This window comes from Melanaphis sacchari, unplaced genomic scaffold, assembly GCF_002803265.2.
Source record: "Melanaphis sacchari strain LSU unplaced genomic scaffold, SCAv2.0 Contig109_pilon_pilon, whole genome shotgun sequence".
Taxonomy (NCBI): domain Eukaryota; kingdom Metazoa; phylum Arthropoda; class Insecta; order Hemiptera; family Aphididae; genus Melanaphis; species Melanaphis sacchari.
Genome location: NW_020270419.1, coordinates 607,363 through 679,451, shown reverse-complemented (window position 1 = coordinate 679,451; position 72,089 = coordinate 607,363). Strand labels below are relative to the sequence as shown.

General features: G+C 25.3%; 3 protein-coding genes across 7 annotated transcripts; 2 read left to right on the top strand and 1 right to left on the bottom strand.

Annotated features, from left to right (window-relative positions):
* Positions 1 to 9,238: 9,238 nt before the first annotated feature.
* Positions 9,239 to 18,829, top strand: LOC112603476 (phenoloxidase-activating factor 2-like). Of its 3 annotated transcripts, none has more exons than XM_025352046.1 (7): positions 9,239 to 9,765; positions 11,781 to 12,014; positions 12,170 to 12,291; positions 12,447 to 12,603; positions 16,018 to 16,307; positions 17,949 to 18,112; positions 18,502 to 18,829. In XM_025352046.1, the coding sequence occupies exons 1-7, from the start codon at positions 9,542 to 9,544 to the stop codon at positions 18,685 to 18,687; spliced, it is 1,377 nt and encodes a 458-aa protein (XP_025207831.1). In that variant the 5' UTR covers positions 9,239 to 9,541; the 3' UTR covers positions 18,688 to 18,829. The 3 variants fall into 3 exon arrangements, with proteins under 3 accessions (XP_025207831.1, XP_025207830.1, XP_025207832.1); XM_025352045.1 differs by having other exon boundaries at positions 9,240 to 9,765; positions 12,170 to 12,354; XM_025352047.1 differs by lacking the exon at positions 9,239 to 9,765 and adding an exon at positions 9,904 to 10,158 and having other exon boundaries at positions 12,170 to 12,354.
* A 7,929-nt stretch (positions 18,830 to 26,758) lies between these two features.
* Positions 26,759 to 33,676, bottom strand: LOC112603485 (vesicle-associated membrane protein 7). The gene is made up of 6 exons (XM_025352059.1): positions 33,236 to 33,676; positions 28,232 to 28,461; positions 27,892 to 28,029; positions 27,734 to 27,824; positions 27,513 to 27,673; positions 26,759 to 26,885 (listed from the first exon to the last, which is right to left on the bottom strand). The coding sequence occupies exons 2-6, from the start codon at positions 28,433 to 28,435 to the stop codon at positions 26,826 to 26,828; spliced, it is 654 nt and encodes a 217-aa protein (XP_025207844.1). The 5' UTR covers positions 28,436 to 28,461; positions 33,236 to 33,676; the 3' UTR covers positions 26,759 to 26,825.
* A 486-nt stretch (positions 33,677 to 34,162) lies between these two features.
* On the top strand, positions 34,163 to 62,712 carry LOC112603484 (probable phospholipid-transporting ATPase IA). Of its 3 annotated transcripts, none has more exons than XM_025352057.1 (23): positions 34,163 to 34,475; positions 47,674 to 47,772; positions 49,393 to 49,616; positions 56,625 to 56,723; positions 56,790 to 56,950; positions 57,032 to 57,229; positions 57,290 to 57,567; positions 57,641 to 57,750; positions 57,810 to 57,905; positions 57,963 to 58,079; positions 58,157 to 58,283; positions 58,346 to 58,542; positions 58,602 to 58,886; positions 58,948 to 59,100; positions 59,162 to 59,362; positions 59,422 to 59,580; positions 59,665 to 59,850; positions 59,929 to 60,186; positions 60,257 to 60,375; positions 61,398 to 61,532; positions 61,610 to 61,705; positions 62,084 to 62,175; positions 62,316 to 62,712. In XM_025352057.1, the coding sequence occupies exons 2-23, from the start codon at positions 47,721 to 47,723 to the stop codon at positions 62,411 to 62,413; spliced, it is 3,441 nt and encodes a 1,146-aa protein (XP_025207842.1). In that variant the 5' UTR covers positions 34,163 to 34,475; positions 47,674 to 47,720; the 3' UTR covers positions 62,414 to 62,712. The 3 variants fall into 3 exon arrangements, with proteins under 3 accessions (XP_025207842.1, XP_025207841.1, XP_025207843.1); XM_025352056.1 differs by having other exon boundaries at positions 47,619 to 47,772; XM_025352058.1 differs by lacking the exon at positions 47,674 to 47,772 and having other exon boundaries at positions 34,164 to 34,475.
* Positions 62,713 to 72,089: the final 9,377 nt, after the last annotated feature.

Genomic DNA, 72,089 nt, shown 5'->3' with positions numbered 1-72,089 from the left:
AATAATTTTCTCTTTATCGACAGAGACCTTATTCAGCTATCCTTTATCTCTAACACCACATAAAGAATAGTCAAACGGCTTGCGCTCTATATTTTCACTGTTACACGTGAATAATAATAATAATTACAATAACCTTATAATATGAATCATCCCTTTCGACCTTTCATCAGTAATGTATATTAGAAATAACCTTTATTGTATGTTTTATATTAATTTGATCGTTATTTATTATCTTACATCTGTTATACAACCATTCGCACCGAACACATACTTTAATTACGCCTATCAATTTTGTTCCTCACCATTTATACAAAATATATTTCATTCGACATAACAATGCACAAGTACAAACTTTATATATTCATGAAAAAATCTTAAATAGCATATATTGCTTACAGACATACAGTAAATATTACGAGAATAATAGAATAATATTGTAATCTAAATGGAAGTTTTAAAATTAAATAAATTATTAGCATTGATTTTACAATATATTCAGTATTACAGTATTTATTTTAAAATTAATGTCATTAGACTGTAGGAATTGTAGAATACTGTTAGATATCATATACCAAAAAATTATAAAGCATAAAGCTTCTTTTAAAAATAATATTTATGTGATAATAATTATTTCTGTCTTAATTTTTTGTTAATTATTTTTTTTTTTTTATAAACTAGTAATACTAGTATTTTTGAATACTCTGACTTTTAATGAAAAACAAATATTGACAAAAATGGAGAAAAAAGAAACAAAGTACAAATTAGATCCAAATTTATCCCTATTTTTGAAAATTAAGCATTATCATAATAAAATCAATATATTCATTTCTTCGCTTATAATCTAAAACGAAACAATAATTATTCTATACACTGTACATATATTACATTAAATTACATTTTATAAATGTAATTTAATTAATTTTATACGTATATTATACGATATTTACCATAATTTCATTGTTTTAATTTTAACGTGTATAAATTAATACGAAATTGAAAGAAATTATACATATCAAATGATTTCGTTTACAATAAATTAAAATAAAGATATATAAATATATAGGTACATATAAATAAGATAATAAAATATTCTATATATTCGTAACTGTAGGTATCTAAAAGTTTTAGTTTCGTCAACATGCAAGTGAACATTTTTAAAAGTTGATTTATCGTATAAAACATAGAAAATATTTTACAAATTTAAACATAGCTTATTTTAACACATTGAAGACCGAATATTTTTATTTTATTTACCTTTGAGACGAGCACCGTGTTTAATTCAGCTATTGTTATATTAATATACATTAGACACCAAACGGTAATATATTTAGTATAATAATTGTATTACTGTTACGTTGAGGACGAGCATAGTCTTTAGAACGGTATGTACAAAAAATCCTTTTAGAATATCAATGTATTTTTACAATAATATATACAATATAAATCATATTAAAAATATTGTAATAGGTACCAACAATTCTTTCTATATTTTTCTTGATTATTTTATTTTCTAGTCCTATAACGAACGTGTTGCTTTTATTATTTCTAGGTGTATTTATAACGAATGCGGCAATATAAAATATTGGACGACTTTTTGTTTTGTCTATTGAAATTATTGAAAATAACCGTATAATATTATTATTGGGTTTTAGACTTTGATGTTTATTTTTAGACTTATTTTACAATAGGAGGATTTAAAAAAATCAAGAAACAAGTAAATCCGATTACTCAATAGATAATAAACAACTAGAGAGAATACGAGAAAATAGCCTGTCCATATAAAGAATAATTGGTGAGAAATAACGTCTATATTTAATTATCGTATTGCGTTAAACGCGATACCGTCCCCAAAGATGTAATAATGATTATATTATTATAATATGAATAAAGAATTTGTAATGTTAATATAGTGTATTTACTTTTTTTTCATAAATCATCTACAACCGAACACATTTAAAAGAAGAAAAAATATTTTTCAATATCGGAACCCCTATTCGTAAGTAATAAAACTAATAATTAGGGACCGGATTTATATGCAAATGAATTTATGTTATATGAATTGGAATAAGATTTTTGAAATCTGATGAAAATTGTCCCTGGTTATTAATCTTATTAAAATAACACTAATTGTATTTTGCATATTTCAACGATTTTACCAATTAAATGCATATTAGTAGTTTTACAGTGCATATTATTATTTTTAGCACATAATATATTTGTTTTTCGTTGTATTTTCACGTTCACAGCCACACAATATTGATAAAATGACGACCGATCGTTATTGCTTAAGATAAGATGACATATTCATATGCATTATATTCAGATTCAATTTTTAGTACATATTTTGTAGCATATTACAACATTTTTAAAAGCATATTTTGAGGATTTTTCATGCATATCAATCCAGTTCCTACAACAAAAATTAATAAGTAATAACATTTACATTATTATTATATAATATTTATTAAAAAAGTTAAAAGTGAGATAAGATATTCGATAATTTTACAGCATTTTACAATTAATAATTATTATAAAAAGAACATATAAGAACATAAATAATTTAAAAATATAAAATTTGTATCAAATTAATTTTTGTATAACTACGTCTAAAGAGTGCTTCCGTTTTTATACCATCACTCTTGATACAAATTACTAAATTATTGATTTTACAATGAATTGAAAGATTCTTAAACAACAGTGTACATTAATTTAAGTAGCGTTACGGATTACCTAAAGATTTCTGTGTATAAATAATTTGACAAACACTTACGAACTAATAATTACTTTCTATGCTTAAAATTATACAAAAAACTTACAACACAATTAATATAAAGAGCTCTGAAAATTCTGAACGTGAGTGGTCACTGATAAAGCATCCGGTCTTAAAGGCTTATTTAGTACATTTTTGAAAACAAAAGTGGCATATACCTAAGGACATACAAATTTAATCAATATTATTAACTATACATATACTACGGTTAAATTAATTAATATTTTTTAACAGTTATAGATAAAACTACACATTTGGAATATTACAAAGGCATATACATGCATACATACATAATACTTGTAATTGTGTAAATACTTTAAAAACAAAATTAATAGTCTTAAGATTTGGAATAAGTTAACTACTTAGCTAACATTTATTGATTTGGTGGGTAACAAGTTTTCTTTAATGTACCTTGATTAGGTTAAGTAAGACGAAAGATATTTTATGTGTACAACTTTTCGGTTTTTTAGTTGTTTAAGGTTTCCTTGTTAGTAAAGATTTTTATTAGCCGGTTCTTCTCACCCAAAACTGTTATTTTATACGATCTCGTTATGGGACGTCGTGACCATGGGCGTCCCCAGGGGGGCAAGACAGGGCACTTGCTCCCCCCCCCCCTAGAATTTTAAATTTGTTACCTAATTGTAATAATTTAAAGTAATAATGACGAAAAATAATAATATTCTATAAATAAATATATAATAACAATAATTAAATACAACAAAGACGAAACATAATAATGTACTATAAATAAAATGTATAAAAAAATTATTATTTATTTTTAAATTAATTTTGCCTCCTCCCTAGAAAAATGTCTGGGGACCATGGTCGTACAGTGTGACAACGCGTCAGTCGAGTTTTTTGATTACGATTTATATACAGTAAATACTTACTTTTCTCAAATTGTTATTAAATTACCTATATCCCATAAAATACGGGTGTAACTTCTACGATTCAGTTAATGCCCCAGTAAGTTGTGGCGGTTACTGTTTAGGTCATGGTAGTGGTCTTGTTGTCGTTGACCTGGTAAGTAAAAAAATAAAAATACCGAGTCGCCGAAAATATTAAGTCCGCAGTACCAGGATCGCAGGGACTGGTCACTATCGTTCTTCAATTTTGGCAACGACGGTGACATTGTAGCTACAGAGTACAGATTAACAGTCGTCATACCACTCATACATTCCTGTTACAAATATTCTGATCTTTCGCATTTAATATTTCACAACATTTCCACAGTGTCGCACGTTAGTCAACCGACTACCGAGGCTGACCCAAACCGTTCCATGACTGACTTGGCGACGTTTCCGCAACTTTTCCATTATTCAAATGTTTAAAATAGTCATATAAATTTTGAAATACCAATATTATCAATATATGAAATAATTAAATTTTCAAAATAAAAATGATTAATAGTTACTATTTATGTTTATATTCTATATCTATTTTAACACTTCACTACGTGTTTATAATTTTTTTATAATATATCTCTATTTTTTTTTTTTTTTTGAACTCCTAATCACATCAGAGCTATAAGCTTAATGAGTAGACTAAGATGTAATTTTCTTGTCAACTATATTGTTTAATATTTTGTTGTTGTAAGTTAAATAAATAAATATAGGTAATGGTGTAATATTCATAGGATGTACACTGTACACTGCATATAACATTGTATCATACGGTATTATTAACAATTTAATAATAATTAATCATATTATTTATATTATTATGATATGTATTTTCATTTTATTATATTTATCAATAATTATTATTACTATATACCCCATAGAGTAAGAATATACTAATAATATACTAATAATATACCTACATAATAATACATTCCAATTTCTTATGGGCCAATGGCCCTAGTCACCGCAGCAGTTACTACTTACTATCCATAAAAAAAAAAATAATAATACATCCATCAGTCTAACATCTATAAAAGCAATTACCGCAATAATTAACGCCAATGTCAAGTCACATAAAAAAAATGACTATATCATTTATTGTGATGAAGATTTTACTCTAAGATAACTCTAATCTCAAAAACATAAAAAAAAAAAATGATTTTGCATGAAAACGTTTTGTCTATGTTTTCATTGGTAGGTAATAATAATCGGTGTAACACTAACGTTCTTTTAATATAATAATCTTACTACTATTTACTAATGAAACTGTAGTGTTCTTTTGATTTAATAATCTTATAAAACTATTAATTGCTAATCGTTCAATTGGTGCCTGAAAATTAAGCAAGCTCGGCTCGTAATGGTAGTTAGCGCCGATATTCGTTCAAATAAATGAGCTATATTCCAGTCGTCAAATCGTCGAAATGTTTTTAAACCGTCTTCGATCGCTATTCACGATCGATTTTAACAATATCATTGAACGCGTTTCCGAACACTTGGATTGGGAATTATATTGTTATATATAAATTATAGTAATATTATGATGGTCAACGACAAATTCTACGTCAAAACAAATTATCGCCTTATCGGTAATATTGACCATCATTATTATGTTCAAACGAAGTAAAATGGAAAGTAGAATGTTTACACTTATCAGAGTTTATAAATACACAAGGTTTTAATAAAAACTATAGTTGTTATTATTTAGCAAAAAGTAATCGTTTCTTACAAATTTAAAAATGGAAGAATTATTTAACAACCATAAAATATATTGTATTTCTATATTCATAATAAACTCGTATTCCACCCTAAGCCACCACAAAACTTAATCCTAGAAACAATAATTTATAAAAAAAGTATTATTTTCTTTTTCTTCTTCTTTTTATCTGACCGCAAGTTTTAAATGAAAACGTTTTAACTTTTGTCTTCCTTAACGTTGAAGAATTAAAATAATTGTTTTTATTTGTTTTAAATACATTTAATATTTACTCTAAGTAGTAACATAATATTATGCACGTGTTTTAGACATTTTAGTACTTGAGTGTAAAAATGCTAAACTTGTTTGCGTATTCTAGTGGTGTACTGGTATGTGTGTGTGTGTGTGTGAGAAAGAATGAGTGAGCAGGAAATAATATTATATAGTGCTTGCGTTTGCGTTAATGTGTGTGTAAGCATAATATAGTGTATACTGTTTAATACGTGTATTCCGTGATTTCCGTGTTTTTCGTGGAGGTAAGTTACGCAAACGAAAATACAATTTACTATAGACTAATCAACATGACTACATCAGCTGTACATTTCAATACTATAATAATATGTACGTTCATAAAACCAATTATATAATAGTTATTTACAAATATTTCAGTGATTCTAAGTTCTAACCAATATAAACTTATTTCTATTATTACATTAATATCATGCATTTATATTATTATCTTTATACCTAAACGTGTGTTTGGTTCGTGTACTATGTGTTTAATAATTCGATTCAGATAAAAATAAATTAATGATTTACAAAGGTATAACACACGTTGGGACCAGCCCTGTTTGCCCACATTAAGCGGTTGCCCATAAAAACCGAAATTAGTAAAAAAAAAAAAAAAAAATTATAATAAAAAAATATATTTGTATTTTCATATAATTGAAAAACATTTTAAATAATTATTAGATATATAAATAAAACTAAATACATATAATATATTAAATAAAATTAATCTTTGGATGTAGAAGGTATACAAAACGTTGTAATTTTTCGTTGTCTAAGCTGTTTAGTATGGATCTGGTTGACAAAATAGGCACACGCTTCAAGTTTATCAGACGGACTATTTTCGTTTCCCTCTTGCATGAAGAACTTCTGCAAGAAATCAATGCACTTTTTCGCCTCTCTTTGACGAAATTTGTTTATTTGAATGGTAATGATTTTTATTACTTTCGATAAACACAATCTCATAGATACGACGAAACCCGATTAAATTAATCGTTTTTAAATACTTATGTGTATATTCTAACGCTATGATAAAAAAAAATTGCCCACATAAACCGAATCGAGTGTCCATATTACGCGGTTTTATTTGACATTGTTAATATACATTTGTATTGGGACCAGACATGTTTGCCCACAATAAGCGGATGCCCATATTAACCGGTGGCCACATTAAGCGGAATCCACTGTATTGGTTTATTTATAAAATATGTACCTATAGGCTATAATTAGTATTTGCTGTAAAATGCTCTATTTCATTGTTGTCTAAAAATCATAACGTATTAAAACGAGGCAGAACAAGAAATTATTGTTAAATTATGATTTTTATACTTAATTAAAATTTAAATATAATCGGACAATTAAGATAATAAACGCGTGTTAAAAACATTTTTATTTTTAAAATTTATCTAAGTATATCTTAAATGCAAATTGTACATTAAAAAAAGAAACAATATTTACGTATATTTCTTTAGACGTATTAAAAATAGATTGTATACTTATATTACGAATATACGGTTAACCTTGTATCAGTTGTATCTTAATTTCTAATATTTTATATTTAAAAACTACTACCTTGAATTAGGTATTCACTATTAACAGATATAAAATATAATATTAAATTATCCAGTTAAAATATTTTTTTAGTTCTAATAAATAATTTTTAAAATACTTAATACGCTATAGTTACACCGGCATTTAAAATATCTACATCTCACAAACGATCAATAGGGCAGAGGACTGTAGCTCATAAACGCAAAATAAATTACCTTTAAAACAACCCATAAGCACAAATAAATTTTACATAATAAAAGTGTATTTTATTAAAATCATAGTCATTAGTCATTACTATTTACTCGTTACTCATTTTAAATTAGCTTTTACAATGATATTAAAATGAGTTAAAAAATTAAAATGTTGAGTAATTTGAAACTTAGAAGTATATTTAGTATAATTATTATAATGAGTATCTTAAAATTAAATTTAAAATTTTAATCCTATAGTTTTTAAATAGTCTAATCTGTGCATTTTTTATATTTGTAAAATATGATAAAAAATAACACTAAACTTCAACTGAACATCATTACTCTTATTTTTAAAATATAAAAATATTATATATTTAAGAACTAAATATATTAAGCGTTAAATTTTTATTTGAAACTTAGTGTAAGATGAAACAGGTACAATTACAATATTGTGATAGGTAACTCAATTTATTTTTACGCTTTAATCACACTGCAAAGAAACAAAAACGTAAAGGTTAGGTTGTTGAGGCCACGAAAAAAAATTAACCATATTATGCACTTTTGGGTATCACCGAGTAGTGGGCTTCACAAGATGAACCATGGAACTCAATTTATCAAATAACGAAACTACAATGTTGGCGCTCATGGACAACGGTTATCGTCCGTTTTTTTGGTAGCTGCTCATAAACAGTATTTGTAACTCTTACAATATTTGTAGGTTTTCTTTTCTTTTTAAAAGGCTAATTTATTATTTTTGTTTTATGAACATAATTAATTTAAATATTATAGACGTAACTTGTGTATAGGTACTAATAAACTTTTTTTAAAACTATTCTTAAGTTCAAAAATACTAGTAAATAGTAAATACATTATTATCATTGCAACTGACTATATGATTTTAATAAATACAAAAACATACAAAAATTTATAGTGTTACTGTTACACATGGTACGTTTTAAAAACTTCTCTTAAGCAATAATTTGGATTAACGTGTTATCGTAATCGTATATGCATAATATAAATAATAATAATTTTAATCCCAAAATAATAAATTTATCTAAATTCATAATATTATATTATATTACTATCACTAGTATTTCATTCGATGCAATATATTAATAATAAATAATAATAAAATAATATTCTCAAACGCGGAACGCCTAACGATGAATTATATCGCTGTGGACTGTAGTTTTCAATATTTTTTTTTTTGTACAATCACAAGCAAATACAATATTTTTCTTATAATCATGTAGCCGTGTATCTATTTTACACAATTTTGTCCGTTTTTTTGTGCAATAATAATTTTGATATTATGATGTGCGGGCGGAAAAACAAAACAGCCACAAGGCACAAAGATTTACCAACGACCAGCCCAAAACCGGATTATGTTGAGTCGTATTATTAAACGTTACAAGTATAAAAATATTATTAGAAACTATATAGCCATAAAGGTTCATCAAGACGTACGAGCGACGTCATTAGTCATTTACTCAGTATAAAATGTTAATTCTCTGATTAAATCTACGAAACCGAACGACCAATAACCAGTGTGCGATGTGTACAAAAACCCAACAAGTGTGTTGTCGACAACGGTGTCTGGTCTCGTCTACGCAGTGGCGGATAGTGTTTTCGCGGAATGCGTTTAGCATAATGCAATTAATATGATATTATTATTTATGCCGTTTGCGACCGTGTGCGCGGAGACGGCAAAACCCGCGTAACTCGTATGATAATTATTATTATTTAAAACGCCTTCTAATAATCAGCAACGGCGAAACGCGGTTGGGCGGTACACGACGACGAGTCGACGACTACTACTACGACGTCGTTCACGGACGTCGTACACAAAAGCGGTTTTATAAGTATTTTTTCGATCGAGGCGACTATTACCGCGGTCGTGGTGGGCTGGGCACTGGTGTAGCATTGTAGCAACAGCGATAATACCGCGCGACCGGACAGTGCAAGCGTGCATGCGCGTCGCAACCGTCCACACGGTTATCCCGTCCCGTCGTCGTCCCAACCTTTGGCCCGAAATTTTCTCGTCCGAATTTTTATTTTTACCCGTCACCGGCGCCGGTTAGTCTCATAATTATCTCATCTATCACCGTGTTCCCGCGGCCCTTCACACGATATTGTGGCCACCATGCCGTCGCCGTCGTCGTCGCTGCACTGTAGCCGCCGCCGTACGCCGTCGCTGCAGACGACCGTCGCCTTGGTCGCCGCCGTGGCCGTAGCGGTCGCCGTCCGTTCGACGGTCGCCGCCCCGCAGTCCGACGGCGACGCCGTGATCACGATCGCCGGCCAGCAGTGCAAGTGCGTGCCGTTCTACTTGTGCGAGTCGAGCAATACTGTCTACGTACCCTCTGAGTAGGTGTAACGAGCGTTGCGTGCAACAAATTATTACTAAACAATTATTACGGGTACAGCGGCGCATGACTTCGGTCTAGGGACCGCGACTGCGGGGCTTGTGTTTCTCAGCCTCTCTGTGCTCGTTCGTCGCAGATTTTTGGGTTCTCTGGCCGGAGGTGCATTTCATTTAGAACGTTAGGCGCTTAAGGTAACGCGAACAGCGATCTCCTTGAATCCCGGGTCTTTATTCCTAGCGGATCGACCAGTGCTTACTCGCACTAGGGCGACGAGAGTGTCTCCTACTCATCCCTCCGTCTGTTTTTTCGTACACTTGTTGGGAATGATGAATTTTGTTCAACGAGCATTAGATGTGGACTTGGCACGACCGATCAATTCTGGACGATCCTATTTGTAAATTATAAAAAAAATAATATCAATACTATTACAATAATTATATATATATATTTATGTGGTGGTTTTTCTTACAGTTAATCGTTCCTCGCGGCCTTTATCGTTAAATATTCAACTTAGTACATAATATGTTATGCGTTAGACGATAGATAGGTAACATTATGTTTTATACTGATAGTGATAAGTAACGTTATAATATTATAATAATAACATTCAGTAAAAATCATTTTTATAGAACAATATTTTAATATTCCAACTACGTTTTAATTTTAAAAGCGAAACGGTTCTGCTGAAAAATATTGTATTAATACATCAGTTACTACGATACTACAGAATAATTAAAAGCTGTTTGTACGTCTGTAACACGTTTCGTCATTTTTTGAAAGATTCTCATAATGATTTCTTTAGGTACTGTTTACTATATATGTTAAGTTTTCAATACACTGAGCAACAGATGACGCTTTTTTAAATATTTAATTTTTTTTCAAGCTAAAAAAGTGTCAAGAAGAAAACTAGGGTATGTAGTACTATATTGATAATGATTGGAATTTAAATATTTTTGGATATGGCATAAATATGGCAATATACACTTATAGTTATAATCGTAGTATATTATAAATTATAATAATTAATATGCTATGGTTGTAATATAGTTATTATATTATAGAATTTTCTTGAAATCATCGGTAATTATTCTTGCATTACAATGTCTTAATACTCAAATGTCTGTATTAAAATAAATAGATAAATTAAAATGTAAGATTAACTAATTATGAAGGTTATAGCTAATGATCTTAACGATTCTTTGATCATTAAATTAATACAGTCAGGTATAATATAATTTCGTATAATTTCTACTTATCATAGTAAATTTCGTATATTTTACCAGTATTTAGATTTTGAATTTTATGAATACCTATTATTAAATATGTAAATATGATTAGTATTCTGATAATTTATTTAAATAAATGTAATTTATTTTCAATTGATGATATAGATAATACGATTATGTCATATGGCAAATTACTCTTTTTGCAAATGGACTTGGCTTTTTGCGATAAGGTAGTTCGTTTGCAAACTACTTATTATTTTTTTTCAAATGGTTGGCTGTTTTTTAAACTTATTGTATACAGAATAAAAACAATTAGACCTTTTATATATATAAAAATATACATTTATTAATATAGATATATATGATAAATATTTGTTTTCTCTTGTTCGAATAACTTGGAAATTTGAATATATTTTTTAGGCTTATTCGGTGGTGTAATTCGTAATACTTACTTTCACTTTTTTGTATTTCTAATATTTTTATGCAAAGGCTAAAGAAATACAAGAACAATATAATTAGTTAAAAAAAAAATAGTTTTAAATTATATTAACCTATTTATAATGCATATTTATGCAACAGTATTGCTTTACAATAATATAAAATAAATAGTAGCACACTAATGCAATATAACAATTATAAAATATTATTTAATATCTATCTGCTACTTAAATATTGTTAATTAATAATTATTATGTACCTACTTATGTGCAAAGTATTTCGTGTACTTATACATTAAATATAAACATGAGTCATGACTACCTTCTACCTTGATTATTTTGTTTCTATATAGATCTACAGAATCGGGTTGTATGAGTGACTTGGTATGTTGCCGAGTAGAATCAAACTCACCAGTTACCGAATCGTATTCAACAACATCTACAACATCTGAATCTGAATTACCTCAAGTTAGTTCATCTTCTCAGGAACCGTATATTGAAACTACCGAGAATATCGAGAATAATAAACCATGTACATGTGTATCCAAAAATCAATGTTTACCATCAAATAAAAATGATAATACAAGGTAATTAGTTCTTAGTATAACATAAGAAGTGTAATACAATACATTATTTTAAATTTAACATAATAAATTTATTATATTAGTCAGAAAATTTAGTATTTTAACTAATAAAAAAAATCTTGATTGAGTTTTTCTTTTCTTTTTTTTTTTATACCTAGAAATGGCAGTTGTAGTAGCAATAAAGTTTGTTGCATAAATGAGTATGTTAATATCGTACCAACTCAGGAAACACCTATTATTGATGAGTTTAACAATAATAATGTTCGTAGTTGTGGTATTGGTAAGTCACCACCAGATACCATAAATACTGATAATATAGGAACACGTATTGTTAATTCTGAAGGTACATTTATAATTTGTTTGAAATATAAAACAACACAAACATATTTATTTTTTTTTATATAAATTAAGTAAATTTTTGTTTTTTATTGTTAGATTATTCAGACACGTATTTTGGTCAATTTCCATGGATGGCTGCTATTCTAAAAACCGACATAAATGAAGACACAGGTATAAAAACTGAAAATGTTTTCCTATGTGGTGGTTCATTAATACACCCACGAGTCATTTTAACAGCAGCGCACTGTGTCAGGTACTTAATTAATTTTGTTGATATTTTTGTTAATAATATTACTTTTAGGAATTTCATTTTTCGAAAATAAGTTCCCAAATGCCCACCAAAATATATATTTCCGTTTTATAATGAGTGTTATTTTTCTAAAACATTGTCAATCAAATTGAGCATGCTTTTGTAAAAGAAAACACCCATATTATATCTTAAATTAACAATTTTTGTTGAAGCTTATAAATAATGTAAATTTCATATGTCTAAGACTACAGAAGAATATTAATGTTGAGTGACACTTGTTCTTTTTTTAAAAAAAATCATTGTAATATTTTATACAAAATTATTGACCAGTCAAAAATCAAAATCTATATACTCTATAACATTACATTATTACAATATTTAGTATTAAAAGATATTTATATTATATTATAAACATGAAATAGTTAATAGAATAATCTCAATGCTCGTGCACACAAAAGGCGATAAGTCGTATAAAATTTCACACAAGCAGATAGCGATTTGTTTTTAAATTTTTTTAAATTATTACATTAAATTTATAATATGGTGGTAGAAACAGAAATTCTAAAATAAGAAAACATGTGCTCTTATGTGATACATTTCATCAAAATTACAAAAATACAGCATAGAATAAAATATCCAAGATCTGGGCATAACCAGTATAATGACAAAAATAATGAGAGATAATATTATGTATTTGTAACTATACGATATAAACCAAATTTGTATATATCATAACAAATGTGAAAAATATAGTGTTTATGTTAGACCGTTTTTATTAAAATAAATGCATTATTTGTGGCGTCTCCAGATCGCTGTCCGCCGTAACAGACCGCGTTCTGTATGCCCGAGGCTTAACTAAATAATAGAATTACATTTTTAAAATAAACACATCTTTTTATTCTAAACACAGTACATTATTGTTAATAAAACATGTCATGTTACAAGATAAATGACATAATGTTAAATAAAACGTAATAAATGGTAATAACGGTGTATATATTCTTTTTACTATCTGGTGCCTTGGTGATCAGGAATATTTTATATGATGGCAATGATTTTGATTTTAAATATTCAAAATAGTATTTAGTATTTTACATACAATATTATATTATTATTTATTACTAAAATATATTAGATATAGTGTAAAGATACGGCCGCACTGAACACGATTTGCAATTTTGCGTTTTGCGATTTTACGATTTTATCAAAACTATAGAAGAAATATGACATAGCCGTACTGAGGGCGTTTCGCGTTTTGCATTTTATACCAAATCGCTTTTAATGCAAATAAATCAAAAAAGATTGTTTCCTTGCGATTAATGATTAATCGCTCTTGAAAAGCCCACCATGTCGGTTGATCCAGAAATATTAGCTGCAACAGTTATTTCAAAAGAACCAATTTGGAACCCTCGTCATGCTGGTCATAAAAATAGGACTATTATTCAACAGTGTTGGTTTGATTTAAGTAGAGATGACTATAGATAGTAAGTACCAAGTACAATAATAATATTATTAGGTACAGTCGAGTCAACCGATAATTGATAATTCGAAGCTAGCAGGACTTTTGAATGTTTATGATTAATTTCTTACAATAATAATTCTATAGTTATTGAAAATAATAAGCAAATTTCTACACGATTGTATAGTAAATTATTAACGAAAAAGTAATAAGAAATACAATATTTGATAAATATGCTTCGAATTACCGAACGTTGAACGGATGAAATTTCAAATTGTCAGATACTTGTGGCCAGTTTTCCCAAAATTTAATTTCGAATTACCAAATGTACTTAAATAGATTTTATTTGAATTACCGCGAGATTTTCACAAGAATTGAGTATTTATTTCGAATTACCGAAAGCTTGAATTATCGAGAGACAAGATAATTAAATAATAATATTATAATTTATAAACAATATTGTAAATTATAGGTGCATCAGTCATAATATATTATTCTAATATTTAATGATAATTGAATATAATATAGAAGTATAGAACCATATGCATTGATCATAAATCATAATTCATAATAACTCAAAATTAATTATTAATCAATAAAATGTATACCTAAAATATGTATAAACTTACTAAAATAATTTATAAATTAAACTTTATTCAAATAATCAATACACTAAAGTACTAAACTACTAAAGAATAAATATTAGATTCATAGAATATTATAGATAAGAAAATTACAATCGAATCAAATACGTCACCCTTGTACATTTAGTAATATATTAAAATAAACTTATCAATTGTTATTTTATATAATAATTCTATTTTTAACAATAAAGTTAAGTTTATACGGGCAGATACTTACAATGTACAAAATTACAAATCATAAATAACCCAGACCTAGCGTTTAAATGAAAATAGTAATTATTCTTGTTTATTTTTGATTTTAAAATAGTACCTAATGGCTAATTACTATTTGATTGAAATTTAAAATTGGCGAACAACTAGTTGTACAAGTTGCATTATACTTCTGTATAAGTAAATAAGTTTAATAATGAAATAAAGTAAAAATACTACCCAAATATTATAATACCCATCTACGCAAGTCATCTTGGTGATTAAAATTTAAAACTATTTACCTCAAAACAATAAAAACGCGAGACTGGCCCCACTAAAATCGCGTAAATCGTTGGATAATATCGTTCGCATAATCGCTCACATCGTAAATCGCATTTAGTGCGGCCGTAACACGTCTGAATAATGAATATTGAATAGAATTTACATTAATTATTATGAAACTGTTGAAATAAAAAAATTAATGGTCTCTATCAGTGAAGATGAATCAACAATCGTGTAGTTAAACTTATTATGTCTATCTTATAGGTAATAATATATAGACATAATATATTAGTTATTAGTTTACTACTTATTACTAGAGCTAGGATTTTGATGACGTTTGCATTTTTTCGTATTTTTTACAGTTTTTGTGTTAAATGCATTTTATTTCATTTTTAAGGTCATTTTTACAAATATTACGTTAATATTGTGTATTTTAACTAATTTTTGTTCATTTTAAGCTTTTATTAATATGTGTTGTGTAGATAATCTCAATTTACCTACTCCAGTCTATTGATATTGAAAAAGTAATATGATTAATTGTCAACTCAAATTTGAATACATTTGTTTAATTTACATTTTAAAACAAATTTTTACCTGTTTTGTGTAGTATAAAAATTGAATAAATAATTATTATTTTAAAATTAAATTTTTTTTGCTTGTTTAAGTTCATTTTTGGTTGTTTTTGCATTTTTGTGTATTTTTTAGGTCATTAAAATCCTATTAGTTATTACTAACATATTAGAATACAGACCATACAGTACTTACTGTATTAGTTTTAGCTGTTATTTTATGATTATTGATAAGTATTTTTAGTTGTAATTTTTCCTGTTGATATTGAAATAGAGATAAAAATGTGAAATTATTAAAAGTACGAGTGGGCGTTTGGGATACACAATCCAACAATAACGAAGAAGAAAAAGAAATTTCGCACCAAGATCGCAGTGTTTCAAAAATAGTGTGTCATCCAAATCATAATAATGGAACTATGTACAACGATGTTGCGTTAGTTGAACTCGAATCTGAATTTACATTACACTCGCATATTAATGTTATATGCATTCCCAGCGATGAAAAACAACTAAGCTATAACCCCAAATCATGTGTATCAACAGGATGGGGTAAAAATGGATTTGGTCAGTATAAATTATTTAATTTTAATTAATGTGAATTAGTTAATAGTAATAAATTATGACACAACTTGAAAATGTATCTATAATTCATAAGTCTAGGATTCGGAAATTATTGGAGTTACATATTGTTCAGTATGCTCTCGAGAGCATCAAATCGGTCGATTTGTAGCAGACCAAGCTAGAAATCCGAGCCATACAATGTTGAGTCTAAAAATTGAAAATTAAAATTATAAATTTTGCATATTTCGTCAATTTTAAAGAAAAAAGTTTATTTCTTTATTTTCATATGCATATTATGCATATTTAATAGTTTATAAAAAATTGTTTTTTTTTCTTTTTTAAACTATATATCTATTTAAAATAATCTTATTTAATTTTTCAATAACATAGTTTATTTTTTTAATTGCTTTGTGTTTATTAATAATATAATAATTAATATATAATAACAATAGTCAATAGACAATAAATAATAACGAAATTTTTATATTTTTCAGAGTAATTAACTTTGAATCATTTTTTTGCATATTTCACATTTTTTCATACATATTTTATAATTTTTTCGTGAAAATTTTGCTTTTTTTTAGCTCCTATAACTTCCAAACCCTTTTCATAACTTAAGATAAAAACCCAGATAAATTGATTTACTTAAATGTATCACTTCACTGATGAACTATTATTGGCAATATATATGTTCAGGGTGGATCTACATAAACCACTTGAATCACTACCACTCACGATATTAGAACTGTTATTTATTGTATACAAAACTGTATATAGATTTTTTCAAAGAAAAATATCCAAATGTGTTTTTTAATACAAATTAATTTTACGTCAATATTAAATAACATTTATTTATTATATCAAAAACACGAATTATATTTTATAAATGTAATGTAATTTATAGAATGTTTCTCCTTTTTCTTTTTCTTTTTTTTAGCAAATTAGCTAAAAATATTTCTATAGATTAAGTTTGTTAAACTTAGGTTTTTATTTATTTAGCAAAAAAAAAAAATATTAGTATTGAAGTTAGTGGTTTATTGGTAAAATAGTACTTTTGCTCGTTTTGATGTACCTAATGCCTATCTAAAACTGTCCCTTCAAACATTCTTATTTTTGCATAGGTATAATAATATTATGAATATTATTTTATGCACCTATTATGTACATTAATAATATTAAATTTAAACGCATAATATAATATATTGCTGTTGATTGCTTTTTATCAATAACTGTTTTATTAAATGTAAAAGGGATTCGGAATTAATTGTTATAAAATATAGCAGTAAACAATATAATATACACAATTAAATTAAATTAAAAACAACATATTTTTAAAAATTAAATAAGTAAATAAAATAAATGTTAAAACTAAAATTCGGACCACCAGACGGTCTAGATGAAGTCGATAAAATGCCCTTATATTATTTATTTTTTTACCAAACTCAACCCCAGTAAAAATCAACAAGTTTTATTTCAGCCGTCCGTGTATACCATTTAATTTTTTTTTTTTACTTGAATCACTTGTTTTTTTTTTCGTATTATAGATATTTTATTATAATAAACTAATGAGATATACCTAAACAGTAAACATTCAATTAATGCTTTTTTTAACATATATTATTTGTATTATTTTTAATTTAACAGAACTAGGCAGTAAATATCAAACTGTATTAAAAAAAGTAGAGTTGTCCCTTGTGCCCAATGATGTATGTCAGCAGCAATTACGGAACACGCGTCTTGGAAACTTTTTCCGTTTACATGATAGTTTTATTTGTGCTGGCGGCATAAAGGGAGTAGACGTGTGCAAAGTAAGCGAATTTATTATATAAGTTTTAATAAGAGCAGTGGTGTATTGGGGAGTAAATGTTAGTATACGGCGTATACCCAATACGCTATTTGTATCCATAGCTTATGAGTTATGACAAATTAATGATACGCGTGTATACCATATATTCTATATAACAATATTTTAAATAATATAATATCAAGTATCATACACGGTTGTAGATAAATATAATACATCAATAACCTTGCAACTACGATATCTCGATAGTCGATTGTATAATACTATTAATTATCTTTACATGAATAAGGCGTATACTCACGGTTTATTTTAGCAATACATCACTGGATAAAAGTGACAGCTTAAAACGTTTATTACTTTATTTGTTATTTATACATTTTTTTTCATATACAGGGTGACGGCGGTGGACCGTTAATATGTGCAGTAAAAGAATCCCAAGAGAAGTCAAAAAAATATATTCAAGTGGGTATTGTGTCTTGGGGTATTGGGTGCGGTGATGAAAATGTACCTGGTGTATACTCATCGGTAATAGCCAATTCCCAGTGGATCAATAAGGAGCTTAAAATTATTACACAATAAAAACGTCGTTTTTTCCAACTACTGGCATTTTAATTTATATATTATTATACTTTGACTGGGTATTTGATCGAATTTATATCGATTTATTTCCCGATATATTATAATGTAAGCATAAAATATATATTTCAATGTATGCCTTAAACATATTACATTATATTATTATTTTTACTTTCTTGGCCCCTGCACATTATTTGAATTCCTTCGTATTCCTCCATTTCATCATTCGTCCTAGAAGTTCACATTTAATTTAAATAATAATTATAATCCAACACATAATTTTATTTATGTTTAAGTTTTTAATTATGATTTATGAGCTTTAAAATTAAGTGTTGTTTTAAAAACACGAACAAAAAAAAAAATAAAAAATAAATAATTATCTTTTGCGGTATGCAATAAGTTATCATTATTGATGATTTACATAATTATATATTATAAAATTATCATAAATACTGAAACGTAACAAAGATCTTTAATGGCCTTGAGGTGCCCACAGTATGTATTCGTTAATTTATTTTAGTTATTCCCATCTAGGTGCTGGTAAATTAACTACGTAGGGACTCACATAATAATTAGTATGTTGTCTAAGATTTCTACACGGAAAAAAAATTTAAACGCACTGATTTCGAAATGTTTTCAAAAGTGAGGTGTTGTATGTCTTTACCTAAGTATATAATATGAATGATAAAATGTTTGATGATAGAGGAATTCCATATATATTCGTATCAATTACTATACGCCATACGGCCATACGGCAACTTATTAGATATTGTGTGGTATTATTGGTAACCTAGTATAAGGTTAGGTTAACTTCCAACACTATGAAATAAAATAGTTAGAGGACAAAAAGTTCAAAGTTATAATTAAAATAATATCTTTATTTATCATTTAAAAATGTAATTTCGTCCTAGTTTGAACTTAAAATATCTATAAAAAATAGTATCGTTTATACATTTATTACATTTTTTAGTTCCAATTTCAATTACTTACCAAGAATATTGTTTGAAATTTGGAAAAGAAAAAAATAACAACATATTTTATAGAAAACGATCTACTTTTACGGCTTAATATTAATTAAGTGACAAGAATTATGATATTATTTTAATATACTTTATTAAAACGCTTTACATTTTCAATAAACATCTTTATAAGAATATGTTTTTAATTTTCAACATGAAAAAAAAAATAATTGAAAAACCTACTATTTTTTCAGTAATAAAAAGCAGTGAATATAAACCGTCTGTGATGAGATAGTTTAGAGGCAAACAGGTCTTTGGTGAATAGCTCGACGGCGAAACGATGTTCGTAAAAAATTAATTTGAATTTTTTTTTTTAATAAAAGTTGCTAAGCTTATGAAAAACTTCGTATTAAATTTCTAAACCTTTAAACCTTAGGCGTACGATTGCATTGATTGGCAAATAACAGTCAATAATTAAAAAATCATATCAATAAAGAAATTGATAATCTAAACACTTAATGACAATTTTAAGTTTTTGCAGTTATTTGTTTTTGAACAATAACAAAATAAAAAAATCAATATTATCAAAAACTATTTAAGCGTAAAATGTTCTTTTTACTTTATTTTATTTTTCCCGATTATTAAGAAAAGTACTAGGAAGTTAATTTTGACCTATCAAAATACCAATTAGATTCAATTCACTAACAGAAACCACCATCAAAGTTGAAAATCGAAAAATACAAAATATATTTAAAAACGTAAAGAAATATATTTATAATCCTGACGTGGTCTATAGCAGTGGAAAGTACAAGCATCACGGCCATCACGACGTACCACCGTTGGCGTTTCTATCGATCACCACTTCAGTACAAACAACGCAACTTGTTCAACTCTCCCGCCTTACTACTGTTACTAGTTATGGGAGACTCGGGAGAGGTGGTGGGATAAAGGACCGAGTTAGCTGCACGCTTAAGTAAGACCGGACGGTCAAGTCCATCAAGTCCAAAAACCATGATATCCCTTTGTGATGTCTTATATGACCACCGACCATTACAAGTGACGGACTACAGAGCATGTAATTAATATTTTCATTTTGATTTAATAAAACCTGATATGTATTATACACTAAATTTAGTCAGTATTTTATCCTTATTACTCGTAGAACGTCAATTTTGGCGGATAACAATCGAAGTCATCGCAGTCAGCGTCATCTGCTCCTCCCGTTAAAAGATATGTAAAAACTAAAAATCTTATCTACGCCACTACTGAATGTCAATTAGTGCCAACTGCCAAGTGCCTTGTCCCTCGTGAACAAGAACCAAAATATTCAAATTTCAATTATATTCACATTCCTTCTCAACTATTATATTTATTTTTATCTTATAAGTTATATTTGTGGAGGTACATGTGCAGCTGTCGTTGTGTGCATGTATCATAAATAGTTTAGATTACGTGTCACGCAATGATGATTGTTTAATATGATTTTAATTCAATGACCAAAATAATGTTGTTATATTATTATATATTATGCAAAATGCGACGCGGTCTACGGGTATACTATCGTTTATAACAATGTAAGCAAAAGGCATTGTACTCACTGCTCAATATAGGTCTTAATATATAAAAATAATACAAAAACAGATTATTAACTGATTATTTAAAAACACATTCTATTATATTATTATAATAATATATATCCAACAATAGGCTCGTGGATTATTTATATATTATATTCATGCATAACTCGTATTATACTAGACATCAAATAAGTTTGGAAACTACTGTATGGTGTATTTTAATACCTACATGGGGCAATAACAGATAACACGGCTTCACATTTATAATATAAAATATTTAATTACTTTGTTGAATAATAATTAGTAATTACCATTAGTCTAATGACTGTTTCCAAACTTATTCAACGCTCTACATAGTATAGTAATATGATGTATAAATGCAAAAATGTATTATTAATACTAATGGGTCATTGTGAATTTGACAGAAAAAAACTAGATAAAAAATAAAAATATTTATTTTAAATTGTTTGTAAATGTTAAATTTACTAATTACTTACGTGAATAATTTCCAAAAAAAATAATTGTCGACGACAATTTGTCGTTTTAATTATTCAATTGTTTAAATATAAAATATTTTTCTAATAATACAAAATATAATTTTCTTTTACAATTATTATTGAACGATTTATCAAATTTAAAGATATGCGCCTTAATTATTTATCACATCACTACATCAGTTTAGTTTTTTTGTGCAATTATCTCTATCAATTATGATACTTATAATTAGAAAACGTATTATTTATTTTAAGTGTTTCAGTTTTTTTTTCAATATATTCAATATTGCCCGTATAATTTTTAATAAAACATTTTTTTTTTCGACGTATAACTAAAAATATATTTAAAACCATCCAAAATCAAAATTTTTACGTAATTACTATTTACGAATAGTGAATTAATATGTACTGAATAAATAAAAAACCTGTTAATTCACTATCGTCTTATTGAAACACGGCAATTAAACTTTAATTACATAATAATTATAAATACTTGCGACAAAATTTTACTACAATGCAAAGAGTACCTGTGAAATATACAGTATAATTAATAATATATAATATTATCAAGAAGAAAATATGAAATAACGATAATACACGCGAACGTCGCAAAGCATACGACTATACGGGTATGATTAAAAATAGAATTTTATTTCCACAATAATAATTATAGAATTATTCTCTCCCGTATCTTATATCAGAAGTATAATGACTGTAACAACTAATGAATAGTATTCGAATATGCTTTAATCTTCATAGGTACAATCATAACATAACTTACTACTCGTACACACCACCACCATATTTATAAATATAATTATCTGTAAATATGTTTATGTATAATATATTATTATGATTACATAAATGTAATATACATAAAATATTATTATTTAAATAAATATTATTATTATTATTATTATTATTATTATTATTATTTTAATATTATTATTATTTCATAACTATGAAATAATTTTATACATATACATTTATAATGTGTATTGTACATTACATAGTTATAATAATAACTATTATTAGTCGTTTTTCAATTCTGTATTTTCCATTGTATGGTTCCTTTTTGACTTTGAGTGGAGTAAAGAAACTTGTTGTATTTATACATAAAAAAAAATTTACAAAATATTTACCTCCTAAAAAACTTCTGTTTAGGACAAATGTCCTTTCCACTCCTTCTCCTTTTCTCCTTTAACGCACCACCGATCATGGCTTTATCATTTTTGGCCCTTGATAATATGCTCACCTTTAAGTTTGTTTGTAAGATTATTCACTTTAATATTTATTTATTTATTACTTATATCATGCTAAACATAACATAATAATCACAAAATTATGTATTAAAGCTAACAAGTAACGACAAAAATTTAATCTGTTGAACGTAAATTATTATCACGGATTAAACAAAATAATAATGATATATATTTTTATTTAATCTGCAATATTATGTTGTCAGAGAGAAGACATTACACTCATGCCTGATATCCTATGGATTACAAATCTTTCATATTTAAGTATTTCAATTTAGGTAAGACGAAGAGAACGAATGTATGAAGTATAATTATGGCTGTTTCAGATAAGTACTGTCGTACTTTAGGTACGTATATCATGTATATGAATATATTCCAGTGTATGTCAATTTTTTTACTCAAGTCAACATTTTTAGGCGATTGGGTATCATGATTATGATGCACACAATACAAAATATTTTTATTTGTCAAGTTACATCAATTTTGAGTACAGGTAGTAATTATGTACATTACTCCAATATTATTAATCTATTTGTCAGTACATTAACTAAGTAAAGATGATCACAAATATGAAATCATTCAAAATGTTTATTTAAAATCAACTATTGTTTAATACATTTTATTTGTATTTTAGAAATTATTACAGGTGCTTATTAAAATCCAAATAGTCTAAATAGCAATTAAAAAATTTGTATTTTTAGAATACTGAACTTTCGTGATTTATTTACATATTTTATTACTAATTGGTTCTTAAAATGTATTTAAAAAGTAGATATAGTAACGAGTAAATTGGTAATTTTATGATAAAAAAGTAACTTAAATTACTTATAAATTACTTACAATATAATATAGTTTATTTATCATCAAATTATTTAAAAAGTAATTTCATTACAGTAACTAGCAAGTTGTAACTCAATTAAGATATTCCCTGACATTGGCTTACACAGATTATATTACTATTGTCTATTGATATTATTAGAAATATGGTATATTTTTCAATTTTATTTATATACTTTACATAAATTTACAAATTTATTATGCTCATGAATAACTTCTTTATGAGAGCAATACAAATCCCTACATTATTAATGTCATAATTTTATTAAATTAAAAACAATAAACAGGTATTATTCAAAATTAGTTAAATAGTTGACAACATTTTTAACTGTATCGAGAAATAATTTATAAATTTTTAATATCTATAATTTTAAACATAATAATATCTAAACGAAAAATTCAATAAATAAAAATAAATAATTAAAGAAGTAATGGAAAAAAATTAATAAAAATAATTCATGTCAATAATATATAAAAACGTAATAAACCAACAATTTATATGCTTCTATTAAAATATTTAATTATAGTTAATTAATTATATCTCTATCGATCTCTAATTTTATCTCAAATTCAAATATATATTGAAGTACCATTAACCTATATATAATTATTGATTTTTATATGCAGAAAATTTTTTTATCTCACTTGCATTAAAATTTTGTATACAAATTAATATTTCTAATGTAGTTTTATAATTAGGGCATGTTTTTTGTTGAGGTTTTTTTAATTTTTTGTTTCATGAGAAAAATGTATTTATATCACATGATTTTTTTCTCCAAATTCTTTGTTTATAAATTTACTAGCTTGAAGTCTCAATATTATTACATAAAAGCTTATTGATTTAAATATTTTATAACAGAAAAAAATTTAAATTTATTAAAAAAATCTGTTTAATGAAACTAAATGTTAAATCAATATTATTTAGTTGAAGAATATTTCAATTATTAATTATTTCTTATATAGGTAACCAAATAAAAGAAAGACAAATTTAAATAATTTATAGTTACTATTTAAGTAGTTATTGATTTTGCTTCGTGTTCAATAAAATTCCTTTGATTAAAACCAGCAAATAAAAATTCTAAAACTGCAATAACTTTAATATATCTAAATATTCAATCTTAAAAAAATGACTTTTGATATTGAACGTCATGATGACTAGCAAGTTGGATATTTGTTTTTCGAATTGTAGAATTTAAGATTTTTTTAAACTCTTCTATTATGACATATTTAAGATATAACAAATAAAATATATTTATAAATAAATTAATAAAATTTAAGTGCAAATCTAGTCCCTTGCACCTTTTGTTATTGCACTGTAACTCTTTAATTATAAGAGCACAGTGTTTTAATAATTATGTAATTAATAAATAACTTTATAAGATGTAACAATTATTTATTATAGTCGCAAATTATAAGAAATATATTCAATAATTCTTATAGTTAATTAAATTTAAATTAAACACATTAACATTTAAAATATTCATGATACAATTTATTTAACTACAATTAATTTTTGTTTGTACTTAATCTTAATGAACATGAAAAGAATAAAAATGATTTATTAATTAATAATTATCATTTATAAAATAGGTTTGTAAGTAGATCTGCTATAAATCGTGAGAGTTTAAAAGATATGCAAGTTTTACATGTTTTAATTTCCGAGTTCTAATAACCCTAGTCTAACCAACATTTTTAGTATGTGGTAATGTGGTATAGTTTATATGCTTCCCTTTTAGTATGTATATTGTATAATAACATGACTATATAATAATATTATACATAATAGCGTTAATATGTAAAAAATAAATTAACTAGTTCTATGTTAAGTTTGTCAACTGGGCAAAATCTTACATCTGATTATTTAATATTTTAGTACAATGTAATATAAATATGAGTCTTTCATATGCATTACCTAACCTTGGAATTTTATTATAAATATTAAAATAATTCTTCATTTAACAATTCTAATTAATAATTAAATGAAAAAAATTTATTAGTTTATTATTTTATTTTTTTATGTTGATGTAGTAGTCCAATTGACTTATTTTTATATTTTGAATATCTGTTTCCACCTTTCAGTTTTCTCATGTTAGCAGCTTTTAATAAAAATATCATTACTTTAAACCAAGAATGTTAAATATACAGCTTTCAACTTTTATTTTTTGGTTTATAAACACTAGGATTTTTGGAAAGTTAAATGAAAAAGAAGAGAGTAATCATATTATGTATGTTTTCTCCAAAAATAATTGTTATAAATTTGTATAACATTTTGTTTTATTCAATATTTAATAGTCGATACTTAATATTTAACACATTTGTTTCAAGTTATTCTGTCAAAACACCAATGGGTGTATAACATAAAAGTGAGACTATTTTTTATAACTAGATTGTAGATAGTATACTAAATGAACATATAATAATTATTATTTAATTTCAATAGTAAATTATTCAATAAAATAAAGTGATTTTTTATACTTAGTTTTGATATGATAATTATTAAACATTAAAAACTAATTTTAAACCATGGTAAATTGTTTACTAAATATAAATTGCATTTTAAAATAGCATATTATGCATTGTAGTCATGTAGAAAATGTAAATGTTTTTTTGATTAATCTAGAGAAATTATTTTGTTCTTGAGTTAAAAAAAAAAAAAAACAAACACTTAATAACTAAATAATTCTTATTAATAATAATAATTATTATGATAAAAAAAAAAAATTAGACAGATTTGAGCGTAGATAAAATAACAATTTGTCAATTAAAAGACTATATTTTAAAATAAAAATTGATTTTACAATAGAATATTTTATCACAAAATTTCAAAGCCTAACATTTATATAACAATTAACTAAAAAGATAAAACAAAAAAAATCTATAATAATTACATTTTACAATAATAAAGTAAAAAATAAGTTTTAAGTTTAAGTATTGTAATTTTTCATGTACATATAAAATTTGAGATGTTGTATTGGAATAAGTATAAATTAGAAATATATTGTAAGTTCATAAAAATTAACTACAATTGAGAGCAAGTGACCCGCAGAAGAAAGCAGTAATGAAATATATAACAGCCTGGAAAAAAAAATCATGTAAAATAATTTTAAAATTTATTGCTGAAAATAAAATAAATTAAATTATTTTCTTTTTATAAATATGATTTATACACAAATTTTAAAATCTTATATATTTTTAACACACTCTTAGAAGAAGAGAAAATAATATTACGATTCAATTACATTCAGAATTATTATTAATTTACTATAAACAAAATATTGTTTGTGGTTTAACACATTGTTGGTTTTTCAATTCTTTAAAATTATGAAAATAACAATTTTATACTAAAGATAAGTAAGATTTTAGGCAAAGAAGACACTAGATTTAAATTTTAGTACCTGTTAAATTACAATAAGGTAATAATTGAGTTTGTTATTAAATTTAAATGATTTTGATAATTGTTTGCTAAAAGTTAAAACTGACAAGTGTGTAACAATATTTGAAATTACAATTATATTATAAAATGGATATAAGATATTGTTATATATATATTATATCAAATTTAGAAAACATAAACAGATATTTTTTTTTTATCAATTCTACAAACTTAAATATATAGTTTTTAAATCTTCTATTCTATTAAGTAAATATTTAGTACTATTAAAGTCTATGACAATTATTATATAATGTAAATATTTTACTTACAAGTCCTATAGCTATAAATAAAACATATATTTTGATGTTTTTCCAGAACAATGAACGTTGTAGAGTACGACTTTGTACTCTGAAATTCATGGATTGTGAACATAAGTTTTCAGTTTTATTAACTAATAGTTCAAGCTTTTCTCCACGAAGAGCTACACTGTCTGAAAATAATAGTAATTTATTGTTTAATTTAAGATAATGTCATAGATTTATTTATTTACCAATATTTCGAACCATTATGTCTTTTAATTCATCTAATTCTCCATGTACTTTAGATAATGTATCAAACTCATTTGGACTAGAAAATCGTTTCTATGAAAAAAGAATTTGTTATTATTTTTGAAATTAATATTTTATACTAATATATAATGTTTAGTACCATTTCAGAAGCAAGTATTGGAGCAAATTCAGAATTCATGGCATATGCAATAGCATTAGATGCTCGATGACCATATGTAGCTTGAAATCTTCGTTTTATTTCATTTAAGAAAAAAAAGGCTTTGGATCTTTGGAATTCCTATAAAAAGATAAAAATAATTGAGCTATATAACTTGATTATAAAACTTAATAATACATAACTTAATTTTTATTTTTACATTGAAATATTTAACATTGAATTGTTATACGACAAAGTTAAAGGTGATTAATTTCATACGCAATGGCTTTTTTAAAATTATTTATAGAGTTATTATACTAAAATAATTTATGTTAAAACTTACATCATCTGTAATACACATATAAACTATTTGATCTTCACAAATGTAATGATATAAGTAATGGTCATGTAGTAAACTTTGTTTTTTGTTTTCTGGTCCTATCTGGATTAAAACACCTTCCAAAATTTCTCCAAAATTGCCTTGGTAGTTGGCATGCTTGGCTAACACGACCATACCTCTGGCTACTACACTGTAGAAGAGTGGCATTGCTTATCGATTATATTATGAACAGCCTGAAATAAATAATAAATAATTTATCTATACCTAAATCAACAAATAGTACCGTCATGAGAAGAAAAAGAAGGATAAGTAGTAATATTTATCATGAAATTAGTTTATCACAGGTAGCTTAAGTTGTTTATAATTTGTATTTTGAATTAAGATTACAATTTTCTTTAGATATTCAAAGTGCAAGTTAAATTAAGGAGTTAAGTTTTAATTAATTATTCAAAAATAATAAGGTTGATGATGTATGTATTTTTTATGATTTTAATATAACTAATTAATATCTATTGGCTATTAATTATATGAACCGAAAAATTTAATTTATATTTATACTTAGTATTATTAAGAATTTATTGTATTATATTAATTAATTTAGATTACTAATATTATAAATAAGTCATTTAATTAAAAACACAATTTATCACTTAATATTGTGTATTAAATAATTTGATTTTTTACAACTGTTAACTATAATGCTTTTTAAAGAAAAACTTCTTAATATTATTTATCAAATGACAAGTTTATGTAGTATCATTATTGGATAAATATCTGTGCATAAGAACAATTCACTTTTCAAGTTTAGATAATTTTAAGTTTTATTCCAAAAAATGTAATTATTATTTTTGTTGAAATCTTATTATTATTTATTAAACAATCGTTTAAAATCTAATAGTAATGAGTAATGACAAATTTAGTTTTACGAATTAATATAAAAATATATTTTTATATATTAAATTTTAAAACTTATGCAATAATATTATTTTGTATTATTATCCATTTTTATGTACAAAACAATAAAAATTCAATAATAAAAAATAACAATAGAAATGTTGATTAGTTCTTCATAACTAAATGACTTTGACATTTGATTGATTCCAGAATCATACAATTGTACCATTAAATTTTATTTATGTAAGTAAATAGATCAATTGAAGGTACTAGTTAGTAGTATACCAATGTGCTTAAATATATTTAAACGCGAGTATGTTTGTGCACACATTATGACCATTGACAGGTTAATACTATAAATAAATAATAACATATAATTATTTATTAGGCAAGATTGCAATTAATATAATAAACTAACTGAATGTTCAAAGGTTTCATTAGTGTATTTATTTCTTATGTTATTAAATATTTTATGAGCCTATCATATAATAAATTATGATTATAAATAATAGTATTACCAAGAATATATTAAATAAATATAATTTAAAACATTTATTTATTAATGGTATTATCAAATATAAATTGACTCTAGATTATACACTTAACAATAAATGTATTGTTTTAAATTTATAATAGTGAAAAAGATAAACTTTGAATATTATTTGAATCAAATTGTTTAATATCTTAAATTCTGAGTTTAGTATTTACTGTTATTTACATTTTAAAACTATTAATATTTAAGGCAACATGTATATATTTATTATTTTTACATAATGTAAAGTACATGAATATTGTTTTCAATATTAAAAGTACAACAGTAAAAGACAATTAACTAAACATTTCAGAAAAATAACCAGTATTGAAATTTCAAATACTTACATCCTGATATAGTAATTAATAATAATAACAATCAATTACCATATTTAAGTTATCCAATACTTAAGTCTAATACCAATATTTAAGTATTCCAAAATGATAAAAATTAATTATTTCTATTTTTTATAATGTAATATTTGATATTATGTTGTTAATTTTATAAGATATAACCTGTGTAATGTAAATAATATCCTATTTGATACAGAAGTATATTTTTATTTATTATGCTTTAATGTTAGTAGTCATATAGTATATAGATAATATGCATGTACCAAATTTATAAGATTATAACTTATAAGTATACTAATAACTCTTAATGTATACAAATATTCTTCATCCCTCTCTATTGTTTAAATCCAGCACCAAATGTTAATGTTAAATATTTTAATAAAAGAAAAAATATGGAATTTAAATAATAAGAAAAAATGTTAAGGTACTTAACTAAAATATTAGTTAATTATAAAAATAATAGGTAGACAACATTTTTGTATCAAATATAGTTTAACAACACTATTTTGTCATTTAAATGGTACTTTCCAATGACAATAGTAATATAAGACAACAGTTACCATCGTCACTATTGGAATCTTAACAATATCTATGTGCCTAATTTTCAAAAAATTATTATTGTATTATTTGATTGTTTTTCCTGCATATTAAATTTATTTACTAGTTAAAAGTAGTTTAGCAGTTTTACTCTGATTCCAATGCAGTAATCACTTATCACATTCCAAGATTCAAAATTCAATTATTTTCTTTTATTAAATATAAATACTATAGTAATATAATTTCTACCTAAAACTAAAGAAGAAGCAGTAAGGCTACTTTAGAAAGTAGTATTTTAAATATCTATAGAAAATGTAATAATGGTTATGATTAAAGGCCGGATTTCCGTACAATTGCATCTTTTTATGGGGTGTCCTAAATTCTATAAAAACAAGCTACAAATTCAAATTAAGAGATGTAGATTAATCTAAAGAAAGTTTTATGTTGCAAAAATTGTATGTTTTTGGGTTTTTATACAAAATTGCACATTTAGTTTTTTTTTTTTTTTTATGAAAATGCACTAAACAGTACTTTTGTACAAATATGTTTGTTGTATAATCTATATTATATTACCACCATCTATCTACTTTATTACTGTTATATGAAGTATTGGACTTTTATATCTAATAATATAATCATATGCATATCGATATAATATGATGTAATTAAGATAATGAATATAGGTACTAAAATAGTCGATAAATTATTGATACATAAACACTATACAGTACTACAGTCTATTCGTAGCAGCCATAGTCAACTCGTGTTTTATACAACAATTTTAGTTGATATTTATTACTTGATATCATTTAATTTAAAACGCCGAAAATTGGACATAATTTTGAAAAAAAACTCAGAAATGTAAATGATTATAAATTTTAATTAAATATTGTTAAGTCAGTTATATACACATACCTATTGTCAGTTCATGATTATTTTATTTAAATTAAAATAAATTAATTTTAAATTTTAATATAATAGGTACTTAATTATTAATGTCAACCAATAAATAATATTATAAAACATAAATATTATTTAAAATTAAATTTAAAGTACCTTTAGGCTATAATGAAAATATTGTTTTCGCACAATTTTTCACATTTTAAAATTTTAATTGCATGTTTTTTAGATGGACATACAACTTAAGTACACCTAAAAATTGAATATTTGTGTGTAAATTAAAGAAAAAACTTGGTTGATCTTTTAAATGGAAATGAGCTTAAAATTTGATAGAACGTATTTGAGAATTAACAAAATAACAAAACAAAAAAATCTATTGGGAGACAATACATTGTCGTTTTTATCATTAATATTTAAGCTGAATTCATGTGGCATTAGAATGTAAAATAATATACCTAAATGTACAAAAATTTTAAAAACTAAAAAAAATATTCAATATTTGTACAAATTAAATTAATTATTTAACAAAATATAACTTTTTGATATTTGAATAAACATATTACATTTCATGTATATAAAAACAAATCTAGGTCAAAATGTACATGGACGAATTCATTTCACGATTTAATTTTATGTGAAAATGAAGTATTTATATAACCATAGCTTTTGTAAATTATAATTGTTGAACTATAATAGTTTATACTTACAAGTTCTAAAAAAAAAAATATTTAATAATTTGGATATTTTATAAGTAGATAATATTTTGACTGATTACCTTTACGAAAAAATTACATAAGGATTAATTAAGGTTTGTAAAACAAAAAAATTGGATAGTCTGTAATAATTGGAAGGTGGAAAATATTATTAGTAATTTTGGATAAAAGAATTGAGATGTTTTACAAAATAAGAAAGTTTCATACAACAAGAAAGAATTTATTAAAGTACTGTAAATCTGGATTAATTTTCAAAGTACTAATAATAAAATTTAATAAACAATTATTGCTTATACGTGAAGTATATTTTAATTATATTCATTTATAAATATACCAAGTATATCATAAGAATACTGAATACACTTATTACTTAATGAATAAATAATAGGCAGTAATAGGAAGATGATTACTAAGTAGAAATTAGTTTACAAAATACAATTTAACCACATGTATACATCTTTAAGTAAACTTTTAATAATATGGGTACAAAAAAAAAGTTATCATTTTATATCTAACTTAATTTTTATTCTATTAATAACTTAAAAAAATAAATATATTGGCAATTTTTTAATAGCTTACCCAGATGTACTTATAATTTCTGATTTATTTTTTGTTGTACCTATAGATTAGGTATTAAGTTAAAAAATTAAAAACATTTACAATACCAAATATTTTGGTCTCAAATTTGAAATTTAAGAAAAAGAAAATTTTTTCTACTTAAAAATAGTACCTATTATTAATTATTAACAGAAAAATTGATAACTACTTGAAAATTGTTTGAATACTATACATATAGAATATTAATCAAATCTATTTAGTTGGGTGTCTACTTAGATTTGAGTGCTTAAAATAGACTGACAAAAATATAGATAAATTATCAGAAAATCACTCTAAATAATAAAGTTCTTACGTATATTAGTCTTGAGTGATTGTTTAAGTAAGGGGTATAGTAGTGTCTTAATTAAAATTCTATTATACCAATTTATCATACTTGACAACAATGAACAGAAAATAAAACAAATAGGTATTATTTACGTAGATAATATTTGTATAATATTTAAGAATTCTCGCTACTTACTACGTAATTGTGAATTCTCAGACGTCGACGTTCATTTTTCGACGAATCTTAAGTGTCAACACCACACTGGACAGGCGTGTGGTTCCACTCAAAAATGTGCACGGATAGTAATTGACACTCGTCGTCGATCGTGCGTTCGATGCCTATCTATCTATTACTTTAATTTTTGGGGTTTCTTTACGTCAGTTGCTGGGGTGGGAAGCCGGACGACAACAGTTGTGTGCGACACCTGACACGGAATTGTTAGCTAACCGAAAAGGGAAAATGATATGTATGACGCAACTATGTGCAAGGACGACGTACAATATTAATGTATTTTGATGAGGACACGCGCACGGATTACAACAACGAACACGCTACTAGTAACGACTGTAACATTATGATATGATCGACGTAGCATTACAGTGTTAAAAAATTATTAAATCAAAGTTGTTGTTGTTGTCGTCGCTGCCCGCTGAGTGTTCGCGTTATCTGCACCACCGCTTATCTATATCGCGTAGGCAGTAGGCACCAGCTACGTGATTTTAAATGCTGAAGACGGGCAAAATAGACAAAGGACAACGACGAAAACATAAAAATTAAAATACGGAGATTGACCACTTGTACCGATTAACCGTCGCGTAACGCACGCTTACGTCGATTATTTTGGATTTTGTTTTTCTCCAAAAAATCAACACCCAATTTTCTAGCATTTTATTGCGTACCTATTAAAATTATGTGATTTTAGAGCTCACGAATAAAAAAAAAAATGAAAAAAACAAAACTTTGTAGAAATTTGAAAGTGGTAGTTGTTGAACAAATGACGCCTTTGTAAAAGGCATGACGAAATATTTGCGGTAAAAGAATTAGTGATAACGCGGCTCACTGCTCCACTACCAAACAATGATAACGGATTCATAGAAATTAGAGTTTAGACATCATACCGTGTGATTATTACTTGTTAGGGCTTACGAACTTATTTGTCGCTTTTCAGTTAAAACGCTAGAAATAAATTCACAAACACACCTGTCATATTGGATTCTATTCGTTTCGAACGCATAAAACTTAACGTTTGTTTCCATTTTTTTTCCTACGTTAATGGTGCATTTATAATGTATTTCCATTGACTGCCGATTATGTGCCGACACTCCAGTGACGTTTTACACTTAGGCTGTGGTTAATTTTAGTCGTGTCTCAAGGAGCAAACAATCTATGACCATGTTCTCTTGGATACGCAACAGGAGGCAATTGACCAGACTTGGTTAGTACAATAAGTTTTTGTTGCTTTTATACCTGCTAATTAAATTCATTTTTACACTAACACTGATAATATTAACTAATCGCTGAGAAATTATTAATATTCGCATAGTTGGCACAATATTATCTCTTTTATGTACACAAGAAATTCAGTAAAAAAGGTCCATAATTTATTAGTATTTGCAATAGGTAGTAAGATTATTTGATTTTAATTATCGTTTTGAGAAATAGGGCGTTTTCACTTTCACATAATTTAGAAAGCTGTTTAACCAAACTCATTACCAATTTTACAAAATTGTTTGTCTTAGTTTTGAAAATTATTCAACTAAATATAGTTTTTATTTGAATTTATAATACTTAAGCTTAATTTTAAATGCTTAGGATTAGTTAGTTTTTTGTGTTTGTATTGGTTGAGGTATTGAATGACAATTATAATTTATAAGAAAATAATGTGTTTAAATAATAATTGCTATTTATTGATATCACCTAATTATTTTTTGTCATCTATCAGCATTTATTTTATTCTAACTTTAAGACTTAATTGTTCAATTTAAAGGCATTTTCTTGTTTCCATCATTACATGGTAACAATAGAAATATTTAGTTCTGAGTTAAGCTTTAGAAATTTAATCTTTCCAATTATTTTTTGTTTTATTAGCTTTCCGTTAAAATAACTATCATTTTAATTTATCATGTGAAAAAAATTATTAGACTTAGGTAAATGGCAAAAGTAAATAATGATACTAATGTTGTCGATTTTATAAAAAATAATTAATATTTTGATTTTTTGAACTAAAACTGGAATAGTTTAAAATTCTACATTACAAACCGTGATATAGTAGTTTGTAATTGCAAACAAATTGAAAACTTTTGCCTCAGACATAAATGTAAAATTATAATTTTTTCTTTAGAGAATAGTGTTTATATATAATAAGCGGATAGTGGTACTTACTTTTTTGTTTGAATTTCTTGTCATAACATCATATAGCAATGTGTTCTTGTATGGTATGAGTAATCATTGTAGTGTTTTAGATGTGAATTAAATAGTATCCATATGGTGATATTTTTAAATAGCCATGAAAAAATTGATAGTTAACTTACTAAAATACATTAGCACTATTTAGTATTTTACAAGGGCATGGGGAAAAAGGTAAATTTCACTTACTGAAAGATTTAAATATATCTTTGATTTTTGGCTTTTAATAGGTAGGTACTTAGGTATTACATATTTTCATATATACTTTTATGTCTTACCAGAAACATTTTTCTTTTAGCATTAACATAAAATCAACTTTGTTTCAACTGTTAATAATTACTTATCCTAAGTAAAATTAAATACATAAAACAGACCAATTTTTTGCTTCTAAATCTAATTGTTTGAAAAAGAAAATCACGTTTATCGATACAATAAAATTGAGAACAAAATGTGTACTTGAAAATATTTTAACTTTACTTTTCACATAAATCAAGTTATAAATATGTTTTCATTTAAATATATATTGAATGTAGTTTTAAGTTCCATTAATCTATGTTAAAGATGCTTTGTAATCATCATATATATATTTTTTTTTAATTGAAAAATTACTCTTTCTAATGCCCATAGTATGTGGTGATATTTATCTAAATTTTTATTCACATATTCAAATTTTATATGTACGTGTCAATTGTCAATTCAAATTTTATATTTTTTACTTTGATTTGTTCCAATTACCCCATATTTATCAGTGACATTTAATATTATTTTAGTGATTTAACCAAGGCATTTTTTTTTAGATGTTGTTCTTATAATTTCTCTTATCTAAATTCTAAATACTAAAATCTAAGCTTAAGAATAACCTTTTTTTTTTTAGTTTATTTTATTATACCAGTATATATATTTTATAAATAAAAATTATTGTTATTTAATATATAAATAATAACATAATATTTAAGTCATTTACCTGCACAAAAAAGTTTAACCATAATAAATTAAAAATAACAGCATTTCCTTTTAATTAAACAAACAAAAAAAAAAAATTAATCTGCTGCTATACTTGAACATTTTAAACTTGATTATGCTCGATCAATTCAAACTGTTTAAGATATTTGAATTTGAACTTGAATTTCTTTAAGATCAAGTAGTTTGAGAATCCAACCTTAATTATATGTTTAATATGTAATGCTATCAATTAAATACAAATTAAAAGTTATAATCATTGTGAAGATTTAAAAATTAAATATATAGATTTTAACATTTTTATGATCTATATTGATTTCTATTTCACAAGCTATTCTCATCAAAACATGTCATTTAATATAGTAAAACTGAGCATATTAATTGTATATTTTAGTTATTACTTATTACTAGGGCTTGGGACTTTATGCATTTGCATATTTGTTCAGGAAATAAAAGAAATCGGATTTGATACATATTTGTTTTTTGATTTAAGGATTTTAAATTCAGAAATTTTTATTGCATATTATATATATTTTAATTTGATTTATAAGAGAAATAAAATATATTAATATAAATTTTTTTTTTTGATGTGTTATAAAAATATTATTTGGAAAACAAATCTGTAAATACGATGAACGTTGTGATCCTAAATTAATTTTATCTTATGATTTCATCTGCAATAATCAATGTTAGATAAATTCAAATACTTCCCAATCAACAGTTTAGCTTTTTTAATATGGTATGTATTTGATATATTTTTTTAAATTTAATTTGTATAAGTATGTCTTTTTTAATTAAAAATAAACATATTTAAGCGCATATTTTGAAATTTTATTATGCATATGTATGCGCATATTTTTATGATCTTAAGTGCATCAAGTCCTTAGCCCTGCTTTTTACTGTTTATTAACAATAGTTTTTTTTTAAATTTTTTATTTATTTGAATATTTATAATTTATTTAGTTTTTTATACGATAATTTAAATTTATAATTCAATTTGATATATAGAATTTGAGGTGACATGAGAGCTTGAGCTTGAGGAGTTGTTCTGTGGACAAGTTTTGTTTGAAGCGTCTCACAGAATTGTTTGGTAGAGTTTTTGATCCAAGCTGGTTGTTGAGTGACTTTTGGTGTAGTTATTTTTTTGAATGGAATCTTCTTTAAAATTACATGGCAGTTTTGTTGACAGTTTGAATTTTGAGGTCATGGTGGATTGCCATGTTATTGACAAACCAATATGCATTGATAATTATTCTAAGGCAGATAGATTGGTATTTAGTAGGCTTGGATTGTTTTAATATTTGATGGTTGGTTTAGTTGAACTCCAGATAATAATACCATAAGACCAGATTGCCTTTATTAACATTTTGTAGAGAAATAATTTGACGGTAAATGGTGCTTTAGAGTGAAGAAATGGTCTTAGTATACGGAGTCAAGAATTTTGTTTTTTCCTTTGATCTTTGAGGTGTGCTAACCAGGTTAGATATCTATCAAAAACTTAACCTAAATATTATGAGGATTGAAGAATAACAAAATTGTATAGTGAAATTGGTAAGCAATTCTCTGGGTGTAGAGAGAAGGTAGTTTGAGAAGATTTTGATTAATTTATTTTTATTTTCCATTTGAAGAACCATTCTTGTAGAAGATTTAAATGATTTTGTAAATGTTGACTCACAGTATTTGGGTCTAAATTGCATGTGAGCAGTGCTGTATGGTTCATGAATATTCCGATCTTGGTGTTGTGTGTAGTGAGTAAGTCGGATGTGAATATAATATATAGGAAAGAGGCAATATTATTGCCTTGAGGTACGCCAGCTAGAATTGGACATTTGTTGGAGAATTTAAAGTTTTGTCTAACTTTAAAGGAGTGATCGTTGAAGTAGGATTTGATAAGTAGAAAATATGTGGCAGGAAGTATTTGTTTCATCTTGCCTAAGAGGTCTTCGTGGCACACGGTGTCAAAGTTTTTGGTAACATCTAGAAATACTCTTGCACAGTAATTCCCGGTTTTGAGAGCTGAAGCAACGGTGTTAATGACGCAGTGAAGTTGATGAGTAGTAGCTATAAATACTGGTAATAGTTAATGATTTAATCATGGGTTCTTATATATATTATTGGAACAGAGATGCAATATTAATTTTAATATATTTTAGATATAAGAAATTTACTTAATTTACCATATGTCAAAGTTAAAGAAAATAATCAATTGTGTAATAGAATTTACGTTTTTGATATTTAATAAAATAAAATATGTAGAGCTTATAAATTAAAAAAAAAATAATTTAACTGTGTTTAGATATGAGGAATAATACTAAAAGCTAATTTTTAGTTAGCTTAATACATAGTTAATATTCAGTAATTTAGATATTACAAATACCCAATATATGATATTAATAAGTTTGAAATCTTGGTGTATTTACTATAAAAATAATATTTATTTTGAATCAGTATAGCGTTCATATTGAAATTAATGTACAGTAGGGTTTCGTTAATCCGAACGAGATTAGGGAAAGGGATCATTCGGATTAACAATTTGTTCGGATTACTTATGACTTAAAAAAAAAAATCAATTTTTTTGCAATTTAAATTTTAAAATTATTTTTAATCTATACTGCAGTATTAATTCATAAAATTTGTTGTAAAAAAATACAATAATTAATACAATCAAAATCATTATAATTATGTACATACAGCCAGCTAATATGTTCATATATGTATATTGCATATTATTTTGAATTATGATACACAGGTGTATTAGTAAAGCGATGCAGCAATTTCCAAGCCTGTTCAGATTACTGCGTCTTTCAGATTAGCTTGTGTTTGGATTAAAGAGACCCTACTGTACCTATTTATTGATTTGGTAATACCTATACAAAAAATTATTAGTTCCTCTTGATCTAAAGTGGTTCTAATATTTCAAATATTTGAAAAGTATTGATTAATAGTTAATTTTGAGTTAGTATAGTTACTTATAGTTTAAATTACATTTTTTTCTTCTTCTAAAGTTAGTGTAAAGCCAGTTACATTTATTTTTTTTTGATCCATTAGAGTATATTTTTTTGTTCTTTATACTTTGCTGTGGGAATGCTGTTGAATTTCCCTACATTTTCTGTATTAAAGGGTTTTTTAGTTGTTTCAATACATTGTTGAGTTGATATTAATTCATAATTTTTATAAGGTTGAGCTATGTTTTACTTTTGAAAAACAACTGTGAGAATTATTGTTTCTTTTTAAAATGTTTAACCTGTAACTTCTACAGCTACTTTTTTTGTCAACTTTTTTATTGAACTTGGAAATTTTAAAATATGTATCTAGTTATAATATTTGCTGTTGAATCTTGTCAAAAGTATAAAGCGCCTATTATTCTAATTTATAGGGTAAGTTTATTAGTTTTATTTAAGCATTTAAAATACTTAAGATTGGATTTTTTATTTGAATAACAAATGTTGAGATTGATTTGTTGTTGTATTTTCTATTATAAGATTATTAATATTTATTATATTGATAAATTTTCATTATTGTGTAGCTTTTCTTTAATTTTGAGATTGGTTTCTGGTAGAAAATTGAATATAGTTGGTATTCTGAAGGAAAGGAGATCTAATGCAAAATTGATATTTTATATTTGTTATAACTCAAAAACAAATAAGTATAGGAACTTAAAATTTTTATCAAAAATGTGTTTTAGTATTTTCTAGTAATGAAATAATTTTCAAAGTATTTTGAGCTATTTATGGAAATTTAAAATTTTTGATTTTCTGTTTATTTATGGTAGATGTGTTTTATTACAATATTATTTTATAAGCATTTGAAGTTAAATTGTGTATAAAATACATTAAAATTATTGAAATTTATAGTACAAAATTCATAACATTTTTAATATTTGTACCATAAGTTAAAAAATCTAATACAATGTTTCATACAAATTTTTTTACAAGAATTAAAAAAAAAGTTGATTACAATTTAAAAAATATTTTTATATGAAAGTCTGAAGTTGATATTTTAATGAAATAAGATATTTAATAGCTTTGATCGTAGAAACTTGTAACGTTGAGCTATTACTCAAATTATTGTTTTCGATAATTGATAAAACTTTCAAAATGTTTTGACTAATTTTATGCTATTTTTAAGTATTTGAAATTTTTGAATTTTCCTAGTTAATTATATGATTCACTGGTTCAACTCTATTGTCTCTATTTCATTATTGAAATACAATGGTATTAATCTACATAAGGGTTTTTGTCTCATTTGCAGGAGTAATCACGTTTTCTAAAAACCTAAAAAAATTTAAGTATAAGTAATAATAAATAATAAATACTAAATTTGTATTTGTATTTTAACTTCACGAAAATGAGAAAATCAAATTTTATAATTAAAACATCAAAATACCTAATAATAAGCAATTAGTTATCTTTAAAACTTATTAGTTTGGTTTTTAAAATCATGAAATAAACTAGTATATACCATTTTAATGTTTGAAAAAAAAAATGAAATTATTATAAAAAATAAATCTTCTAAAGGTTTCATATAATTAAATAATCTTGTATTTATACGATTAACATTTTTATACAAGCCACAGGGGAGAGAAATATTCCCAAAGTTACTCCACTCAAATTGTGTTGCTTTTTATGTTTTTTTTCTCCGTGAAGTATTTTAGTATCTAATTGTATAATGATTATATTAATTTAGTAAAAAGAATCTTACTATTTAAAATTCAACATACAAATAAAAAATAATTTTCATTTACATCAATTTACTTTTAAAAATTATATTTATTATTTTAGATTATTATCTATATTTTGTTTTGTTTATTTTTGTTAGTTAATTATTTTAGTTGTTATTGCTTCCTTCCCATTGAACTAGGAGACGAACCTGATAGTATCTAAATCCTTGTTAACCAGCCACACCCATGTAAACAGATATTTGAAATATTGGAACACCCCACCCAAAGAAATCAATAATTTATACATCCTATAAGAAAATCCAACATTCTTTGTTCAGATAGCATGCTAACTTTTATTTATAAAAAATATTTTTTACTCTAGAGCTTCCTGTAGTACCCATAAAAAGCCCTCTTCCTTTTGTCATAAAGACGAATAGAAGTTGAAAAAAATAAATAATACTTAATATTAATTTAAGTTATCATTTTTTATTATTGTATAATATTATACTACATTATGTAATTTTTCATAAATTTCATTAATGTCAAATACCTACTGAAATACGTCAGTCTCACCCTGGATTGAGTTTTTTTTTAATGACTAGAAAACTGTGTATAGAAAATGCTAACAATTGAAATTGATTAAAAGTAATAATAAATTTATCAGATAAAAAGGCAGCCTACTGCTGTGTCATAATAAATTAACATACCTTTCGATTTCGTTATTATTTGACGTTTATTATTATTATGACAAAGAAAGATGAAATAAAAATATAGACGCAATAAGTCTAGTAATATATATATATATTAATATTTCAATTAGAAAAATAATAAATCGTTAATTGATGATAAAACCTAGTTTTTTTTTGTGATACTAATTCTTTTTTTTTTAATTTTTTCATTGGTGTAGAGCACTGTAGTGAAGTAACAATATTTTTTATATTTTCTGAAAAATAAACAGTAAAAACTGAATTTGAGTTTTAGAATATACACAAAAAGAATAATTGTTAAATTGTATTACTGAAATAATGAAATGGTCAAAAATAATTTAGATAAACTAATCAAATTGACTTGAATGATTGATATTACTTAGAATTAATATTAATAAAAAAAAAGTTCTTCCCTTGAAATTTAGAAATATTTTTATAGACCTGTTTAAATAAAATAGTCAAATTTATTTATTGTATAAGCTTATAATAAAATTAAATATGATTTATATTATAATTTTTCTCATACATGTTTTACACGTTTTTTAATGAAAACCTGACTTTCTAAATTTTAAATCAATATTATCGGTATTTAGCGTTATCTTAATAGTTCTCATAACCTTATTTCCTACAATCTTATCCATTACAATTTGTAAAACCAATAACAATATTTATATTAATAATATATTAAAAAAAACTATTGTGAGTTTTAATTTTTATTTTTTATATGTTCCAAGATTATTAATTATATTTTATATTTTATGAGTTACACATTTCATATTTGCGAGTTAGCGTGATTTGTTATTCATACAATACCTATGGATACTGTGGTACTGTCAATGAATGTATGTTTAAATAGAAACACGTATCGTACAATTGTGTAGCTTGAATGTGTATTTGTACGTGTTAAATCTAATAATAATAATAAAAAAAAAATGTTTTTCGAAGTTTAAAATTTAAGAAAAATAACCTAAAATGTATACAGTTTACAAAAAAATACCTATAATATAAAAATGTAAAAGTATGAAAAAATATGTTAAAAACTAAAAAGCATTTGTAGTTCTAAAAATGCAAAATATGGAAATAAAATGTGATTAATACTAAAAGAAAAAGGTCAAGAAAATTCATAAATATCCTGTCCTAACTCTAGTTTTTACTTATTACTATATTAATTTAATTGATTAATTACTATTTATAAGTTTTAATATACTTTTTAGTATACTTAAATATGTATAACTTAATATGTATATTAAGTAGGTAATAATATATGATAATAACATATCATATATTCGTTTTTTTTTAAAATTAAAACTGATGATATGATTAGATTATTATTAATTAATTTCCTATGAGCTATATTTATGTTCTCTGGAAATTAAAATAGTAATATTAGGATTTGATTAAAAGTAAAAAATTCAAGGAATTCTCTAGTGTATAGTGTAGATTAGAAGTGTGCCTCATACAGTAAAAATATTCATTATAATAAATGACTTAAAATTAAATTTAATGATAAATCATCGCATACAAAAATGATTCTAAACTGGAAACTCGGTCTTTATTTTTATATGAATAATTTATGACATAATTTTATTTACTACCTATTAGTAATAAAGTTAAATTAATATTTGTCAAAAAATTGAATAATTAGATTATAATTTTCTTTTTTATCTTAATTTAACAATAAAAAATTTTTTTTATAAATGATTGTATTATTTTGAAATTTCATAAAATAATAATATTTTTCATATATATACAATTTCTCGAAAAAAACTTTTATAAGTTCATTATTATGCGCATAATTTACACAATCGGCCGATAATATTTTTTGTTATAAATTGAAAGGTTAATGTTTAATAAAAAAATAGTACCTACTTAATAAATTTTAAAATTTTTTAGTATCAATTGATAATTGTAGATTGTAAAGTTTATAAACATAAAAATACGTGTGCTTAACTATTGTATTGGCTAAATTAGAATTTTTAAAAGGAACTTATACCTTTAAGAAAACTATTATTGTGATCAATGACTTACAATGACATTTTAAATTAAATATTTTTTTTTCATTGAATTTAATAATAATAATATAATACATAAAATGTAGTTTTGATATTGTCTTCTAGAATTAATTAAACAATATATATCTCGGCTTGTGAAGTGTAATAAAATGCAAGAGGTTATTAAAGTTAAAAGAAATTGATTAATTTTATCATCACGTATTATGTAAGACATAGAAAACACGTGTTGGATCGTCGCGTCGTCTTCTTGATTATTTGAAAGTCTATTATTACCTGTATTTTAATTTTTAACTAATTTATTCTTATAGACTATAGACGACATGCTATTGCTTAATACCTTATTTAGTTATTTTTCGGAGCATTCGAAACTCATGACTAATAAATACATACGTATGATTTTTTTGGTGATAAATGTTTCTCAAAATTGAAATTAAATAAATATTTAATTTAGTTATCTAGTTGTTACCTTTGTTTTTATAATTTTTATTGTTATAGAAAATTGTTTTCACACAAATAAATTTATTTATAGACACACATTTATTTATGTATATTTGTCCTCTCCATTGATTAATGTTACATCGTTTATTGCATCTATTCATTTTTATATTTAAAAAAAGTTTCTTTGTTTATCGTTATTTGTAGAGTAATAAAATTATATGCCGCTCGGAGGAGTGAGGGGAATATATCTACTACACCCCCGCATAGATGACATTTAATTGTATTCACCCGCTGACATGGCATAACCATCAGTCTTTCACTTATACTTGCGGCTTGCGGACGTATGAAAGTTGATTGTTAGACCGTAAACGTGCTTAGTTTTTATGGTAGTTATAAATTATTTAGGAAAAACGAAAACTATTATGATTTAAACGTTGGAAATTTTCAAAATATTAAATAAATATATATTTTCTCAATACTTTCTATTAAATTATACGAAAATTACAAGTTATTGATCTCAAACCGTAATAATAATAAAAAAATATATTCATGTGATCAATTGTTACCGGCCGTATGATTGGTAAATTAAAATTTGTTTTTATGCTATTTCAATCGATTTGAAAATGTAAATTTAATATATAAATGTGGGTTATTATATTTATTTTTGTATAAAAGTATTCAAAAAGGTATGTTCAAAAAATTACATGTTTTTGGAATGTGGTAATTTTGTCTTTCGATCATCATATGTAATAATTTCATAACATTTAATATACTTAAAAGCATAATTTAATAATATTCTCATCGTAATAAATAATATCAGTTAAAAGTAATTATTTTGGTGTTATTATGTCATTAAATTGTAATTCATCAATACGTTTATTAAACGTTATTATTTTGTCGTGCAATTTTGTACTTAAAATATGTTTGGAATAGATTAAGTTATTGAACGTCGTTATTATCTGAATACTTATGTTAACAGTCGGAGCGGATACATTTAAATTAGTCATGTTTCTTCACACTTTTCTTATCGAACGTTTAGAGTTTAATTGATTATTTGATTGTTTATTATATCAATATATTATTATAGTCTATTTGGTAATTAAAATTTAATGTTGTGTGTACTGTCAACTGTTACTCAGTGTAGTTGTCAAATTGTAATATTTTGAAGCTATTTCAGTAATTTATATATGTTAGTGAGTAATGCAATATTTTTAAGCTATAAATATTAAAATACATTGTTGTAGGATTGTCATTTTTTTTAAATATATTTTTATTCTATATCCATTTAATAATTTAAATTATTTAGGTAACAATGATTAATGATAAATATATAATGTATTATCTAAAAATTAATATAATTCGACAGCCTAAAATTTTATTGTTTTATTTTATGTTTATTTGTGCTTCCCTATTATTATTACTAGGAATTACAAATAAACGTTTAGTAGGTATATTTTATGATATTAAATTTTCTTCGAATATTTTAATGATAAGTTTATACGTATTTAAATAATAAATCTGTATTTAAATTGATTTTTAAATTAAATTAATCAATAATATGTACGTAATTATACATTTATACCTTACACAGACAGTTTGGATGATACATTTTTCAATTCTATTACTACAAAAAATATTATAATCTATTATAGCCTATAGGTATATAATATATCTAATTGTATCAATTAGTGTTCTGAAAATGATAGAGGTTATACATTTCAGTTACGAGTTCAGTGGTTCTTATTGTTTTTATTGTTACTATTAAATCTTGAAAAATATTTAAACATTTTAATTTGTATATTAAATATTTAAATTCGATTTTCATTTAAATCGTGACATCAGAAAAATAAATAATAGTCCTGTGCATGATAATCGCTTGATAATACGATCCATTTAGATAAATTGACGTAATACTTGTATAATAAATAAAATTATCGTTTACAGGATAATTCATTTTATGATTAAATAGTGCACTTTGTTATTTTTAAATTGTTTTGAAATAGGTACCTGAGAGATATTTCGTTTTCAAATATTCTAGTTGCATCTGACTTAAATAATCATTCAAGTTCATTTCTTAAGTATCCACTGTCTAGTTTAGCTTGTCGAATTAGAAAAAAATATTTTTAGTACTTACATATTATGTATTGTATAATAGGTGATTTAGCCTACAATAATTTTGTACATAAACCTAATATTTGAATAATACGTATTACTTTAATTTTAGTACAACGAATGTTATAGAACTTTAAAATATTTTTACGTTAGAATCGTTGAGTGTAGATTGTACAATCTATATTATTAAATGGTTTGTATTCGATGCAGCGCTCGTGTACATTGAACGTCACATTTCACTAAACAAGTGTTACCCACGTTAATTAGTCACCTGAGTAGTACCTGTGTGTTATATACACACATAATTTAAAAAAAAAAATGTTTAACCTCGTACTAGTGATGAAAATATACAATATTGAATATTTCAATCTGATTTTGTATCACTACTAAAGCAGTTCTTTTTTTGTGTAGAGAATCGATTAAACTTGGATATTTATTTTAACATTACTTTAAATATTATTTTTTCATTGATATTAATAATTATTTTTACAAATGATTTGGGTTCAAATAATATTTTTAAAAATGATGATTTATTTTTTTAATTTCAAAAATACCATAAAATATAATAAAAGGTTTTTTAAATATTTTTTTTTTTTTTTATTAAGGAGGTAAGAATTTAAAAAAATATTATTCATATTAAGAAAATTGTTTGTATTTTATTGCATTCGTAAAATTAACTGACAGCAGTAGCTTAATTTAATTGATTCGTTTGCATTTTTATAGTCTTAATTATTTAATTAATTTTTAACAGTTATGTACTTAAATATTTGTTAATTATAACTGCTAATTAATAACTTACTGAGAGTTTTCAGAGTTTCGATTACTTTACGATTAGGAATCGCATTTAGTTCATTATCCACCCTGTATACATTTTTAAATCATTGATTAATGGTCTAAAAGTAACATGTCTTAAATTATTCATTACTTTTTTTATCGGTAATTTCATTATGACCTTGTTGCCTTAAAGTTTCAGATAGCGATTTATATGGTATTATGGTTGCAGGGACATTATATTGGCAAAATGTAATTACTTACACGAAGCGTCTTACGAACGACGCTATCCTGGTATACGATGTACGTGTTTGGCTTATAAACATTATTTTCCAACATATTATGTCTATGCGTTTATCTTGCCTCACAAATTGGTCCATAAAACGTCGATATTACTTTATTAATTTTCTCACTGATTACTAAATATCAAATAAGATTTTTACTTTTTTGGTGTTGGGTAATATTATTTTACATCGTAATATTTTAGTTGGTATAATAATATTTGTGTGTAGTAGCGTGTCTGCTGATTTGGTTTTTATGAACAGACAAAATATAATGTTTTGCTAGCTTGTCTTCCTATCATTCTTACCTCAGTGTGCAAAATATTATAATCCATGTCAAAAAAAGGAAATTCACAGGCTCCACAATCCAGTAGCCAAAGCATAGGTAAGAGAAATAAAATAATGTATATGTATTTGCATTACTTATATATTATACATATATAATATATACGAGTACCTATATTATATGCGTATATAGTATATACATACACCCACGTATATACATTTATTATTATTCTTGTCTTGTTTTTAATTTACCTATCTAATTAACAACATTATGTATAAATATTTTGTAAATTTGTTAAACATGTACTTATAACAAAAATGTCTATATTAATATTCTAATTATTTCTAACAAGTAACTAAGATCATTGATTATATTTTAATTTTTATTCTTAAATTATTATCATATACTCCATTTTATAATCAATGCTAGAACTAGACTATTGAACTCCATTACAGAATAATGATAAAAGTATATTACATTACATATTTAATATTGCACAAAATCAAATTGAAGAATTCAATACATTATCATCAAAATTGCTTTTGTAGTTTTTTAAACGTATGTAGAATGTAGATTGTATGCATGTTAAAAAAATATGCTTATTAATATAATAACATGGCATTAGAATATAATAAGAATATTATTCATTATAATAGCTTGAAAAATGTGTGCTTACTTGAGTATTATCAAAAGAAATTTTGATTTATCTAATTTAATTAATTTATAGACTATTATATAGTTATTTGTTGTTTTTTTTCAAGTCAACTTATTCAAATTTTACACATATATCAAAAAATATCCTGGATAACTAAATCTTTAAATAAATCTATTGTATTTTTTGAGTATAAATTTAATGAATTTGTATCTACGTATATGGAAATGAAAATAACTTAATGTTGGGTCTAATTATTGTTTTTAGTCATCGAACAACAATACGCTATTAACAATTTTTTTAATAATAGTACGTTTTTTGTAAGATTTTTTCAATCTAAAATATATACACTACTTTAACGTTTTTGTTCACACTATCGATATATTATATTTATAATTCTCATTTGCAGTACACACAATCGCCCGCGAATAAATAAACTATACGGTGTTTTTAGTGGTGCGTTTAAAAAAAAAATTAGGCAAATGTTTTCAAAAACTCAAATTCGTTGCTTTACCGCCGAACAACTCATTTTATATATAATAAAAATTGTGAAAAAATAATTTAAATAAATAAGTACATAGATTGTTCCATCGACTTTTTTTCATGTATATTTTAATAAAATCGTTTGTGGAACAATAATAAAAAGTATCACTGTGTGTTAAGCTTGTTACATACTACGACTTTTATTTATCCTTTAACAATGTTTGGTCTGGTAACACACTATATGTTATTTGATGTTAGATTTATGAGGTTCTCACCCATTTTAAATATTGAACATGGATCCAAAAAATCAAACTACTTAATTAGTTTTCACTTTGTTTCAGTAGATAATTGGGTGTATATAGTGTTATTTTTAAACAATTTCATACTAGTTATCATTGTACAGTTGTACATTGTTTCGAACTATGCCGAATACTGTTCATGGATAAATAAAACTATAGTGCGTAACCAACTTTATACCCTGTAAATAAACCGACATAATATTATTGTGTAAATACTATGTAGGATATGCGTTCTTTGCACATATAAACCGATGTTGATCCTCAAGTTTTCACAAAATGTTTCAGATCAATACGGGTTCGAAGACGATGGACCGCCAGATACTGTCGATTGCCTACAGGGTGCAAGAGACAGCAGGACGATACAAGTAAACTCGGTTCAAAACTACAAGCACTGTTCAAACTGTATATCTACGGCCAAGTACAGTATATTGTCGTTCTTACCCATATTCCTCTTCGAACAGTTCCGGCGTTATTCGAATTGCTTTTTTCTGCTTATAGCACTCTTGCAGGTAAGTCGAAGTTTTATTTGAAAAGGCGATTTTATTTGATTTGATGACGTGTACCGCGTTTATATAATGATGACGATAATTGACAAACGATAATTATATGTATATATTATGAGCGTAAAGCGGAGTCGTTACTGCAATATTTTTCTTCGGTTGTGTATTTTGAAACAATGAAACTAAAAATATTAACCTCGCTGCTGTAATATATTACAATTTTAAACAAAATTATGTGTCCGTTTATTATATTAACTGGCGGTATTTGTAATAATTAGGATCGAAAAGTTTTAAAATTTAAAAATAGGGATTGAATCAATGTAAATATAAATGTGACTTATATAGAAATGTGATGTGAGTATTAGTAAAAATGTCTATTTAAAAATATTGAGAATTTATTGTCACAATTTTTTTTAATTAGTCGGTTTAAGTATAAATTATTAAGAAATTCATTATAATATCAACAATTTGCTAATTGATTTTATAATAAAACATTTATTAAATTTTTATTGATAAAGTTATTTACTGGAAATAAAAAAAAAAAAGAAGTTTAGCATATAGTTACAATACTTTTTTCCGAGCGATTAAAATTTCGACAAAATTGGATAATAAAAATATAATAATGAATTATTCCAATTAATTTTTATTATTTTATTATTACCCAAAAAATATTAACCATAGAAACTTAGAACGTTATTACATACATAATGTGGTTTTAAAAATATTTAGACAACATTATTTAAACTACCTAATTATACTACGAACCTTATTCACAATTTTTCTATTTTCTACTGTATGTCAGAATTGTCTTAAAAATTAATAATAATAAAAAATAAATTACTTATAGAAATATAAATAATATATGATAAAATATCCTTTGTAATACAGGCTGATAGACCGCCTCTATTTAGAATCGTATTTCGTTTTACCATTGAATTAAATTTAATACATCTATTACAGTGATTTACTAAATGACAAGGTATACACTTTGCTGCGAGTTATCCGATTTTTATTGTTTGTGATAGAAAGATCATTTGAAAATTCTATTAGTACAAAAATTAATGTAATGTTATTTTGAGTCTATAAATAAGAAATAAGAATATTATTATGTATAATTAATTTTTATATTAGTTATTTGAATTATTATACAATTTTAAAACATCAGTAATATAATTTGTATAATTCGTATTAAACCATACTAATTTATATAGGTTTGATTAAAATATATTTAAACGATCTTTTCCTGCTCATTGAGAACAAAAGTTTTATCAAGAGACAAATTAAAGTAATATTTATTAAGAATAATGTATACTCGTATTAACTAATTTTTAAATATTTTTAATTATTAATTTTAAATTTGAAGACTAGTTATAACTGACATTCTCTTGTCCTAATCACACGAAAGACCATCATTTTCTGTCTTTTTGATCTTTTTTAGACTTTGATCTAAAAAAAAGAAATATGCTGATACATATTATTGAAGTTTTAAACTAAATACATTATGGTTAATCTCATAAACTTATGCCTATATAATATATTTTATATTCATATGTGTATGGATATGCAAATATGTAGTATCCTTTAGCAAAACTATTTTGGTAATGAAAATTTGGTTATTTAAAAAAAAAATCATTTTGGGTTGTTTTGAATTACAATTTTTAATTTCTATTACCTTATATTATGTATTATTATTAGTAGGGCCCGGATTTATATGCTCTAAAAACCTCAGAAATATGCACTATAAAATATGCATTTATGCTCTTATTTATTTTATAGAAATCTACACTATAAAAATAAAAAATAAACAAAATAATTGTTTAAAAAAAAGTCTTTTATTTTCATTAAATATAAATAAATAGAATCGAATGAAAGTTACGCGCCACTCTGATCACGACAAACACGACTTGTGTATAATTAACTAAAACCTACTCAATAAAAGTTGACTACTTGTCTCGATAGGTCTCAGATAAGATTAGAAAACGACTTCGCCAAATTACATGGACTATAAATATGTTTATTTAATTAAAATAAGCAAAATATTATCTATTATTATGTATTTAAAAATCGTATATATGCAATAAAAAAATTGTAAAATACAGAAATATGCAGTACATGTCAAAAAATGACAAAATATGCAAGAATATACAAAATAATACTATATTTCGGAACTATTGACTACAAATCAAACTTGAAGCTTACCTAGCTATTTTTTGGGCTGTTCAGAAAAAACATGCAAGTACATGTAAATCCTGACCTTAATTATTAATTATAATATTTGTTAGAATTGTTAACGATAATTTGATTTTTGTATTGAAAATTATACATTTATAACGTATGGAAACCCTAGTGAATTGATAACGGATCGTAATTTAAGTATATTTATATAAATGCGTGAGTGCTTCTGTTTGGCGCCGCACCTATACCATCACACGCTTCTTATTTATTATTGGGCGTCGCTGTTTCGAATTTATGTGTCACCACCACCGATAGGTTTGAACGATAAACTGCAGATATACAATGAGGAAAATAACATTTCCCATGTGTATTTGACGTGTAATTTGCTAAAAGTATAATATTCTTTGCGTTCTCTGATATTAACTGACCTTATTGTCGAGGCCACTCGGCTGTAAATGTTAATGGCTTCGTGACCTTTGCATCGAGGTTCATATTTATTATCACTGCTGGTGCCTGGAAATATTCCATAAATTCGTTTCTATTAGAATATTGTACATACGTACATATACATTTATATATATATAAATTATATAAAATACATATTTTTTTATTGTTTATATTATAACAGTAGTTTTATTGGTATTAAAGATAATAAATGCGTTCTTGAATCGATCACCAAAATAAATTTATTGTTAATGTTTTTAAAAATCTAGTATGTTCTAAAATAAATATTTAAATTTATCGTCAAAATTATTTTAATCGCTTTAAATTTTCCATATTAGTGACATATAATTTAAAAATATTTTTCAATTTTATTTACATATTCCTATTTATACGTTATACACTTACACTAAATACATAATGAACATTTTAAATGTGTTAGGAACTTGTTTACACATACTATTATAATTTAGCTTGCAAGGTATACATTATACAGTGTACAGTTTATTTGTATAGCCAATTATGAACATTTTTATATTATGAACGATGACTGTACGTTTAGATTTATCAACTTCAAATATATTTCCATTACAAAATCGACTATACCTAAATGACTAAATGCATCTAGGAGCTCTGAGAAATCTATATGAAGTCAATAATAATAATAACAATAATATATTATGGAAAAATCAAAGGCAAAATATTTTTATTTTGTAATTGTTTACCTATACCAGTATTTTGTAAAATATAATCCACGTATTAATATTTACTAGTTTATTGTTTTGTTAATCGAAGATGTTTTTAGATATCCATGTATAACTTCTGGAGTTAGTGCAATGATAAAATAGGGGTAGAGAATGGAGTTCCTTAATATTTAAATTCTATAATAAAAACACTTCTATTAATTATTTTAACTATGTCATGTTATTTTTTAAACAGCTAAGTATGTTATTTTGTAATTCTTGGTCACAAAATTATATCGAATAACATAATATTCAAATTCAATCTAACGAATTATTTATTTATTTATTTATTTATTAATTAATTCACGGAATAAAATTCCTTATTTAGTACAGTACATAACAATAATTCAGTAAAATAAGATAGCTAACATATACAAGGTGTGTTATACTTTAAAAAAAAAAAAAAAAAAAAAAAAACTTATAACTTTATATAACTTTTTATTATTATGAATTATGATATTGCATAATGCAACTATTAAGTATAATTTTCAAAGGTATGCAAGTGGATACCGCCTAATTATTGTTCATGAAAAATGATTCTTAGCAGAGATGATTATAAAATATATCATTAAGTATATTTCATAACATGTTTTTTTGTATTGCTATTAAAGTATATTATTTAAATATTAGTATTACGGTAGGTTAATTCAATAATTTTTAAAATACATAACATTTGTTATATTATTAATATTTAATTACTATAAATTATAATAATAATAAATATAATTTTTACCATATTGTATTATTGTTATTACCTTTTGAGTTATATCACCTTACTGTAAAACAGTGAATAGCTAGGTTCATTTTATAAATAGATAATATCTAAAAAATAATCTACGTTGTTTGTCTTTGTTCAAAGTAAAATTTACGTGAAGTTTGAGCCGAGTAATGTTTTTAAATTATAATAAAATAATTAACGTCGTTATTCGTCGTTTCAATATGTAATTTCATTCAATTTTAAACTACAAATGTTCATAAAAAAATAATTGTGTTGATAATTTTTTTAAATTTTATAGTTCTAGTTTGAACTATTTATGAACTATATTATATTAAATGTTGAAGTTTTAGCTATGAAAATTGAAAACTATACATTTTTACTAAAAAATACATGTAATCGGTAATGTTTATGATTTTGACGAGTTTTGTTAAAATTTGTTCTTAAAATGTATACAAGAAAAACTGGGTCTATACAATTTCAATATATTTGTACAAATATAAAATTAACTCGTGCTAGATTAAATTTTTAAGAATTTTGACTAAGCAATAATTTTTTATTGATAAATAAAAAAAAATGTATAGATAACACAAAAATTATGAAAGCATTTTAAAAATTATAATATAAATAGTTAGTGAAAATTTCAAGTTTCTACAGCTATTAGTTTTTAAATTATAATAAAATAAAGAAATCAGTTTTATATATGCAAAACTTTCCAGTTTTTATAATTTTTTTCCTTGGATGTATATTAAAGTACTGCAAATGTATAGTTATAACCACAAAAAATTGAATATTGAAGCATTTTTGCTGTCCTAAAAGGTGATAACAAACACAGAAAAAAAAAGTTTTTCAAGTAGGTAGTGCTCTATTGTTCATAACTTTAATGTGTAAGTAGTGGTAGAACACTGTAGTGTATTGTATGTGTACATATATATAAATTTGAATTCTATGTTTTACTGTATAAGAAAAAATGATTCTGAGTGAGGTCTATCGGTATTTAAAGTTACTAAGTGTATTTTATGTAATATTTTTTGATATTGCCACTTAAAGTAGCTTATTTTACTACTCTATAGATAAAGTTGGGTTCAATAATTTTAATAGTCGTTTATGTTTTTCAAATCTTAAGAGTTCGCCCATTTTATTTTTTTTTAATTTCAGTATTATGTTTGTGCAAACAATAGCTTTCGAAATAAATTCATATTGATATTCATTTCTAAAATACTTTAATTTATGCATTTATAAGTAATTAAAAGTAAAAACCTTTAAATGTGTACCTCTAATAAGTATTCTATAAAAAATTTAAAGAAATTTTTGATTGAATATATTTTTTAATTTTTTTTAGTATTTCTCAAAAAAAATAAATTGATTATTAATAACATTATAAGCACATTAAGCACATATATTTATTTAACCATACCTATAAATATATTAGAGTTAAATAACCCATTATAAGAATTTTAAATTAAAAATTGTGCGATAATTTGTTTAGGTATATAATATAAAAATTAAATAAATATTTCTATTTATTTTCTTTAGATTCAAAATAAATTTAGTTTAAGTCATTTTATTTAAACAATTTATCACAGTTTTTAAGTTCATCAGTGCAATTTTATAATATTTTTTTCATTTATAATTGCCAATAAATAATTTGCCTTTTGTTAAATATTCTTTTAGAATATCCGCTTTTAAATTGTTGTTTATAATTGGTACTTACTAGGATATATAAGAAAACTTTTAAGAAAAAATCGCTTAAAAATTAATTGAGTTTGTTCTATTTATATAAAATGATCGATAAATATTATTGATTTGGAATTAAACTTACAAATCGTGAATCTTAAAGTTTATTTTAATATTTTTTCTTGGATTTTAGTTAATATTTAAAAATATCTTTAAAAAAAATTGTGCCATTCGCTGCTGATTTTTGAATTATGATGGTTAAAAAAAAAAAAAATAGATATATCTTATGGATAAATTTTTTTATATGGCATATTATAGAGATAAAATCATAACTTTATAAATATAATAAGGTTTTGCATTAAAAACGACAGTTTTCTGAATAAAAATAAACACGATTCGAAGCTAAATACGATGCGTTTATTGGAAATATTTTTTGATAATAAATTAATAATTTTTATACTTGATTAATTAATATAAAGTATGTTCAAAGAAAAATTGAAATTAATTAGAAAATAATTCATTAATATAATGAATCATTAATATTTGTCATTTCATTCAGACTATAGATATAGTATAGTTACGTTGAGTTATTAATTTAATTTGCATTGTTATTTGTTACTGATAAATATTACATACTATGTACCTTTTTTAGTTTTTATTTTATTTCAGTAGAGAAAATCTTAAAGTCATATTGGAAAACTGTGTTTATGCACATAACACAAATTACAGTTGTATTTAAAACACTAATTAAGATAATTTAAAATCGTTTACCAACATTTAGTTCTTCGTTTATTTTAGTGAAATATTAACATGATTTGTTTTTTCCTATATAAACTGAATGCCAAGCATTACTCATTAGTGTACATATTCTATACAATATTCAAAATTGATATAAACTGTGGAGATATTTGTAATTTTTTTTAATGGATTGAATAATTTGAAATTATTACATTTTCTTTTATTTAATTCCAATTTCAACTGAATATTATACTACCTATCTAATCTTTTAAGTGATTTCTAAATAAAATTGAAATTAGTAGAAAAATAATTCGATTAAACAGGATTAAAGTTATTAGTATACAGAAATTCTTTAATAACTTAATTTTTATATAGGTACATAGCGTGCTTTTAAACATTGAAAAATGTATAATATAGCTTAAGTGCCATATTTGTTAAATGTATTTTTAATATTAAATATTAGCCTTTATAGTACTTGGACCAAAGTAACAAGCAAAAACTCAAAGCATTATTTTTATTTGATTACAGCAAATACCAGAAGTGTCTCCTACTGGTCGATTCACAACATTAGTACCATTATGTTTTATTCTTTTAGTCTCTGCACTTAAAGAAATTATTGAAGACTTTGTAAGTTAACTCATTATAATACAATCATTACTATTACTTATTTTTTTGATATGTGTGTGTAATTAGAAAAGACATAGAGCGGACCGTGAAATTAACCATCGAAAAGTGGAAGTCTTAAATAACGGTATTTGGACGCCACAACGATGGGATCTCATAAACGTAGGCGACATTGTCAGAGTGCAAAATAATACGTTCTTCCCCGCCGATCTTCTAATACTTTCTTCCAGGTATATTTTTTAATGTTTATTATGTACATTCATATATTATAGTTTATTGGTCCTGTAAACATTTATTGTTTTTGTTTCTAGCGAACCACAAAGTATGTGTTATATTGAAACAATGAACCTAGATGGCGAAACAAATTTAAAAATTCGACAAGGTCTTCCAGAAACATCGCGTTATGTCGATGCAAATGATCTCATGCGCTTTAAAGGAGTAATTGAGTGTGAGCTTCCAAATCGGTTGATCTATGATTTTGCTGGCAGCTTAAAGTTGGTGGATAGAGTGTGAGTATTATGTTATGTAGGTAGTATTGTATTCAGCATTTTAATAATTTCTGTTTTTAGTCCGTTGTCTTTGGGTCCCAACCATCTGCTGTTGCGAGGTGCCATGTTGCGTAACACAGGTTGGGTATGTTCTGTAGTTATATACACTGGCCACGAGACAAAGCTCATGATGAATCAAACTTCAGCTCCTTTGAAAAGGTCAACTGTAGACAAAATTGTTAACACACAAATTATAATGCTTTTCTTGTTGTTGTGTACATTGTGTTTGATAAGTGCATTTTGCAACATTATCTGGACCAAACAAAAGGGATCAAAAGACTGGTATTTACAAGTAGATGGTAAGTAAAATAATTTACTCCTCGTCTTATTGAATTTAAAATATTTTTTATGTATTTGTATTTTTATTTTCAGAATTTGTCACATTCAAATTTGCATTTAATTTACTCACATTCTTTATATTATTTAACAATTTAATTCCTATTTCATTGCAAGTAACTGTTGAGGTTGTGCGTTTTATGCAAGTAAGTTGTCTTATTTTTTTAGTGTTCATTCATTATTTTATATTTATAATTGTTTTTAGGCATTGTTTATCAATAATGATATCGAAATGTATCATGAAGAAAGTAATACACCAGCTATGGCACGAACTTCAAATTTAAATGAAGAATTAGGCATGGTAATAAGTTTTTAAGCACTGTAAATAAATAACATGCTATATCAGTTTTTTTTTTAGGTGAAATATATTTTTTCTGATAAGACTGGTACGTTAACTAGAAACGTTATGGAATTTAAACATTGTTCAATAGCCGGAGTACTTTATTTAGAAGGTTCACAAGAGACTTTAATAAGTGTATGTAAATGTTGTGTTTTTAAATTATGTTTTTAAAACTGTTTTGAAATTTAAAATTTGATTTGTCTTTTATACAGAATTCAAAAAACCACCCAACGCGAGATTATGTTTTAGAATTTTTAAGAATGATGTCTGTTTGTCATACAGTTATCCCTGAAAAAGTTAAAGACTCAGATGAAATTTTATACCATGCATCATCTCCAGGTTTTTAATTTTTTTATGTTGCTTATTTAACAATTTTATTTACCTATTTTTATTATTATCAGATGAGCAAGCATTATTAAAAGGATGTCAACAGTTTGGTTATGTGTTCCATACTCGTACTCCAAGAGCGGTCACTATTTCAGCTTTGGGTATCAATGAGGAATATGAAGTGTTGACTGTCATAGAGTTTACCAGTGCTAGAAAGAGAATGTCCGTGATTGTTCGTGCACCTAATAAAAAAATTTATCTATATTGTAAAGTAAGTATGTGGTACTATAAAAAGTTGATTTTAAATAATTAAACTTAATTTTTTTCCAGGGTGCAGATACTGTTATTTTCGAACGACTCTCAAGGGTAGGCGAAGAGTACAAAGACATAACATTGAAACATCTTGAAGAATTTGCAAATAATGGTTATCGTACATTGTGTTTTGCTTATGCCGAGATTTCTGAGCACATTTACTCTGATTGGAATGAAGAATTTTTGAAAGCTGGTAATGTTCTGACAAATCGTGAGGGCGCTATTGATGAGGTTGCTAAGTTGATTGAAGTAAATCTCATTCTGCTTGGGGCGACAGCTGTTGAAGACAAATTACAAGACCAAGTCAGTTCAAAATAATTTAAATATTTGATAGTCAGTGAATAATGAATTTGTTTTGACAAAGGTACCAGAAACCATTGCAGCTCTGATAAAAGCAGATATCAATGTTTGGGTATTGACTGGAGATAAACAAGAAACTGCCATTAATATTGGATTCTCAACAAATCTGATTACACAAGGAACTCCTTTAATTATACTTAATGAGCCTACATTGGACGTTAGTAAATTATTTAGTCAATATTAAACAATAATAATTAATTATTTGTTTTAATTTAAAGGAACTCAGAGAATCGTTACGACAACATATGAGTGAGAGAGGACCAACTGTAGGAAAGCCTGATAATCCTTTAACGTTGGTAATTGATGGTCAGTCATTGAAACATGCTCTATCTCATGATCTAAAAATGGATTTCTTAGAACTATGCATGAGTTGCAAGTCTGTTATATGCTGCCGTGTATCACCTATGCAAAAAGCAGAAGTATGTATTTAATACTGCAATTATGTAGTATATTTTTATCATATTTTATTTTGAAACAGGTTGTAGAATTAGTAACGCTAAATACACATCAAGTGACATTAGCTATTGGAGATGGAGCAAATGATGTTGCAATGATACAAAAAGCACATGTTGGCGTTGGTATATCAGGTGTTGAAGGATTACAGGCTGCTTGTGCATCTGATTATTCTATAGCCCAAGTATGCATTATAATAGCTAAAACTATATATTTTTGTTTAGTATTTTTCTATTAACATTTTAACAAAAACATTTATTATTTATAGTTTAAGTTCTTGTTGAAATTATTGTTTGTCCACGGTGCTTGGAATTATAATAGAATGTCTAAGTTGATTTTGTATAGTTTCTATAAAAATATTTGTTTGTACATTATTGAACTATGGTTTGCAATTTATTCTGGTTGGTCTGGTCAAATCATTTTTGAAAGGTGGACAATTGGATTATATAATGTCGTAAGTACTATTAACTATTAAGGTTAAAATGTAATTAAAAATGTTAATTTTAAATTTCTCATTTCATTTTGTTCTTAGTTGTTTACTGCTGCTCCGCCCTTGGTAATCGGTATATTTGATATTGTGTGCACTGCAAACACAAGACTCAAGTTTCCTCAGCTCTATTCACAGACTTTGGATACATTTAACGTACGGATATTTTGGATATGGGTGATTAACGCTATACTTCACTCGTTCCTGTTGTTCTGGATTTGTATGTTTGCATTGAAACATGAAGTTGTGTGGTCTAATGGAAAAGAAGGCGGTTACTTACTCATGGGAAATTTTATATACACTGTAAAATAATTTCTATTGTCCTTTTAATACTGTAAAATGTGCATCAAACATTACATATTTTTTATTTTAGTATGTCGTCATTGTTGTGTGTCTTAAAGCTGGCCTTCATATACAATCATGGTCTTATATTGTACACACAGCTATATGGGGTTCAATTGCTGCGTGGTTTGTGTTTTTGGTCATCTACAGGTAAATGCATTGAAGTTTAGTTGATAATCAAAGAAAAATATATTATTCATACTAGTTGTTATTGTCATTAATACGTTAACTGTCACATGTCCACCTGCGACCCAAGTCATATCAGCGCGTCAGGCCATACCATTTTTACATGGTCTGTCGTAAATGTTTACATTAATTAAAATACCTCCAGTAGTTCAATTTTAGTAAAATTTATATTTTTAGAATCAGTTGAAGGATTTTATTGTTTTTTTTTTTTTTTTTTTTGTTTAAAAAAATGTTAAAATTTTTCTTATTTACACCATGGTTCAATCTAAATATTAGTATCTCCAAGCATTGAAGAATTATATGTATTTAATGTTGATGTTAAATTGGGCTGCGGACGACCCAAGTGGCTTTACATTAATAATATGGTTTAGGTCGTTTAGGACGTCAGCGACCCAAATAGCTTCACAATAAAAGACATCACTTGGGTCACCAGTGAGCATGTGGCAGTCAATGTATTAATACAGTGTATTATAAACAAAATATATTATTTTCTATTATATTGTATTAAGTATTGCAATTATTACACAAAAAGATGGTATTTAGACCTATTGTATGACAAGATTTTTGGACTGATAAATAGATTTTAGTTTTGAAAACAGATTTTGATTTATTAACATTTTTAACATTCCAAAAATAATTGTATTACAACACTTAAATAACAAAAATTGCATTGCAATTATTATATAATTTTATATTTTTATAGTATAATTTTTTATTTTATTAGTATAAATGTTTAACATTCTACATGTTTAACTGCAGTCCTGTTTATTAATATTAAAATTTAAAAGTATTTATTATTCAAAATATTATATAGTATTTTAAATTTCAAATTATGAAGTCACATGACTTTGTGTGAGTAAATTATAATTTTTATTCATTAAATCATGGCGATAATCAATTTTTTGATATAATTTTCAAGTACAACTACCTAATATATAAATTATTTGAATTTCTATAAATGTTTATATTTGTCATCTTTGTTTCAGTCACGTATGGCAGGTATTCCCTATTGGTTCTGTGTTTACTGGCATGGATGTTATGGTATTCACATCACCAATTTTCTGGATTTTGATGCTGTTTTCAGTAACTGTTGTTATGGGATTGGATTTAGCAGCTTTATCGTTAGTAAACGTGGCTTTAAAATATGCCATTATAGTCTATGTATCGTTTTGTTTTTCAACTATTATTTTGTTTTCAGAATTCAAACAACCACCAAAAAGACTATGGTCCAAACATTAAGGGAAAATGAATTACGAAAACCAGACACAAACAATGTTGTAAATCCAAGACATAGGTTTGTGTAAATTGATATGCTACAAACATTTTTCATGTTTTCAAAATAATCTTTGATGTACAGTTTTTATTAGATGAATAAATTTTTATACCGTGTAAAAAGTGTCATTATTAATTAGTTAGTAATTTATTTTATTCAGAATTATTTCATGATTACGATTTTGTAGTAGATATATTGTGTTGTTAAACTATTGTATACAAGTTGAAATGTAAAATGATGTTGGTTGAACAGTATCTATAAAACCATAGTTAGAGACTTGCAATATCATTTATTTTTATCGCACATAATATATGTAAATTATTCATTTGTTGTATTAATTTTCTTAAGTGTAGTCACGTATGTTAATATGTGTGCACGTTATTTATTTATTGTTTCTAGAACAAACGAAAAGGCACGTCTCCTTGAGAACGTAAAAAATGTTTTCAATTTCAAATCTCGATTACAATCTACTACGGAAGTTGAAATGAACCGTAAGTGACAAAATACTGGATCTTGTGACTTATGTTTTTACGTTAGTTTGGTTTCTGCACGCAGTTTTGTTTGTTCGGTGATCCAGTTTGATCAATGACCACCGGTGTTCGTTTATCGGTTAATTAATATTATTTTTTAGATGGTTTTGCTTTTTCACAAGAAGAAGGAGGCGCCGTCAGTCAGTCGGATATGATACGCGTGTACAACACGTGCTCGCCAACTCCACAAGTCGTATAAATGCGTGCGAACTGCCGCTAAACCACTGTTAGTAATAATAATCTTAAACATATAATACCGCGTGTTAAGCACTTTGTTTTACGATCTGTTAGCTGGTCACTCATATTGTTATTTTTATTATTGTCAAATTCATTACTATTACTATAATTTTTGTTATGATGTTGACTGATTATTTTTATCATCATCATCATCATCATCATCATCATCATATCTCCATCATAGCCATCATTATCATCATGAATGTATTTTGACATTGTGCTCACCATAATAATATTATTTTTATATTAAGTTCATCAAAATATCTGCGTGCAAATCCCATCCATTGGTACTTGTTGACATTTGCTAAATCTCGACTGTTCGCCGAATAAATGAAAAACAAAAATAGTATATACTACACTAGATAAAGGTTTACAAAATTAACTGCTAACTTATGTGAATACAAAATGACATGGTCTATAAGCTATTGGTACAAAAAGGAGAAACATTTAATGGTGAATGTGCGTTTCATCATATTTTTACTTATAAATTACATAATAATATATTTTATATTATTCATGCTTGTTTGATAACTATAAATATATTAGGAAAACGATTAAATTTATTTTGATGAATTTTATTTTTATCTAGTGTAGTACCTAAAAAAGTTTGTTAGTAAAACATTTATGTTCACAAAAAACCTAATTATTAGTCGAAGTTTGTTTTGTAGGTACATGTAACATGTCCCTACAGATATCTAACTATAATGGACTGTAAACCTATTATATCAAGTGGACCGCATACTTTTTCGCATTGAGTACTTATCTAGAAAATAATAAACATGTAGTGTTTTATGTGATTGAACTTTCTTGGCAAAAATTATCAGTTTTTTTCTTAGACTAATTTTGATTAATAAATAAGTTGAAATTACCTACATAAATTACGTAGTATAGCAAACAATAGATTTGATTAAAGTGTATATTAATTTTAAAATTATTTCTTAAATTATTATTTCGTGGTAATCCACCTAGTAATAGCTTTATGTCTTCCACACTTAAATCTTGTCAATGACTAATATGTAAAAATGTGCGGTCCCTGGTGTAATAGTTTTTTGAGTGTAAAAATATGATATTAACGTTATTTCTAATTAGTGTACCTATAATATTTGTATTAAATGAGACAGCTCAACCACGTCAAACATTTTTCCATATGATGGATATCGTTTTTTGCTTTTTATAGCTGCTCTACAAATACCAACTAATCAACTAATATATCATATATTTGCGAAAAATGTAATACATAGGTACAACATTTTTTAAGAAGTCACCCGACGTGTGCCGTTTTTTTATGGCTGAGCTCATAATTTTAGAATTTTCCACAGTTGCGTGTATGTGCGATCGATGTGGGTACTATATACTCTAAAGCTTAGAGTGATCAGCTGCCAGTTTATCGGGACAAATATTTTTGTTTTTTTCCGATCACACTTCTATTAATTATAATATATTTTATGAATAAGTCTAGTTCATAATTTATGATATCAGTTTAATTTTGATTTAATTATCGCTATTATTATTATTATTATTGTTTATAATTAATTCGACTACCTTTAAAACCTCAGACCGGCCGAAACAAATCGTACAAAATTCGCTAATCGACGCTTGTCCCCGTGGGTATTGATGGGTGTGTGTAAAGGAATTTAAGATTGTAGTAGAGTTGTTGAACCGTATTATCTCCAAGTGCTCGAGACTGCGTGGCAGGGCGCACAATCTATCATCGTTAAGTTTGAAATCGTCCTTTAGTGAGGTTGCCAAGCATTCCTCTGACTTACGGACGCGAGCTTGTCATTTATCCTGTCTATAATGAGACTAGTCAATGATATTTTTATACGTGCCTATTACTATAATATGTTTATACCTAATTTGCTACACTTATTATTATGCGTTTTCCGTATAGGTATTTATCGCGCACGTATGTGTACAATACTTAAACATTCAATACGAATCGTATATTTGTACACACCTTTCTTTTATATTAAAACATTAATGTTAATATAAATATACCACCTATACATTTTAAAATATGTATGTGTGTACAAATCTCTGGACTTGAACACGTCGTATACTTGAACGCGCATGTCCTATAATATGATATAGTATAGTATAGTATAGTACGGATGGTACTCGATGTCTCGGTTACGTATTTTATTCTAAACTGATAATTGTACGGCCAAAGTTCGTTTTTGTTTTGCATCGCTGGTGTTGTGCTTATCTCTTGTGACTGTATAATCTAAAGGTCGTTGCTTACTTTTTAAATTCAACATTATAATACCAATATTCTTGACTTAACCGATTGGTTATGTTGTAAAAGTATATACTGAATGCCAGATGATGGCTGACCTTGGTTTCTACGACACGAATTCTACGTATCATGTAGGTTAGACCTCGGCAAAAACGTCATTGGATATTGTGCACATCACACAACGAACCGCAGTTGGGTTCATTTCCTTTCAAATTTTCATGAATTTGCTTTATTCGTTTGAGTGGGTATAGTGGGACATGTGTGTTCCGTGTTTTCCGTTCAGTGTAGAGGTAGGGTATGTTTAAGTACCCAACCTAATAATATTACATAATAATATAATATATTGTATTGTATATCTGTTGAATTAAGGAGGTAAACGATGACTGATAGGGCGCGTTCGTTATTTTTTTATTATTTGTTTATTTTTTATTGTCAACTTGATTAAGCGAATACCTTATGATATATCTTTATATATATATATAACTAAAATCGTATATAATTAAGTATCTATTTATAATTATTATTATATACCAATGTGATAGATACTTTTGCTAAATTGATCTTTGAACCATTAACGATTTAATAAAAATACAGGAGTTTCATTTCCATCACAACTATATATATTTCATGTGTGTGGATCTCGTGTGTTATTTGAAAGATCAGGGCATACCACCAAATAAAATTAAATAGTCATATAGCTAAATAACCTATATACATTTCTATATATTTATTTTAATATTACAAAATATATTTACTTTATACCGTAGTAACATATTATTTATACAAAATGCTGTTTTTTAGATAAATATAAATGTCAATTTCTATATATCAGTGTGTTAAATTTTTCGCAGTCTTATTTTTTATTTTTTTTTTATTTTTGACCCTATGGACATATTTATCGTGATTAATAATATATTATGTTAATCATCACTAACTCTTCAAGGTGTTAAAAAAAAAAAGCTGTTAAACCGTCAAACCGGAAACTTGAGTCAAATTATATTTGATTCACAATGCTTTAATTGCGTGTTATTACATTCGTATAAATATTTTCTCCCAATATTATACTCGACACAATAAAAGTTGGTATCTTGGTGTTCACTTAAATTTTTCAATTTAAATACTTAACTAAGTAATCTATCTATACTATATATAAAATTGTAAGGGTTTTTCTTAGACCGCGCTAACCGAGAAAACTACTGAACCGATTTGGCTGAAATTTTTTTTAAATGATAGAGAATGTCGGGGAGCGGGTTTATAGCATAAATTATGGACCTAACTCCTGTGAGTTAGAGATTTAGAGACAAAAACTGAGTTACACCGGTGGCGCCCTCTAGCAGATAAAAATATAAATATAAATATAATATAAATAACTAGCTGACCAGGCAAACGTTGTTTTGCTTAAATTTTTTTTTTAAATTAAGTTGACCCGGTTAACTTAACGCCTTCAAATAAAGTCTAGATTGATAATTAAATTCAAGTATTCCATTGTAATGAATTGTTACAGAAATCAATATATTGCATTTTGATAAACAATGTTTTTCGTTTTGTTTTCTGGTGCAAAAATAAACAACGAAGATGGTTTTCCAACACGCGAACTGGCAACGTACAGCTGCCCGTGCAAAAAACATGGAAATTTCAAATTGATCCCACAGACTTCCAACGATTGACCTTGCGATTTATTGATTGTCATCGCAAAAGCCAATCTAACAGGAAACTGAATCCGCTTAAACTGAAATGAAAGATCTGTTGGAATGGTCGGAATTCATGGGATAAGGACTTCCTCCCCTTTGAAATTGCCTTTGATGATCGTTGATTGTATTACATTGTTCATCAGTTTCTTGACGGACAATCGTGTACCATTACACAATTTAGGAGGATTTAGGTTCCGCAACATAATTATGATGATAAAGGTACTCGAGTTGATGTCGTTAATGCTTGCTTAAAATCTTCCCTTATATGGAACTATGTTGAAAAACTTTATTTGCGAACAAACATGAGAGTTTATTTATGCGGATGGGACGATATTTTCCCAGCACAGTTGTTGAAAATTGGAAACGGAACTTTAGAAAATGAAAATGGTTATGTAACGGTACAAAATTACAAATAAAATCGTTGCGAAATAATATTATAGAAGCCGTAATTCTTACAGGGCCAGCGAAAGGAGAAATTGCATTTATTCCAAGAATTCCCATGATTCCCTGTGACTTGCCTTTTTCTTTCAAACGGCTTCAATTCTCGGTTAAAGTTTCTTTTGCCATTACCATAAACAAAGCGCAAGGACAAACATTCAAGTACGTTGGCGTAGATCTTCGTACAAAGTGCTTTTCACATGGCCAATTATACGTGGCATTTTCTCGAACTGGGGACCCGAATCATCTTATGATTTTAATTTCAACAGGAAATATAACAAAAAACATCATATACTCAGAAGTCTTATAAAATTCCTATTTTAATTCTTTTTTTCTTTTTTTTTCTTCATCAACTTCAATAAAATTCTTTATCAACCATAAATTATTTCTTTTTTATCTGTATTTATTTTTATCATTTATAACGCTAGAAAAATTTCAATCCGTTTTCATTAACCGTTTTTTTATATTTACTTGCCGATCACATCAAACAATAATATTTGAATAAAAAATTCTACATATCATGGTCCGAAGGCAAAATAAACAACCAATCACGGGCGAAGCTGTGCCGGGTCGGCTAGTGTGTTATATACTCATAATACAATAATTGCATTATAAAACTCAATCTATCTAGTATAAGTGAAGAATTGGACTTTATATTTCAATGAAATACAATTTTATAATAAATTAGAAATTGTTTTAGGCGATTGCCTTAAGATTTGTAATATAATTTTGATCAGTCACAAAAAAAAAAGTAAAAAGTATGAAGAGTGTACTAATGATTTTTATATACTCTTATAGAACTGACTTTTTGAGAGTAATTTTTTGTAACTTGATAAGATGTTTAATTTTTTATTTGTTTTTGTTTTTTTCTAATTAAATTATACAACTGCGTCAAGTAATCACAGTGAGTTTGACGTTAGGTGGATCGTGTACTGTAATAAAAAAGTACCGAATTATATTTTTTAGTAAAAATACCTGTTCATTGTAATATTTCAACAATATAAGCAGGTAGTGGCATTATAGTATAACGAATTTATACGTTACCTATAGAAGATAATAACTACATATTCAGTAAGTTTCTAGTGTAATAATTGCAATTGAATTTTTAATTGTACAACGAACTTGAGGGAAAAAACCTTGTTATTACGTATTAAGGTAACGTGCCTTTATGATTTTACCAACGTTTGTTTTAATTTTTAAATGAACATTTTTCTATTAAAATATAGCTGCAAGTAGGTAAGTATGATTACGTGATATTTATGTATTTTATACAATATACATGTGTAAGAGCGAACCACTCATAAAATATCTTAATTCTTAATCATGTTTTAAATGTAAAATATAAAAAACTATAAAGTTTAAAATTTTTCACATTTATATTCTATTTCTGATTTAGGCGGATTCACTTGTACCTAGGTATTTAAACAGTATGCATTGCAGACAACATTTTCTATGTTGGTAACCTAATTATATGATTTTTAATAAAATTAATCAAAACAAATAATTAGTTATTATAGAGGCACATAGGTAGGTACATAATATTCTTATTTTAAAGTTAACATATAGTTTACCCACTTATAGTTTACATTTTGATCTAATTCTGTTGAAATACACAGATATATTGAAACGTCTGAAGCTTAAAGTATATAATAATAATTCGAACATGTATAATATAATAATATATTAATATGTATAATAGTGTTAATACGCAAAGTATAAATCAACGACTTACTGTTGTATTAGCTACTACACATAAGTAATAAAGTTATATAAAAATTTCTATTCAGCGTCTGCTGTATACAGTGTGGATATTTTATTTATTAACTTCATATGATTTAGGGTGTGTTGTTTATAATTTCAACAAACTCCTGTGTATAACATTATATCTACAGAGTAATGACGTAGAGTGTACGAACAAAATGTACTTTGCAACTCAAACATTATTATTGTTCCAGAAACTAACTATAAGCGAAGAGCGAATCCATGAAGTGATTGGTTAATGTTAATGTATTTATTTTTTTTATGTTTTTAATAGTAAAAAAAAGTTAAATAATTAACTAAATTATATAGGTACAATTGTACAACGTACAATGCCATGTTATCGTGATGTGGGTATACCTATACGTATATAGGATTAAAAATCAGTATGACAATCAAAATATATTAAAAAGTCGACCAAAGATGTAAGTATTATTTATGTACTTATATTATACGTATGTAATAAAATGGTATGGATTTAAAAAAATTGTGTTAGTTTAATTTTTAATGCATTCCAATTAAAATACAGTTATTGGTGAGAAACCCGCGAGAACTAGTGGCTTATATTATATTTTATAGGTACCTATTAAAATTAATGGTGTTGTAAGAGTATATTATCATATTTTCAATGTTAAGTTTATTCCAAATTTCATTGAAATTTGATTAATTAATTACATTTTTAAAATAGAATGAAAATATTCATATTGCTCACATTTTCATGAATTTATTTCGACATTGGTAATTTTTTTTATCTTTTGTCCACTTTCCACTTAAGTATACCCGTGTAAAAAATATTTTAAAATATTTTAAATATATTGTTTCCGAGTGAACTTAATCGATATTTTAATAACAATGATTTTATTCCATTATATTATTTTTTATTTTACCGAGGATTGTACAGACTACAGAGTCACTAGTTATTTACATAATATGTTTATCATTTCTACACAATTTCTAGATACAGTTTGTTTAAATTTTAATTAAAATATTTAACTTGAGTATTTAATACATTAAATTTATGGAATAACGAATTTCATTCTTTATAATGGTATCTAATATAGATAAAAAAAACCACAAAGCCCGCACATTTATTAGTTATTGCATTAAAAAATACCACAACTATTTTTAATCTAACGTTCTATCATTGATTATAGAATAATAATAATCAATGGTTCTATAGATCATAATATATTATGATTTATGAACATCAAATGCTTTAAGAAAATTTACCAAAAATGTTGATAAATTTTGTTTTAAACTGTGAATTGTGATATTGTCTACCCAAAATGAAAAAAATGACTTGACAATATTTACAAAAAAAGATGAAAATGTTATTGTAACATGAAAAAAAAAAATTGTATTCATATTTTAGTTATAAAAACAACTAATATATTTAAAATTTAATAATATATTCATTTTTAAGTAAATTCGATGTGCGCGGTTTTCACCGATTAAAAGCGTGCTGTTTTGGGACTCGATGATTTTAAGGCTCCTTACCTGTGTAATTGTTTTCAGAGCTAAGTCTAATCTATAGCCCCAAAACTCTTTCAAATATGTGGGTAGGTAACTATAGATTTTTACTGTGCTTATAATTACGTCTTCATGTTTACATACATGTTAATCATCAATAAATTTGTGTATAATATCATAAATTATTAATATTGTAAAAATATAATATGTTGTATCCAACAAAAAAGTGTATAAAGCTGAGTGCTAATACGTTTTTATAAAAGTGTCACCAAATTCCAGAGGACGTGCCACACAAATAATTTTAAATGAGGAATATAATGTCGTGAATATGTACATACGTCACACATCACATAAAAATAAATTAGTTGATTTAACTCCAAATTACGATGTTAAATATATTATATTAGTTATATTAACTAAATATAGTGCAAATAGTCTATTAATTATTATATCAACCACAAAAGAGCGTACAGTGTTGAGAAATTATATTTTACAGAATAACACTCAAAATTGATTAAATTAAGAAGTTATAGCCTATAGGCAGGTATTCAATATAATACAATGATGCCAATGATGGTAGTTGAATTGGCAAAAAAGAGAATGTTGTTTTAAAACAGCTGTTCAATATTAATTTAGAATTAATTTTGTTGTTGTTTCGACTTCAAGATGGTGTTGAAACTTGAAATGATCCATTCGGAGTGTTTTTTTTAAAAAGTACTAATTGGTTAATTTATTTTATCATAATTTATTTATAGTTATTATATATTTAATCTAAAATGATAAAAGACAGAATCTGATATCTGATATCATATTTTACTGAGATTTTTTTTTTACTAGGTACATAAATAGCGCAAACTCAATTTAGTAAAATATTTATATTTATAATTACGATACATTTATTAATTTCATGTTATGTTGTAGAAAACTTATTTATACTTTAGACAAATTAAAAAAAAATATAAAATACATTTTTTTAAATAAGTTATTGGTTACTGGTTAGCAAAAAAAATATTTAGTACATTTACTTTAAAATGAATGTTATGGTATGTATGTTATTATAATTTATAATTTTATATACAGTAGGTATTTATTTATAAAATATGCAGTAAAATAGTACCTGCTATATACGTACAAGTAAATACATGGATGAACTAAATAACAGTTAATTTTAGAATCATATTTTTCAGTAGTTTACTATTATGTGTCTACTTAATTTTGTAGAGTATTTTGTTCTATAAAGTTAGTTTACAACATAATGATCAATCAATATAAGTAAAAAGTTGGTACTTACTTGATAGTTGATACTAAAATAAAATGTATTATGTACTGTAATAAGATATAATTAATAGTTATACCTAAGTATGATGCTTGGCTCTTAATGATGAATTAATTTTCTTCGGGTACGCTTTCATAGTAGGTACCTAAAAATTAATACAATGATTTAATAAATTCTCATCAGTATTTTATAATTATATTAACAATATAAATACATATAATAAATTTATATGTATATATTTTTTTTAATAATTTATAATAGGTAGCTTATTTAAAAAGTGTACAAACAAAACATTTATGTTACTCAGGTTATTATTTAAAATATATTCTAAACAAAAAATAAAACATCTACAATATTTTTTTTTTTTTTTTTGATCATAAAAAACTAAATTGAGTAATTGATCAGATAAATTCGTCAAAAGTTCATCATCATCATGAGTCGAAGAAGGTTAATATATGCGGTCGTTACTGGTATGATAATATAAGACAATTGAATACATTTTGTTCACTTTTTCTAAAGGACACTATAATTAATAATATGTCAAATTCTCGGAAGTCGTCTTTTAAGTAAATTTATTTATAATTGCTCGCACAAATAAGATTTTTTACTTTTAGTCATTCTCTACAGTACCTAAATATTAAAGTTTTACGTCATAATGTTGTGTTCAATTGAAGCCGTTTTTTAACGTTTATTTTTTATTCTTTTTTTTTATTTTTTAGTATATCATTAGTTTGAGCCATAATTTAATCAATGGCATAAATTTAATGCG

Bases quoted from the DNA above. Each gene is read 5' to 3' on its own strand.
- LOC112603485 (XM_025352059.1), bottom strand. From the start codon at position 28,435: ATGCCACTCTTCTACAGTGTAGTAGCCAGAGGTATGGTCGTGTTAGCC. The intron at 28,030-28,231 runs GTAAGTTTTAAC...ATCTTTTTATAG, and splicing joins ATATGTGTATTACAGATGAT to GAATTCCAAAGATCCAAAGC. The intron at 27,674-27,733 runs GTAAATAAATAA...TATTATTTTCAG, and splicing joins CATAATGGTTCGAAATATTG to ACAGTGTAGCTCTTCGTGGA.
- LOC112603476 (XM_025352045.1), top strand. From the start codon at position 9,542: ATGCCGTCGCCGTCGTCGTCGCTGCACTGTAGCCGCCGCCGTACGCCG. The intron at 9,766-11,780 runs GTAGGTGTAACG...GTTTCTATATAG, and splicing joins ACTGTCTACGTACCCTCTGA to ATCTACAGAATCGGGTTGTA. The intron at 12,015-12,169 runs GTAATTAGTTCT...TTTTATACCTAG, and splicing joins AATAAAAATGATAATACAAG to AAATGGCAGTTGTAGTAGCA.
- LOC112603484 (XM_025352057.1), top strand. From the start codon at position 47,721: ATGTCAAAAAAAGGAAATTCACAGGCTCCACAATCCAGTAGCCAAAGC. The intron at 59,363-59,421 runs GTATGTATTTAA...ATTTTGAAACAG, and splicing joins CACCTATGCAAAAAGCAGAA to GTTGTAGAATTAGTAACGCT. The intron at 59,581-59,664 runs GTATGCATTATA...TATTATTTATAG, and splicing joins CTGATTATTCTATAGCCCAA to TTTAAGTTCTTGTTGAAATT.